General features: G+C 35.5%; 1 pseudogene; it reads right to left on the reverse strand.

Annotated features, from left to right (window-relative positions):
• Positions 1-7,319: 7,319 nt before the first annotated feature.
• LOC129464640 (succinate--CoA ligase [GDP-forming] subunit beta, mitochondrial-like) lies at positions 7,320-32,061 on the reverse strand (annotated as a pseudogene).
• Positions 32,062-72,089: the final 40,028 nt, after the last annotated feature.

Below are 72,089 nucleotides of genomic sequence, written 5' to 3' on the forward strand. Positions count from 1 at the left end.
TGCAGTGGCTCATGCCTATAATCCCAGCACTTTGGGAGGCCAAGACGTGCAGATCACTTGAGGTCAGGAGTTCGAGACCAGCCTGGCCAACATGGTGAAACCCCTGTCTCTAGTAAAAATTAAAAGAATTAGCTGGGCGTGGTTTTGCAGGCCTGTAATCTCAGCTACTGGGGAGGCTGAGGCAGTAGAATCACTTGAACCTGGGAGACAGAGGCTGCATGTGAACTGAGATTGAGCCACTGCACTGCACTCCAGCCTGGGCGACAGAGTGAGATGCTTGTCCCCCCCCAAAAAAAAAAAAAAAATTATTGTGAGGATTTTGTTGAATAAACCATTCAAATTTCTTATCGTTACTGCTATATAGAAAGTCGACCTTCTTCTTTTGTTTCTTTTCTCCTTCCTCTGTTCCTTCTCTCTTCCTTCACAGCTGCCCCAATCATCACCTTCTGTATTCAATAAATTAATTTTCTGGAAACATGACTGGAATCCTATCACTTTGTGTGGCCAAACTTAAACATTTTTACAGTCTCATTCTGCAAATTAGGTTATAATGTGCTTTCTGTGACTTTGGAATCACTAAGCTCCATTTATTGACGTTTCAGTCGTTGGATCACTGTCCTAGTGTTCCATCAACTTCTAGGTATACACATAATCAATAACTTCAGTTTAGAAAACAATGCTGGACAAGTGAAGAAAATAAACCAAGTGATGAAAAATTTAGGCTTTCTAGATAAGGAGGAAAAAAATAGAAAACAGAGAAATTCTGAGAATAGTGTCTGTATTTCATAAAAATTATTTGGGTCTCCTTTGATCTCCTGGCTAAAATGTCTAAAAAATCTCAGAGAATTGAGAGAAACGTGTGAATATTTTGATGCTATGGAACACTAGTTTTAGTTATAACTAGAATTAAAACATGAAGTTTAGAAAAGTTAAAGATGTTAAATCACCCATATTTATCCAAAAGCCATTAAATTCTATCGTGCTCTTAGTTTTTATTTTCAATAATGTATTTTTAATTGTAGTTGCAAATACATGCATAGGTTCATTTTAAAGTGAAATTTTTGATTTAAAGTAATTTTTTTCTCTAGACAATGCCTCTTGCTGATTTGAATTTTTGAGAAAACAAATTTCAACTCTAAGCTATAAAATGATTAAATTAACAAATGACTAACTTATGTCTGTTTTCCTATTATGTAATATTTCATTTATTTCAGTCAGAGACTTACATGCTACGCAGATCTACAGTGAACTTAAGTATCTCCCCAATTTTAGATTACACACAATATGAAAATCCTGACCGATAATTTCTACACAGAAAATACTATATTATCACTCTTTAATGTCAGCTAAACACTTTTTGTACGTTGTGAGTGCTGTACTAAGTCATTTCTGATGTTAGAGTTATTGTAAATCATTTAGCTAGAAATAAAAGACCATAAAAAATAAATAATAACAAATAATAAATGAGAAAGATTTGATAAAGAGATAACTTGATTTGGACATCATGATCTTTTTATTAAAGAAAAATTGAGAAGGTGCATGTTGTATGTTTCCATTTATTTGATATTCTTGCAAAACAAAACTATGGTTTCCGAAAAAAGATCAATAGTTGCCAGTATTTGGATGTAGGGAAAGGGACTAAAAAGGAACAATAAGGAATTTTGGAGAACAAGTCTACATTTTGATTGTGGTGTTAATTATGTGACTGTATGCATTTGTCAAAATTCACAGGACTATACGCCAAAAAGAGTGAATTGTATGTGAATTAAACCTTAATTTAAAAATATAAAAGTGCTACTGTTTGCTTAAAAAATACAGTTCATCTGTAGCAGTTTTAAGAGTTTCGAAATTATAATTTTTCAACTTTTATAAATAAAATTCATAACACAGTTCAAATTGGAAAGAATAGAATATTACCCCCATCCTGATATCCTAAGCATTAAGACTTAGCAACTGTTATCATTTTGGTATGTGTGTTAGCCATCTATCTACACACACTGCATTTTATTATTATAGTATTTATTTTATTCTAATTCTATTAGAGTATCCACTCATTTTTTCATCATCATCATTGGATAGCCAGCCTTTATCAAGTCTCCCACAATTTGTATTATTTCTTAAACTGGAAGTTTGGTCTAGATGCTAGATTATATCTAGATTAAACATTTTGTCAAGAATCTTTTGGAGGTGATGTGGTGTGGTTTATATCACATCACCTCAGCAGGTTATATAATGTCCCCTTAGCCAGTGTGTAAGTTTAAAAAATGTTGAACACTTGTCAGTTTGGTTTCTCCCAGATCCCTTCATTACTAACATATGATTTCCTCTTGCAATTGGTAAATAATGTTTGCTAATTCTTTGTGATCTTTCAAATATCTTCTTAGCTGACAACATTTTATTGAGTAGTTTTAGCATGTTATTGGTGATTATCACTTGAATCAATTACTTTTTTTGTACTTGCATATTTATTTTCTATATTTTATTATTTTTTACATTTTATTAGCTGATATACTTTATTTCCTCAACTGTAATTGAATTTGAATTCTTAATAAAATAGGAATTCCTCCTGATTAATTATTTCATTTACGACTGTCAATTTTCAAAGTGAGGAAATGGGTTCACTTCTGGTGGTGGTTTTTAAGTCTCTCTCTCACATACATACACACATCTCTACAGACTCATTGATTCAATTTAACTAACACTTTACAGTTAATAGTAGGCACTTATTGTATTGCTAGAAGAATTGTCACAAATTGTCAAAATTTTCACAAATGTGGTCATTGGGAATCTTGTCAAGCTAGCTTCTGTATTCTTTTTTTTCACATGCTTCCAATATTCTCTGCCTATTTACATGTGCTCTGGCACATGTGGCAGACTTACTTTATATTTTCCCTTTTCCAGTAGTAAAGCAAACTATTTACCAAAGTTCTCAGTTTCTTTTAGTAGAAATAACATTGAGAAATAAGCATATGAATTCTTGGAATGCGACCCAACCGGAGTCTCATTGTATCAAGTTGCAGAGTTACACTGCATCTTTCAGCCAACAGGGCAAAAAAATACATTTTAAAAATAATGCATCAATTTATACTTCAAATTCAAAGGTAATCTTCAGAGGTTATGTGTAATTTATTTGACTTTCGTATTTGCATCTTTTTTCCCTTTTATCTTAAAAGTGTGATTTCTTAATAACACTAGCATTATTTATTTGTTTTATCCTTTAATAATATGAAATATTTTTCTCCAGGCAGTTACAGTACTAATTGTGGGCAGTTATAGTACCAATTTAAATAGAGTTAAATTTATTCATTGTAAATTGTTTGCAGTTTTAAGACTGTTCATTCCTTCTATTTAAATTTATTTTCAATGTATAAACATTTACATATGCAGAAGCAAGACTACATTATATTGCTGTACTCAGAAAAGTACCACAACTTGTCCTATTCTCTTAATTTTTTCTCCTTATATGAAACCAACTTGTATAGTTTGCGGATACTTTTTTCAATATTCTTTTGGCAATAATAGACAAATCTGTGTTTTTGAGTGTACATATATAATCATATACACTCTTATGCATCTTGCCTTTTTCACTTGACAATATATTCTAGAGATCATTCCCTATAATTCTAGAGACATCCTCTTCATTTTTAATGACGACTTGCTCCTGGATTGAGTGCATGAACTGTAATTTATTTAATAAATTTTATCTCTAGAGACATTTTTGTTGTTTAATATTTTGCTAACATCAACAATGACGCAATGAGTGTAAAGTTTTATATTTATGCAGAAGTATGTTAAAGGTGCAGTTCCAGTGATGTGAATACTTTGTTAAAGGCTAAAGGCATCAATCGTTTGTTTGGCAAATCCTCCGTAGGATTGTATGTTTTTCCACTTCCGTGAGCAATAGATAAGAATGCTTGTTACTTTCACGTTTAGTAATGAAGTGTGGTGTCAGATTTTTATGTTAGTTGCAATATTATAGATAAGAAATAGGGAGCCAGTGAATTTTGAATTTGTAATTCTAGGAGGAAGACTTCCCATGTGATTTTAAGTGTTTATATAGGAGGAATCACTCCCATTTGGTTTGCATTATGGGGAACAAACTCTTCCAGTATTTTCTCCATTTTGTTTTGAATTCTACATATATATTTATATACATTATAAACATAATGTATATATACACAGTATAATGTACATACAATATGTAATAAATATATTATTACAATATATAAATATTTTATAATGCATTATAATATGTACATAATACACATTCTATTTTAGAAAGATTAGCCCTTTGAAATAAAAGTAGCAATGGTTTCATTAAGTTTTTACTTTTTTATTTGGTTGATATTTTCTACCATACACAACTATTACTGCTGTTTTTATATTGGTGACTTCTAGTTTTTCATTACGAAATGCATAAACACACACTTCTGGTCTCTTAGTAAAAGAAGTCCAAAATAATCAGGTAGCAGATATAACTTCAGGAGGAATGTTATTTTTTCCTCTGTTACAAGTACTCTCATGACCAGCATGCTACCAGAAATAGTTTATCCAATCTTTCCAGACCAAAAAATTGTGAGAATGGCATGGTGTCTCTCCTACTTCTATCCTCTTGTTCCTGAACCTATATTTTCTATCCAAGATATAGTGCCCCAGAAGGACATGAGTTTACACACTGAAACTAGGAAATCATTCTAATAAGGTCAGAAATCAATCCCTGCCTGCTGTGCTAGTTATGCCTTTAAGTAGCCATCTCAATGTTTCATTAGGTCAGCAGCTTCCTAATGATGTGATGTATGTTAAGACTAGTGGTTCCTGCAGTCATATGCCCATTGATATGATCCTTCACTATGCAGTGGGTTCTTTGGGCCAAGATAATATAATGGAAGATACTACGTTTGATAAATTAGATACTCTGTGAGTCTTCAGATAGTGGTTCTGGCTGAGACGGTGTGGTCAGAGAAGGTCAGGCCATATAAGGATATGTATCAATCACAGTGAAGGCAAGCTGGTGCCTCCTTCAAGGAGAAAGATGAATGATGCAATCAACTTGTCCTTAAGTAACTGATTGGCATTCATGTAGAAAAAGTTATATTCACAGCTGTTTCCTGTTGTTGATGGGTCAAACATTCAGCAGATTAAATAGCTAGAGAAGCTTTGGGGAAAGGAGTGGCATGGTTACGGGTACATCCATTTCCATTACCATGGTTACTCTGGTAATTGGACGACCATGCATGTTCTACACCTTAAACGGTCAGTAAAATATTGTCACACTGTGCCTACCTCCCAGAGCTCCTTGCATCTTATATTCACTTTGGTTCTTTTTCACCCATGATTATCCAGCTAAGACATGGAGTTATGTACATCTTTGCCACAGATAATTTTTCCATCCATAACAAGTGGCTGATAGGGTGTACTTCTAAAATCTATCACCAATAGGGAAAAATACCATTTCACATAAACAATTTTTCCAGATGGCATTGATAGAGTACCACCATATTTCTAATAATTTGTATGCTGATGGCTTTATTTTCACTTTTTAATTTGTTTTGTTTGACATTGGAAGATGATTAGATTTGTTAAAACGAGAATTTAAATCATAGTGTTATCCTATACTGTTTTGGATCTATAATAATCAACATGCAATAAATTTACAGTCAATATTTATCAAAGCAAAAGGACTTCTTAAAAGGTGTATTCTAAGCCTCCTTTTAGCCAGTGGAATAGTACCTACCTCCCCGACTAAGAAATCAATTACCTAAGAAAAATATTACTCAGAGCAGAGTAATGAGGCAGAATTATGGAAGGGAAAAAAAAAAGATAATTTACTCCCAAAGGGGAAAGAAATGTGTAAATACAGCACCTACCGCAGTTTTACTCTGCCTTCTTTCTGACTCTCAAGTATATTTACAGAGGAAAACTGATAATATTTGTAATAATCTAAAAGATAATAGTTAATATCTATATTAGCTATTAGTATTTGGATTAGTATTTTTATTATAGAGTTTACAAACAGAATTTTATTTAAATATGTATACAGACAAACATTTTCCAAAAGTTGAACAGAAACCTTGTCTCAATTTTTTTCCCACAAGTAAAATGGACATCATGGAAAAGAAGTCACATTTCCTTGGATTACATGTTCCCATCTTTCTACCACAAGCTGATAGATTGTAGGGGGCAGGGGTGGTGTGGGGTGGGAGATGAGAGAGGAGAGAAGATTCTGATATTCAACACAATTTGATCTTTTGCATTGTCTTATCCTGAAATGACTTAATTATAGAGATTTCCGTAAGAATCAGCACTCTTCAGTTTTGATATTAAAATGGAAACTTCTACTCTAAAATCACAAATAAATCTCCTGGCTTTCTTTTTAGTGTGAGCTGAACAGTATATTCAATATTAAGGAAAATAATGAAATACACATATGGTATATTAATGGAGACATTCCAAGGTAAAATATGCTTTGGAATACTCACAGATTTTACAAACGTGTTGGAATTAGAAACTGGTAAAAGCTGCTGCAGTGTGTAATAGCTTTTCGTTTGGATGTCTTAGCTGTGCCTTTTTGGTAGTTTATACATTAAATGTAATCTTGTCTACATTTTTTTATAGCCTGTGATTTTTTTTTATTATGTAGAATTAAATGTCCACCAAAATCTTGCAAGTGAACCAGGACCTGATTTCAAATTCTGAATATGCACACAATATTTGTCTATATATAGTGCTCCCCAAAGTCAGCAAAACACTGCCTATTGAGCAGGCATACCATAATAGAAAAGTATGAGAATGCAGGATGTTATTTTTATAAAGACTATAAGTAAAATCAGATTTAGGCTGTCTAGATATCTTATTCTAGAAAATGCAGGTTTAAGATTTTTCGGACAGGCCAGGTACAGTGGCTCACACCTGTAATCCCACCACTTTGGGAGGCTGAGGCAGGTGGATCACTTGAGGTCAGGCATTCTAGACCAACCTGACCAATATGGTGAAAGTCCATCTCTACTTTAAAAATACAAAAATTAGCCAGGTGTGGTGACATGTGCCTGTAGAGCCAGCTACTTGGGAGGCTGAGACAGGAGAATTGTTTGAATTTGGGAGGCAGAGGTTGCAGTGAGCCAAGATCGCGTGACTGCACTCCAGCCTGGGCAATAGAGCGAGAGTCTGTCTCAAAAAAACAGATTTTTCAGATAGTGATTCTTGCTCATTCTTTTCTCCTTCATTTCCCAGTAAGATAATTTCCTTCACAGTGATGAGAGAAATCCATTTTTTTATGGAAAAAAATGGCTTTATTTCTTCAACTGATCAGGACAAAGACGTCACTTATTGGCCCTGCTGGCCACAGCCTTGTTGGGCTGATACAATGGGGAGTCCACTGTTAGACTACTGGTGAGTATGTTCTGGGCCTCTCGAACATTGGTTCATTCCAGAGCACCTTCAATTCTAATGCCTGGAAAGTTTTGGTGATCCCATTGGCAATGATAGCACAGTGGACGATACCACCAAAAATATTGACAAGGATGGCTTCAACCTTAGGATCAACTGTGAGTAATGTGAATGCTTGATATATTTGAGCTTCCTTTACAACACCTCCAAGATTCCAAGAAGTTGACTGGCTTCCCACTACTAAGGAAAATGGTATCACAAGTAGCCATGGCTAATCCAGCACCATTCGCAAAGCAGGTAATGTTCCCATCCAGTCCTATGTATTTTAGATCATGTCTGGCAACTTCATATTCAATGAGCTCTGTATTTGTGCATTTTCACACTGCTGTATATTACCTGAGACTGGGTAATTTATAAAGGAAAGAGGTTTAATTGACTTATCGTTCTGCATGGCTGGGAAGGCCTCAGGAAACCTACAGTCATGTCAGTAGGTGAAGGGGAAGCAAGGCATTGTTTATATGGTGGCAGGAGAGAAAGAAGCGGGAAGTGCCGCACTTTTAAACCATCAGATCGCGCGAAAACTCACTCACTATCACAAGAACAGCATGGGGCAATCACCTCCATGAGCTAATCACCTCCCACCGGGTCCCTTCCTTGACACATGGGGATTACAATTTGAGATGAGATTTGAGTGAAGTCACAGAACCAAACCATATCAGGCTCATTCTCCAATTTGTCATCCACAGCAGATAGGTCCTGTTGTCAGAATTCTGTGCTGTCATGAAAGTTTACCTTGACATTAAAACAGACAACTTTTCTTTCTCAAGTTTCACCAAAGGGATTCACTATCACCTGAGTAGCATCAATTTTTAGGAAGAGATTATACAGTTTCTTAATTTGATCTGCAACGTGGATTTTCAAAGACCCAAGGAAGCCTAGATTTTCTGACATCTGCTGAACTTTGAACTTGGCTGTCCTTTATCCCTTGAAAAATTTGCTCCTTAAAAATAAATTCTGAATTTGTAGCAGCCACCTCTTCAATGTCAGTGCCCCCTGGGGCCTGCCCACCAGCATGGGGCCATTGCAGGACCGGTCCATCAGAATCACCAGGTAAGTTTTTCTGGAAATGTCCAAGGTTTCAGTAACCATCAGCTTGTTAACGTTCACATCTTCTTTTAGAGTTTGGTTTATTGCCCCAAACATACCCAATCATCTGTTTAGCCAGCTGCCCCACAACTTTAGGTTCTCTTGTTAAGTGAACACCTCCTTCCAAACCACAATTGAAGACACCCTTTTCTCTTCCTCCAGCTAAGATCTAGGCTTTTAATTAAAACAATTTATTTTGCTTTTAGTCTCTTAGCAACCTCAAGTTCTTCATTCACAGTGTCTGCTACAAAGAGTCTTTGAACTCTCACTCTGTTGTCAGACATCAGTTTCTTGCTCTGGCATTCCTGGAGGGTCTGCCATCTTCTGGAAGTTAATTGAAATGCCTGGACCTGGCTACGAAGAACCAGAGTGGAGCGCTAGGTCTCACAGAAGTTTCCTGGCTTGCGCTACCAGGAGAATGTCATTTTAAACAGAAAACCCGAAGTGGGGTATTGGGACTCAGATTATTATTTTTAGTTCTCATAGATGAGTGCTCTCTAGATATTAGCTATTATTATCTGGATTATTCTTTATATACTAATTATTCCTTAATTAGAGCAATGAATGCTAACAGAGACTGAAGTTGATGAATTCAGTCTCTACAAAATATATATATATATGAAATATATATTTACATATATATTTATTTAAAGGGCTTGACTGAAGCAGTGAGTGTTATAGCTATTATTACTATTAGAATGGATATTCATTTATTTCATATAGTAATAACATAAGTATACTATCACCATCCTCTCCACAAAAATCTGAAAAATTATGACCCAAGGTCAAAGCTAATAATGAGTTTTGATGCTGGAAACAAAGTATTGTATATTAAAAATACTTTCTCTTAAAGTCTGTACTGAGCTTCCAAGTATTCCCTTCCAAGTAAAATCCAAGAATGTATTTTGCAAATAACAGGAGTCAATGAGGATTGGTTCATCTCTCAGTGTGGAATACCTCTTTGAAAAACGTGGTACCACTTTTTTGTCTGAATGTTATTATTGTTATATTGAGTGTGTAGGCAAAAGCACCAGTTAAAATCTAGGCCCCTTATCAAAAATCAGCTTTCATGACACATGCTCTCTTCATGGCCAATACATTACGTAATATTTTTCTGATAAACAGAATACATTGTGACTATATATGCTTTGATATTATTTATTCATTCTGAGGCCTTATTTATAAAAAGTTTGTGTATTATCAGTTGCCACCAATCTGTGAAACATTAATTCCTATTAACATCCCTCAAACTAGACATACATTTTCCATGTCCAAAAATAGAAGACATTTGTAATGACATTGAAAGAACTGTTAGGTAATAGTATTGACACATCATTATCAATTTAGCATGAATGTGTCTAACTGGAGCACCTATTCTTCAATAATACATATTGAGATTAAAAGATTCTCTAAGAGATAGTAATTTAACACCTAGGAATTATCCTAGTGGTAAATATTTCAGGTTCAGTGGGATCCTGGTGGAAAAGCCACTTTTGTCCAGGAATTATTTTTTAGTTCCTCTGCTTGTATATCTCATCAAAAATAAAATATTTAAAATTTAATTTAGTTAAACAAGTATTTACAGGAATTAATCTAACAGATTTTCCATGTGGCTAAGGGAGAAATGAGTACTTTAATTTGAATGGCTCACTGTAGTGATAAAGACATTATTAAATTATTTTACTATGAATAAAAACACAGTTATAATTGGGTTCAAGATATCATATAGAGAAGATTATCTCTAATAAATCAGAAACTAATTATATATCTTTTAATCTAGGATATAATTGTTAATTACAAGGAAGTGAAAATTAGGGTAGCTATGCCCTGTAATTATTAGATTTTGAGATAAACAATAATTACGATTTTAAAATTTGCAATGGATATTGGAAGACCACGGTCTAGACTGGTGTATAGAAAAGAAATATAAACTTTAAATATATATATATATATATATATATGTATGTATATATACACACACATATATATATATATGTATGTATATATACATACATATATATATATACACACACATATATATACATATATATATATATATATATATATAAAGATTAGCTGTTATACTTGGACTTTAAATTCAGAATTCTCATTTGTGTCTTCTTATGTCTCAGTCCTAATTGTGGCTTTACCCTGTTAAATACTAATTTATACATCAGGAAAATAAATAGATTCAGAGCTGTTTAGTAACTTGACAGGTTTCCCCAGTAGTAGAGCATAGGACTGATGCTCTTGAGAGAGATTTGCCTTAGGAGCCCTGATTCCAAGTTGGTGGGCTTGATATTACATTTTACACTTGCTTACTCAAAGCTTCCAAACTGCTTCTCTCCCAAACTTATCAATCTTTTGGGAGTCTAAAACTCCTTCTTAAATTGTAGCTTTCTTAGTTTTTCACTCCTTTTCTTTTTTTCTTTTAAGAATGCATATACCTTTGCCTATTTCCACACTTTGCACATATCAGATTTTTCCAGTTCTATATCCTATTTCATCCCAGCTGACAATTAGAAATGGATGAATTCAGTCTCTAAAATCACCATCTTCATTTTAACTCTTCCGATTAATTATCGACCATTCTCTACCCTGTTATTTACCCCAGGAAGCTGATCTATGTGTATTACATCAATGGTCTGCTTTCACTTCTGCTTCTAAGAAGTGTTGCCACAAAGGAATCCAACATTGGCAGGAAAGAGGAGAGTGAGATGAAGATGTTTACCCCTTGACTGTCTCCTGGCCAAGTTACTGGGATGGGTTGTGTTCCAGCCGATAGTCACAGGTCCTCTTAAGGGAGACTTTCTATTAACTCTGCTTTCCATTCTGAAACTACTTTTTGCCCTATTCCACCCCTAACATCTTTAGGGGCTAAGATACCCAAAACCTGTTACCACTGTATTATCTTTTATTATTTTCCTATGTCTACTTCTAATTGTGTAAATGATGTTTTTTTTTTTAATCCTTAAATTATCCTAAAATGTGTGTGCCATCTGTTTTGCTGGGACCATGACTTAAGTACACAGTCAACAATTTGCCCAAAGTAATGAAAAAATAATTATAAATTGTGGCATTATTCTCAATTTAAATCACTAAAAAGTATTTAAAGTCTATACCTCGTGAAATGAACAAATGGATAATTGTTTCTTGTGTGAAAGATAATGTATTAATGGCAGAAGAACCTTGAATAGGAAATTGGCTCCTAGGCATATAGAACTCACTTGATAAAAAAAAGGGGATAGAAAATATTTACTTATCCAAGTAATACATATTATTATTAATTAGAGATATTCAAATTCATACAGTTTCTCTGGCCTGTGTCCTAGCTTTTCTCATAATTAGTTCTTAAGCTGTGATCCCAAGAATGTAGAGCATATAAGAGTAAGATAAGGTTATCAAAAATCAATTTATGTTCATAATTAGTGCAAAATTGAAATGATAAATGAAAGAGCTCTACAAGCACAATAAAACCCTTACTTTTCTGGAGCCACTTTACGAAGATTTTAAAAAACGATTCTTAACCAACATCTGATGACTTATAATATTTTACTAGTAACTACAAACATTAAAAGAATAGCAAATTAGCCTTTTGCCAAAAAGTAAACTCATAAATCTAAGTGTGATTTATTGTTTCATTTGTGTTAATTGCATTTATAAGAGCTAAATGTAAATGGGTTACTTTGGGACACTAAATAAACCTGATTTAATCCTCATGTTCTACCTGCAGCACAATTGTGAGCCCATCTGACTGACATGTTGATTTCCTCTCGGTAAGGGTGATATAATTAATGTGACCTTTTGATAAGGTGGGAGATATAGGGTGAGACAAGTGCTCTCTGGAGAGCTATTAGCAGCTTCTGAGCAATTTGCTAATGGTAGAGCTACCTTTATTAAAATTATCGGTTAAGAAGATAATTGACAACCATAATAATGAGCATGTACAGGGAAGGGAGAGACCATCAAATGAAGTAAAACTATTAATTACTTAAAAATTGATAAACTTTCTGTGCTAAGTAAACTGTGATTGGGAACTCTGGCTTTGAAATACAATGAATAATAAGCCTGCAAAAAATTGTGAATATATCCTCTCTGGAAAATTAAGTGGCTTTATTTCTACTGTTAGATAGCATTTTTATGAGATAATTTTTGCCATCCAGCTCCAGATACGGTGATACCTATATGTGATGGAGGCATGAGCCTCTTACATTTTAAGTTTTAAAAGCCCTCCTTATATTCTAGGTCTAAAAGACTCTCCACATGATATATGTGAAAAAGATTCATCATGTGCTGGTTACCAACCTGTCTAAGTCTAGTGAAATAGTTACATGAAGCAGGTTTATTACTCATGGACAGGCAGCAAGGGACAACAGAAGCCTAGGATTCACTATGACCCTCCACCCCCATGCTCAAAAAAGCTGCGCATGAGGTACAGGTCTCATCTACGTAAAGCCCACTTGCACCATAGCTGAAGTACTCCTTGAAGTTTTATGAACTACTGGGAGAAAGCATTGAAGGATATCGTGTTTCTAGGGGAGGGATGGAACAAAACCTGGATTGTTCCAACCAGTTCCTCCCCATTTTCAAAGATTTTTTATCAAATTGCATTACTAGCACATTCCACAGTTATTCTTCAGAACTATAAGCAAAACAGGTAGGAGGGGAACTGGGTCAGGTCAAGGCCATCCAGAGAACTGTTCTGCAATAGACTTTGAAGTTAATCTGTCATGATGAGCAAAGACTGATACAACTACACGTGTAATTTAAAAAGTATTTTTTCCCCAGAGTAAAAGTGATGTGACATAGAAATAGTTTAATGATGATTTTTCTAGCTGTCAGAATTCACCAATATATCCACTAGGTATTTAGGAGATAGCTCTATGTTCATCCAGACTCTGGTGACTAATTAATGTTTTTAATTCCTGCCAATAATCAATAAGCTCAATTTATGATTATTAATTGTAAGATTGCAATTAAAAGGGGATGTTTTAGAAAAATGGGAAATTAGGGAAGAGCTGAAAAGATTAGAGTAAATCATTGATACCAGTATGTTTGTTTTTCTTCAGAGTAAGCATACTTCTGATTAGTGTTTACATTTTGATAATTCAGGGGAATCAAATATCCACATTTTCTTTTTTATTATTATTAATATACTTTAAGTTCTAGGGTACATGTGCACAACGTGCAGGTTTGTTACATATGTATACATGTGCCATGTTGGTGTGCTGCACCCATTAACTCTTCATTTACATTAGGTAAATCTCCTAATGCTATCCCTCCCCACTCCCAGTCATGCACAACAGGCCCTGGTGTGTGATATTCCCCTTCCTGTGTCCAAGTGTTCTCATTGTTCAATTCCCAACTATGAGTGAGAACATGCGGTGTTTGGTTTTCTGTCCTTGTGATAGTTTGCTCAGAATGATGGTTTCCAGCTTCATCCATGTCCCTACAAAGGACATGAGCTCATCCTTTTTTATGGCTGCATAGTATTCCACGGTGTATATGTGCCACATTTTCTTAATCCAGTCTACCATTGATGGACATTTGGGTTGGTTCCAAGTCTTTGCTATTGTGAATAGTGCAGCTATAAACATACGTGTGCATATGTCTTTATAGCAGCATGATTTATAATCCTTTGGGTATATACCCAGTAATGGGATGGCTGGGTCAAATGGTTTTTCTAGTTCTAGATCCCTGAGGAATCGACACACTGTCATCCACAATGGTTGAACTAGTTTACAGTCCCACCAACAGTGTAGAAGTGTTCCTATTTCTCCACATCCACTCCAGCACCTGTTGTTTCCTGACTTTTTAATGATCGCCATTCTAACTGAAGTGAGATTGTATCTCATCGTGGTTTTGATTTGCATTGCTCTAATGGCCGGTGATGATGAGGATTTTTTCATGTGTCTGTTGGCTGCATAAATGTCTTCTTTTGAGAAGTATCTGTTCACATCCTTTGCCCACTTGTTGATGGGGTTGTTTGTTTTTTTCTTGTAAATGTGTTTGAGGTCATAGTAGATTCTGGATATTAGCCCTTTGTCATATGAGTAGGTTGCAAAAATTTTCTCCCATTCTGTAGGTTGCCTCTTCACTCTGATGGTAGTTTCTTTGGCTGTGCAGAAGCTCTTTAGTTTAATTAGATCCCATTTGTCACTTTTGGCTTTTGTTACCATAGCTTTTGGTGTTTTAGACATGAAGTCCTTGCCCATGTCTATGTCCTGAATGATATTGCATAAGTTTTCTTCTAGGGTTTTTATGGTTTTAGGACTAATATTTAAGTCTTTAATCCATCTTGAATTAATTTTTGTATAAGGTGTAAGGAAGGGATCCAGTTTCAGCTTTCTACATATGACTAGCCAGTTTTCCCAGCACCATTTATTAAATAGGGAATCCTTTCCCCATTGCTTGTTTTTGTCAGGTTTGTCAAAGATCAGATGGTTGTAGATGTGTGGTATTATTTCTGAGGGCCCTGTTCTGTTCCATTGGTCTATACCTCTGTTTTGGTACCAGTACCATGCTGTTTTGGTTACTGTAGCCTTGTAGTATAGTTTGAAGTCAGGTAGCATGATGCCTCCAGCTTTGTTCTTTTGGCTTAGGATTGACTTGGCAATGCGGGCTGTTTTTTGGTTCCACATGAACTTTAAAGTAGTTTTTTCCAATTCTGTGAAGAAAGTCATTGGTAGCTTGATGGGGATGGCATTGAATCTATAAATTACCTAGGGCAGTATGGCCATTTTCACGATATTGATTCTTCCTATCCATGAGCATGGAATGTTCTTCCATTTGTTTGTGTCCTCTTTTATTTCATTGAGCAGTGGTTTGCAGTTCTCCTTGAAGAGTTCCTTCACATCCCTTGTAGGTTGCATTCCTAGGTATTTTATTCTCTGTGAAGCAATAGTGAATGGGAGTTCACTCATGATTTGGCTCTCTCATTATTATTGTTTATTATAGAATTTCAAATTGCCTCAGTTGATCTAATTTATCTTATTTTATTTTATTTTTATTTATTTTTTTTTTTATTATACTTTAGGGTTTTAGGGTACATGTGCACAATGTGCAGGTTTGTTACATATGTATCCATGTGCCATGTTGATTTCCTGCACCCATTAACTCGTCATTTAGCATTAGGTATATCTCCTAATGCTGTCCCTCCCCCCTCCCCCCACCCCACAACAGTCCCCGGAGCGTGATGTTCCCCTTCCTGTGTCCATGAGTTCTCATTGTTCAATTCCCACCTATGAGTGAGAACATGAGGTGTTTGGTTTTTTGTCCTTGCGATAGTTTACTGAGAATGATGGTTTCCAGTTTCATCCATGTCCCTACAAAGGACACGAACTCATCATTTTTTATGGCTGCATAGTATTCCATGGTGTATATGTGCCACATTTTCTTAATCCAGTCTATCGTTGTTGGACATTTGGGTTGGTTCCAACTCTTTGCTATTGTGAATAGTGCCGCAATAAACATACGTGTGCATGTGTCTTTATAGCAGCATGATTTATAGTCCTTTGGGTATATACCCAGTAATGGGATGGCTGGGTCAAATGGTATTTCTAGTTCTAGATCCCTGAGGAATCGCCACACTGACTTCCACAATGGTTGAACTAGTTTACAGTCCCACCAACAGTGTAAAAGTGTTCCTATTTCTCCACATCCTCTCCAGCACCTGTTGTTTCCTGATTTTTTAATGATGGCCATTCTAACTGGTGTGAGATGGTATCTCACTGTGGTTTTGATTTGCATTTCTCTGATGGCCAGTGATGAGGAGCATTTCTTCATGTGTTTTTTGGCTGCATAAATGTCTTCTTTTGAGAAGTGTCTATTCATGTCCTCTGCCCACTTTTTGATGGGGTTGTTTGTTTTTTTCTTGTAAATTTGTTTGAGTTCATTGTAGATTCTGGATATTAGCCCTTTGTCAGATGAGTAGGTTGCAAAAATTTTCTCCCATTGTGTAGGTTGCCTGTTCACTCTGATGATAGTTTCTTTTGCTGTGCAGAAGCTCTTTAGTTTAATGAGATCCCATTTGTCGATTTTGGCTTTTGTTGCCATTGCTTTTGGTGTTTTAGACATGAAGTCCTTGCCCATGCCTATGTTCTGAATGGTATTGCCTAGGTTTTCTTGTAGGATTTTAATGGTTTTAGGTCTAACATATAAGTCTTTAATCCATCTTGAATTAATTTTTGTATAAGGTGTAAGGAAGGGATCCAGTTGCAGCTTTCTACATATGGCTAGCCAGTTTTCCCAGCACCATTTATTAAATAGGGAATCCTTTCCCCATTTCTTGTTTTTGTCAGGTTTGTCAAAGATCAGATAGTTGTAGCTATGCGGCATCATTTCTGAGGGCTCTGTTCTGTTCCATTGATCTATGTCTCTGTTGTGGTACCAGTACCATGCTGTTTTGGTTACTGTAGCCTTGTAGTATAGTTTAAAGTCAGGTAGCGTGATGCCTCCAGCTTTGTTCTTTTGGCTTAGGATTGACTTGGCGATGCGGGCTCTTTTTTGGTTCCATATGAACTTTAAAGTAGTTTTTTCGAATTCTGTGAAGAAAGTCATTGGTAGCTTAATTTATTTTAATCTTTTCATTCACTTCTAACTTATCAAAAATATATCTCATTACTATTGCAGTATACAAAACTAGGCTACCTAGTAATATTCTCTGAAGGTGTCTCGGTCAGAAATGGATGATTGGTACATCTGGAACAGTCAGTTTTCTCTAAATATGTAGATATGTTTTGAATATATATATTATTATGTTAAGTTCTGAGATACATGTGCAGGATGTGCAGGTTTGTTACATAGGTAAATGTGTGCCATTGTGGTTTGCTGTACCTCTCAACCCATCACCTAAATATTAAGCCCAGCATGCATAAGCTATTTTTCATATCAGAAAGAGCAAAAAGGAGAGAAGTAAAAAATCAGTTGCCTTCCTCTCAAATTCAAATTTTATTATTGGCATTCAATTTGAATTTCACTTGGGAACTTCATAACCTGTAATAGGGTATGAAGACTGTGAGGCAATGGTCAAATAAAACTCAGTTTATTATTTAACCTGCATTATTCAATAAACCCTTTACTTACTATATGCGCAAAATGAATTGTGTTTTCTCACATGTAATATTATATTCTATATGGAATTATAGCTTGATGAATTATGGCTTTTTAATATTTCATCAAGTTGTTGAATTACATAAAATTGAATTTATCTTTACCCAATAAATAACATAAGTATATGTTTACTTAATAAGAATCACATACTAAAAGGTCAGCATGATCTGCCATCTAGTTACCAATTTCTTAATAAATTACTAGCAGATGTCAGTGCATAAATAACCCCCAAAACAAACAAAAACCGTGTGAACCAAAATCAACCTATAATATCTAAGGCTGGACTTGGCACCCAATAGTATGCACTGTGAGCATGTACATTTCCTAAACACTTTTTTCAGACAACTTAATATAGACATAGAAAATTATTAAAAAGCAGCACCTACTGAATAGCCAGGACACGCACATTCTTCGTATGTGTAGAGAATAAAAAGTGCTAACAGCGTAAAAAATACTTTACATAACATCTGGTACATGTCAATGTTTTAAGTACAAAGGATATAAAAAAGACTGGTTTTTAAATCAAGACAAAGTGATAGTTTGTTGAGATAGAAATATTAATTAAACAAAGACATAAAATGTATTGAAAATAATAATAGATGGAATAAATAAAACACACTTTCATTAATTTTGGAAATTAGAAGACTGAAGAGTTTCATTTTTTAAGGAGAGAGTGTTAGAATCATAGTTTAGTGTTATAACTTTATCATACTGAATTTCTTGTTTGGTGGAAAGAGAAAAAAAGTACCGTGCCATAATATCATCTAGTATAGAACAATATTAATAAGAAGCCAATACAGAATGATGATAGCAATAAAATTAAAGGTTGTTAGTTCTGAAAGAATTAAGAAGAATATTGAAGTCATTAGGAACGATTTCAAGAAATTACATAAAGTGAGCATATATGATCTGAGGTTGATTTACAATTAGTATGAGCCAGAGCACAAAGAAAGCTAAAAGTGATGGAACTTTAAATGAATAAGCAGAATTAGAGGAGTTATATTTGCAGAAAAATCTAGTTCTGCTATTTGACAGAAGATAGATTATATATCTTGCCCTGACTGCCAATGCTGACTTCTCATCTGATGCCACAACTCCCCCAGTGTGTATTACATTTGATAGACAAACTTCTACAAGAGAGAAAATAGGTCCCTTGGTGTACTGTGGAATATCTAAGATCTCAATGATGGGAGTATGTAATGAATACATAAATGATAAATAAAACTAGAATAAATAATTTTTAGAGTTTGGAGTGTATCTTGTCTGTCATAGAAGGATTTATAATTCGAGATTACAGAAAGATCAGCAAAGAGGCAGTAAAATAAAAGCTCCCAATTTCCAGTAATGGTATGTGATCTAATTAAACCAACTTTCTCACTATAAACAAATAACACTAAATCAATTTGCTAAAAATATTTAAAATATGTTAAAGACATTGATGAACTAAATAGATAATGAGGGAATATCATACCATGGTTAGAAGCCATTTGGTTGGAAAAGGATGGAATCCTATAATTTGAGATGTAGATGTGTGAGAAGATCCTAATTAAACTAGAACATTGAGTTTCTAAATTCTGATAGAAACTTTTTTGGCTAGCAGAGGTGGCTTCACCACCCCCGGTGGCAGTGTTTACTCCATTCCCATTGGTAGTGGTCTCTCTACCCACAATGTTAACAATCTTCATCTCTGTCTCAGGAATTCACCCAGAATTGCCTAAGGAAACAATAATGGTCTCCCCTGAGGCAGGTGCTAAGCAGGACAATACTGATTATCTTCAGAATTCATGCCCACCAACTTTCTTTGCTTTGCTATGTGGTTTTTGTCTTTAGTTCTGTTTATGTGATGGATTACATCACAAGAAACATAAAATTGGATTAAGCTAAATTTATTGATATAAACCCACTAAGTAGAAACTCTCCATTTAATGTTGCAGGTCAGTGAATTAGAAAAACTGCTAGCAGCTTAGTTGATTGGTTGGGTGAAACATGTATAAACATATTGCCCACTGTTGGTAAATTGAAGATGATAGATCTTTACTAGTTTAATGTAAGGAAGAAATTCAAATCTTAGGGAGATTGGAATGCTAGAGTAAATCTGTCACTAGAAATCTACTCCCCCACACTGATAAGGTCCAGAAGACTACCTTTCACCTATACTTTCTAATTCTACAAAATAAAATGTGGGACACACACAAAGGAAATATAAGTGAGTGTAAAAGAAATAGAGATTATGGTACCACACCTGGATTATGGTACACATGTGAAGCTGTGAATATCTACATCAATATAAATATAAAGCTTTTGGCAAATGATGAGATGGTTATTGTCTCAAGGCATTAAGGACTATGTCTTTTTGTTATTAGCTGACAACAAAGCTAGATGGACAGAGGCTTCTGGGGTTGCATACAACAAAAAATACAGACTTAAACTATCAGTCAAAGATAGTCACTATTTTGGTACCAGTAACATGCTGTTTTGTTTACTGTAGCCTTGTAGTATAGTTTGAAGTCAGGTAGTGTGATGCCTCTAGCTTTGTTCTTTTTCCTTAGGATTGTCTTGGCTATAAGGGGTCTTCTTTTATTTCATATGAAATTTAAAGTTTTTAAAAATAATTCTGTGAAAAATGTCAATGGTAATTTGATAGGAATAGCATTGAATCTATAAATTACTTCGGGCAGTATGGCCATTTTCATGATATTTATTCCTCCTATCCAGGAAGATAGAATGTTTTTCCATTTGTTTGTGTCCTCTCTTATTTCCTTTAGCAGTGGTTTGTGTCCTTCACATCCCTCTTTGGCTGCATTCCTAGGTATTTTATTCTTTTTTGTAGCAATTGTGAAAGGGAGTTCATTATGATTGGGCTCTCTGCTTGGCTATTGTTGCTGCAAAGCAATGCTTGTGACTTTTGCTCATGGATTTTGTATCTTGAGACTTTGTTGAAATTGCTTATCAGTTTAAGGAGTTTTGGGGCTGAGAATGATGGGTTTTCTAAATATAAAATCATGTCATCTGCTAACAGAGACAATTTAACTTCCCCTCTTCCTATTTGAATATGCTTTCTTTCTCTTGCCTGACTGCCATGACCAGAACTTCCAATATTATGTTGAATAGGAGTGGTGTGAGAGGTCATCATTGTCTTGTGCCAGATTTCAAGGGGAATGTTTCCAGCTTTTGCCCATTCAGCATGATATTGGCTGTGGATTTGTCATAAATGGCTCTTATTATTTTGAGGTATGTTCCATCAACACTTATTTTATTGAGAGTGTTTAACATGAATGGTTGTTGAATTTTATCAAAGGCCTTTTCTGCATTTATTTAGATAACTATGTGGTTTTTGTCTTTAGTTCTGTTTATGTGATGGATTACATTTATTGATTTGCATATGTTGAACCAGCCTTGCATTTCAGGGATGAAGCTGACTTGATTGTGGTGAATGAGCTTTTTGATGTGTTGCTAGATATGGTTTACCAGTATTTTATTAAGGATTTTTGCATCAATGTTCCTCAGGGATATTTGCCTGAAGTTTTCTTTTATTGTTGTATCTCTTACCAGTTTACTCATAAAATGAGTTAGGGAGCATGGTACTTGTACCAAAACAGAAATATAGACCAATGGAACAGAATAGAGACCTCAGAAATAACACCACACATCTACAGCCATCTGATCTTTGACAAACTTGACAAAAACAAGCAATGGAGAAAGAATCACCTATTTAACAAACGGGGCTGGGAAAACTGAATAGCCACATACAGAAAACTGAAACTGGACCCCTTCCTTACACATTATACAAAAATTAACTCAAGATGGATTGGAGACTTAAATGTAAAACATAGAACCATAAAAACCCTAGAAGAAAACCAAGGCAATACTAGTCAGTACATAGGCATGGACAAAGGCTTCATGACTAAAACACCAAAAGCAATTGCAACAAAAGCCAAAATTGACAAATGAGATCTAATTAAACTAAAAGGCTTTTGCACAACAAAAGAAACTGTCATCGGAGTGAACAGGCAACCTACAGAATAGGACAAAATGTTTGCAATCTATCCGTCTGACAAAGCTCTAATATGCAGAGCTTAAAATGAACTTAAAAAGATTTACAAGAAAAATAAACATCAAAAAGTGGGCAAAGGAAATAAACAGACACTTCTCAAAAGAAGGCATTTATGCAGCCTACAAACATACAAAAAAAAGCTCAATATCACTGATCATTAGACAAATGCAAATCAAAACCACAATACAGTCTCACTGAAGTCAGAATGGCAATTATTAAAAAGTCAAGAAGCGATGGATGCTGGTAAGGCTGTGGAGAAATAAGACCACTTTTACACTATTGGTGGGAATGAAAATTAGTTCAACCATTGCGGAAGACAGTATGGCAATTCCTCAAAGATCTAGAACCAGAAATACTATTTGACCCAGCAATCCTATTACTGGGTATATACCCAAAGGAATATAAATCATTCTACTGTAAAGACACATGCACACATGTTTATTGCAGCACTATTTACAATAGCTGAGTCATGGAACCAACCCAATGCCCATCAATGGTAGACTGCATAAAGAAAATGTGGTACATGTACAGCATGGAATACTATGCAGCCATAAAAAGGAATGAGATCAATGTCCTTTGCAGAGACATGGATGAAGCTGGAAGCTATCATCCTCAGCAAACTAACACAGGAACAGAAACACCACATGTTCTCATTCATAAGTGGGAGCTGAATAATGAGAACACATGGACACAGGGAGGGGAACATCACACACTGGGGCCTGTCTGGGAGTGGGGTGGTGGGGGAGAGGGGAAGAAACTTAGAGGACAGGTCAATAGGTGCAGCAAACCACCATGACACGTGTATACCTATGTAACAAACCTACACATTCTGCACATGTATCCCAGAACTTAAGGTAAAAAACAAACAAATGGTAGTAGCAGCAAGAACTACAACAAAAAACACAGAATCAACAAATCTGGGTAATAAGGTTGATTTCCAGAGTACCCCCATTATATTATTTATAATGTTCAGTTTTCTTTTTTTCATTTATTTATTTATTTATTTATTTATTTATTTGTTTGTTTGTTTGTTTGTTTTTGTGAGACAGGGTCTCACTCCATTCCCAGGTAGGAGTGCAGTGGCGTGATCACCTTTCACATACTGTGCTTAAGTGATCTTCCCACCTCAGCCACCAGAGTAGCCGAGACTACAGGTGCACATCACCTAGCCCAGCTAATTTTATTAATCTTTGTAGAGATGAGGTCTCTCTGTGTTGTCCAGGCTGGTCTTGAACTCCTGAGTTCAAGGAATCCTTCTACCTTGGCCTCCCAAAATGCTAGGGTTACAGGTGTGAGCCACTGCACCTGGCCAATGTTCAGTTTTCAACAAAATAGTATGATATATGTAATGAATAGGAAAGTATAGCTTGTAGCAAAAAAAAAAAAAAAAAAAAAAATTCCAACAGAAAGTAACCCTGAGCAGGCCAGACGATGAATTTACCAAACTTTTTTTTTTTTTCTGAGACAGAGTTTCATGCTGTCACTTAAGCTGGAGTGTGGTGGTGTGATCTCAGCTCACTGTAACATCCAGCTACTGGGTTCAAGTGATTCTCCTGCCTCAGTCTCCTGAGTAGCTGGGACTACAGGCTTGCACCTCCATGCCTGGCTAATTTTTGTATTTTTAGTAGAGGCGGGGTTTCACCATGTTGGCCAGGCTGGCATTGAACTCCAGACCTCAAGTGATCCACCTGCCCCAGCCTCCCAAAGTGCTGGGATTACAGGCGTAAGCCACAGCACCCAGCCCAAACAAATATTTTAAATCAGCTATTAAAAATATGTTTCAAAAACTATAGGCAACCATGCATAATTAAATGGAAGTCTAGCAATAATATCTCATCAAATAAAGAATTTCAATAAAGAGAAAAAAGTATAAGAAATGAGACTCAAATATAATTTTACAGTTGGAAAATAAAATAATTGAATTAAAAATTTACTATAGGATCTCAACAACAGATTTATTCTGGCAGAAGAAGGGATAAGTAAACTCATAGATAAGTAAATGAAGACTATTCAATCTGAGGAACAACAACAAAAAAAAGAATGAAGGAAAATAAAGAGTCTCAGAGACCTGTAGGACACTATCAAGCATGGCAACAAATAGTTCGATGGGAGGGACAGAACAGGGCAGAAAATCCATTTAAGAAATAATTACTGAAAACCCTCCAAATTTGATTTTTAAAACCCCATTAATCCGCATATCCAAGAATCTCAGTGATCTGCAAGTAAGATAAAGAGTTGCACACCTAGATCCATTATAGTCAAACTCTTGAAAACCAAGAACAGAGTGGATCTTGAAAATAGTATGAGAAAAAAGACTCATCAAGCACGAGGTATTCTCAAGGGTTAACAGTTGCTTTTTATAAGAAATCATGGAAGCCAGAAGACAATAAGATGTCATATTAAATATCTAAAACAATAAAAATCATTGACAACCTAAAATTTTATATCCACTAAAACTGCCCTTCAACAATGAAGAAGAAAGTAGGACAACTTTAAACAAACCAGAAACAAAATATTTATTACTACCCAAACAGCCCTGCAAGAAATACAAAGTGAATTTTTCAGGTTGAATGAAAGACACTAGATAGTAACTCATTGCCATGTCTGTAAATAAAGAACACAGGTAAATGTAATTACATCAGCAAATAAGAAAACAAGATAAATGTATTTAATTTACAACTCTTTTCTTCTCTTATGTGATTAAAAAAGGCCTTAAAGAAATAAATATAACATCTTAATAGTTTTCAATTGTACAAATATGAAATTTTTATAGCAACAATAGTACAAAGGAAGGGGTAGGGAATAGTGGAGTAAAGTTTGTGTTAAAATTAATCAAAACAGGTAGATTTAAATTAAGACGCTAATTGTAATACCCAGGGCAATCATTATGAAATTGACTCACGAAAGATTGCCTGTCTACTCTTTTTCATAGAACATATAAGCTAATAATAGTAGTAGCTCAACCTACTGATTCGTCAGTGTTATAACATTTTCCCAAGTAATAGGTCATTCCTTCACCTTCATGTCTTTTCTCTAGACAAAGCGAAGAATAAATTTTGTTGTTGTCAACATTTTTCCACTGTCCAAAACCACTGACAGGTTTTAACTCTCTGGCAACTAGGTTTATAACTTACTAATATTAGTATTAATGAGTGTATAACTGAATAATTTTATTGATTATATTTCCTTTAAAATATTCAATTAATTTCAGTTTTATTTCTGTAAGCTTATTTTTTACGTTTTATGTTTTTTTCACTGAATTTCATTTGCTTTTCAGATTAATATTAATAAATATTAAAATCTCTTTTTTTCTTTAAGTCTTGCTCATATGAACGTTTGCAATCAATGCTCATGAATCACTGTTGGAATATATTTGCTGAAATCTTAGGACATAAATTTATTACCTTAAAAATTATCTTTCTTGACTACTCAGAATTCTATGTATTCTGAATTATCTTTTAGTATTTCTTTGTAATCAAATTAAAAACTACATAAAATTATCCTCTTTACTTTTTACTATTTTTTAAGAAATGTCAATATATCAAAATAGCAATTCATAAGATGTTCTGATTTTAGCATAATTAAACGTCTAGAAGATAATTGAAATTACTTCATCATGTGTGTAGATTAAATCTTAGTTACTTTTTATATATTTTTAATAAAATAAAGAGTCACTTTATTTTGATCAGGTAAATCTTGGTTTCTTTATATATACATATATATATATATATATATATTTTTTTTTTTTTTTTTTTTTTTTTTTTTTGAGACGGAGTCTCACTCTGTCACCCAGGTTGGAGTGCAGTGGCGCGATCTCGGCTCACTGCAAGCTCCGCCTCCCGAAGAGTCACTTTATTTTGATCAGGTATATAATGTGGTTTTAGAGAGCACAGCGTTTCTTTTAACCTTTAGTGATTTAAATATATGTATACCGACATGGACATTTTAAAGAAAGTAATCAATAACATTTTTGTTTATGATTTGTACAATATCTTATAAGATGAAGAAGAAGTATTTTAGTTTTCTCTTTTTCTATAGTTTCTATACCCACTTATGTGTCATTTAAATGTTGTTTGGGGAAATAGGTCACATCAAATATCCGATGATTCCACTTTAAGAAATAATTTTATTTTAAGGAAATACAAATCTTAATGAAGAGAGTCAAATGTCTCAGTCTTCATACGAGGTCTATTACTGATTTATCAGTTCATTATCTTCTTAATTTTTCCCTTTATAAATCTGAAACATCTGATTAACTCTCTGGTGCTATTTAAAGCATCACCCATGTATGATACATCAAATACACTAAGGGCATATTAAGATTATTTGACTGCTTTAATAAATTACACTGGTATATTCCTCCCTGCGGAGGAAAATAAAGCAAAACAGTATAGACCAATGACTGAGAACAGATGTCAACAATACAATAAGAAAAGAAATTATGCTTTGTCCTTCTTCTGGTTCCTATGTGGTTATAATTTACTGTAATAACAATTTACCTCACCCAAGGAAAAATGAAATGCTATAGATTTTTCAAACTCATCAGATTCAATGAAAACTAATAAATAACAGATATCTGATTATATGTCAGTCATTCAATAGGTATTAATGTATGTAACCTTTTTCTAAGCATTGTGGACAGAATTGTATAATTCACTATTTCAGCCTTTATCAAGGCTGTTACCTAGTTAGACAGAAAAATCTACCCATTTACAGTACTTAAATGCCCATGCAAGGCCTTACCCAGGACTAAGTGATGACAGACTATAAATACTGCAAAAAATCAAATGAGAAAGACATCAAAGTACATTCTCTCATTGATTTCATTGCCTTCACTGGATCATTTGCTTATTAGTGTACTCATTCATTCAGTGAATATCAGTATTTCCGTCATCAAAATAGTACTAGTTTAGCATATACCACGAACATACACATTCATCCATCCATTCTTCAATCAATGATAAAACATTTAATATTCTTCCCTTAAGCTTCAGTAACGGTGCTAGGTGCTGATAGAACAAGGATAATTATAATCCAGTCCCAATATTTCAGATCATTAAAGCCCAGACAAGTAAAAAATGTATATAGCAAATGCAGTAAGTAAGCATCAGAATTCCTTAGTGGTGATTATATTTGTGTGTGTGTTTGGGGTGGGAGTGGAGTTTTGGTCAGGGATCCAAACTGAAAACTGTCCCAAAAGTTACTAGTTATTTGACCTTTCCTTGGGGCCCTATTTCCACTCCAGAGTCATTGCACAATAAATGTCACCTAAAATTGTTCTAATAGAGACAAATAAGGTGCCTTGGGAGTACAGGAAAAAGACTCTTTTGCTTGAAAGTACAGTGGAAGCTCCCTATGGAGGTTGGTATTTGAATTGACTTTTAAAGGATGAGTATATTTATTAAATCAAGGAGAAGAAAGGGCAAGTCCAGCATGTGCAAAGTCAGTCGGGTAGGCTGCAGATATTTCTATAACCAAGTATGAAGGGTGAGTGTGGAAAATCATAAGGATTGGGTTGGGAAAGGTGGAAATAATGCAAACCTAGAAGGGGCTTGTGTGACGTAGAAATGTCAGCTTTATTGCAGCTTATAGGAAACCAGTAGGAATCAGTCTGGGTAGAGTGAAGGATATGGATATTTACTTCAGACAAGAGTTGGGATTGAGTGAGAGTGAAAAACTAAGAGGATATTGTAAAAGATGAGAAATGATAACTTCATGAATTTAGGCAGAAGGAATAGATCAGAAAATAGTGGAAGGCTTCTAGATGAAAATGGGACCCTTCAAATGCATGCAAAAAAGATAATAAAGTCTATGATGTTTAATAGTCTTCTATTTATACTTAGGATGGTCATATTAGGAATACATAGGGGACAAGGCTGGCAGGAAAGTTAGTACATTCAGACTTTGTACATTATGAGTTAAAAGCAACTTTTAAAAAACCTAAATAGGGAAATATGGTTAGAATTAGAATAAAATTAAGCAGGCAATTAAGATTTTTTTTGTTTTTTGTTTTTTAGACAGAGTCTCGCTCTTTCGCCCTGGCTGGAGTGCAGTGGCGCCATCTTGGCTCACTGCAAGCTCCGCCCCCCTGGGTTCACGCCATTCTCCTGCCTCACCCTCTGGAGTAGCTGGGACTACAGGCGCACCCCACTGCACCCGGCTGATTTTTGTATTTTTTAGTAGAGAAGGGGTTTCACCATGTTAGCCAGGATGGTCTCGATCTCCTGACCTCGTGATCCACCCGCCTCGGGGTCCCAAAGTGCTGGGATTACAGGCCTGAGCCACCGCTCCTGGCCAGGCAATTAAGATTTTAATGAAAGCTGTGTAATTAGCCAGTGAAGTCTGAAGTCTAGAAAAGGTCACTTATCTAGAACATTTAGAGTGAAGCAGTTGGGGTTTTGATGTTATTCTATGTAAGACCATAGATTCTATATGGCAGGAGAATAAAAATTCTTAAGAAGATAATCTAAAATCATTAAAAAAGAACCAAAAAGAAGACAATAATTAATATCATTTAAACAAAAGGATTTCAAGGAGGAAATCTGCAAAAATGTCAAATGATCATAAAGTTCCAGTAAAAGGAATATTTAAAATGTATCTTTTGTTGTTGTCTTTTAAACTTAACGATTAGGTTTACTTCTTAGGTACAAAATTAACTACGACAGCTTAAAAATATATGATGCATAAATTAGAGACAGATAGCATATATATTTTTTGAGAATATGGCTGCGTAAGCACAGAGAAATACAGACCCATGGAAAATATGAAGTTTTAGAATTGTTATTGTTTTATTGTTTTCCTTATTACTGTTGTTATTTTAAGTATGTCATTGGCTGGACCATATTTATTGTTTAAGAGATATAGTGCAAAAGAATAGCAACACTGAGTGTACAAGAGTTATAAGAGAAAATTTGATGGAGCAAGATGTTAAGAAAGATGAGTAAAGATAACATCTAGAGTGTGGAGAGAAGAATTAAATTGTTGCCTGATGTTAGGCACATTCATAACCTAATTAGCTGCAGGAAAAGGGCTGTAGTTAGGAATTCTTGATGCTTTAGGATAGCGTTTTGATTATAATGAAAATGTAGGTCGAGGTTCTAGGTAGATGAATACTACACACACACACGCACATGCACACACACACACACAGAGGGATAAACATGTCTGAGTTTTTACAATGGAGAAAATATGTAGAGTTGTGGAAGTGAGACTGAACTGCACTTAGTACAATGAAACTTGCAGAATACCAGAGCACTTATGAGGAAGAATAACAATAATTTGAATGGTATATTTCTTTTTGGAGACGGAGTTTTGCTCTTGTTGTCCAGGCTGGAGTGCAATGGTGCAATCTCGGCTCACTGCAATCTCAGCCTCCCAGGTTCAAGCGATTTTCCTGCCTCAGCCTCTGGAGTAGCAGGGATTACAGGCGCCCACCACATCACCCGTATTTTTAGTAGAGATGGGGTTTCACCATGTTGGTCAGGCTGGTCTCGAACTCCTGATCTCAAGTGATCCACTCACCTCGGCCTCTCAGAGTGCTGGGATTACAGGCATGAACCACAGCCCACGGCCTGAATGGTATATTCCTGACACCTGGAATGCCAAGTCAAGGCCTTGAACTTTTTCTTGTAAACAAAGTATAAACCTATTTAATTTGCAGACATGGAAAGCAAATGACTAGTTACATATCTATTGCAATAATGCAGTTACATTCCGATTAGAAGTTTTCAGCCGTCATGTTGGCAATATCAATAAAAATTGACATAGGTTAAAAAAATGCTATTAATGATTTGTCAAGATTTAGTGACTAATTGGTATAATAGTTAGAAATGATTTAAAGTAATATTGCAAGCATGAAAGTGTTTTTATTTTTCAAATAGATTACATCCTTGAGCAAGAGAACAAGGGAAAGACACAAGTCACAGAATGTTAATGAGGATGTTTTTAAAAAGAATAAAAGAAAGAATATCCCATAGACATTTTTCAAGAAATTTATATGCCATGCCCAGTACTTCTGGACAACAAAGGGTCTAATTTTACTCATTCACTTCATTAGGAGCATGGTGTGTTATTTTGCCAGTGTTGTCATTTCATCAGTATGAATAATTTATATTTTAAATGACATGCTTATTTATGATGTATAATATTTAAAAATTTATAAATAATAGGAATACATGAATTGCGATATAATTACTTTAAAATTATTTTCCTAAATGTTATATAATGCATTCTTAATGTATTGCTAGTCAATAATTTTAAGTAAATAGCTATATAATTTTACTACCTTAATGAAAGTTCATATTTCACTTTTATATCAAATTTATATTTACTAATATAAAGCAATGAATTATTCAGGAAAAATGATGTGATGTCTCAAATATTTATATAAAATGACTCACAACAAAAATTCTTCCCAAGTGCAGTTTCAATTGGATTTTGATTAAAGATAGTCTAAAACAGAAATTAAATTAAAGCACAGTTACATTAAGATTCGATTAGGTACCTTTAAATTGAAATGCTGTGGCTTTCTTGAGTAAAATGAACTCTGCTATTTCTTGCTATAAATTTCAGTATAGTTTATATGTCAGATATATTATTCCACAAAGTTGAGTTGAAATAATGCATATACTATTATGCATTATCCAAAATAATTAAGATGAAAAGACAATTTATTATGAAAAAGCTGAAGAAGGAACACAGTCTCATTTCAACTCTATACCTGAAAATGCTTTTTTTGATATATTTAATGAATAATATTTTTTACAGATAACAACAAATAGAAATGTCAAGCAGGTGAAATAATAAGAGAAATACAAAGGAAAATGAACCAAATTCAATAAAAAAGAGCCAGTGAAGTATAAATAAACTGTGTCATACAACAGGTTTTAATCTCCTTTGCAGAATAAAGTTGTCAGTTGCTACTCTTCACATCATTTTTCCACAACTTAACATCTATGATGTTAATACTGAGTGTCAGCTTGATAGGACTGAAGGATACAAATTATTGATCCTGGGTGTGTTTGTGAGGGTGTTGTCAAAGGAGATTAACATTTGAGTCCGTGGGATGGGAAAGGCAGACCTACCCTTAATCTGGGTGAGCACAGTCTAATCAGCTGCCAGCTTGGCTAGAATAAAAAGCAGGCAGAGAAATGTGAAAAGAGGGACTGGCCTACATCTTTCTCCCATGCTGGAAGATTCTTGCCCTTGAATGTCGTACTCCAAGTTCTTCAGTTTTGGAACTCAGACAGGCTCTCCTTGCTCCTCAGCCTGCAGACAGCTTATTGTGGGACCTTGTGATCATGTGAGTTAATACTTAATAAACTCCCATATATATATATATATATATGTGTGTGTGTGTGTGTGTGTGTGTGTGTATATATATATATATATGTATATATATATATATATATATATATATGTATTCCATTAGTTCTGTCCCTGTAGAGAACCTTGACTAATACAGTTTGGTATCAGGAGTGGTTCTAGAGGAACAGAATATTAAGGATGGAGTTCATCATTGGTTTTGGGGTTTCTGGAGTTGCTGCTTAATATGATTAGACTTAAAAATGCTAAGGACTCTACTGCTAATAGTACAGAGAACACTGATAGTCTTTGGCATGAACTATTTAGAGAGTTATACAAAATAAATGTATTTGACACTCCTGATTGATTGCTCATGATCGGCAAGAAGTTTAGTGACTCTATACTTAATACTTTGACCATATGTGGAGAACCAAGGAGCATAATGAAGCTGGTTGGTTTCTGCCAAGTTCAGTGGACAAAGTGATGAAAGACAATGATGAACTCAGAGATTCTATCTCCTGGCTTCAGAAGCAGATACTGAGCCTCAAATCTGGTAAGATTGCCCTGTGTGAGAGTCTTATCTCCTGCAGAGAAAGAGCTGAAATTCTGGAAAAAGCAGACACAAGCTCTTATTATAAGAGTGGCTGACTTGCAACTAAAGGTGCCTGCACAGCCTTGCCAGGTGTCTACTGTTAAAGTGAGGGTATTCATGGGAAAAGAATGGGACCCTTCTACTTGGAATGGGGATGTAGAGGGGGACCTGGATGAAGCTGAGGACACTGAGTTTGTAAACTCTGATGAACCTTTTTTGCCAGAAGAAACAGCTTCCCCATCCCCATTAGTTGCAACAACCCCTCCCCAACCCATGGTGCCATCAGCCTTTCCATTTTTGTCTGAGGAAATAAACCCTGAGCTGCCTGAGGCAACACTGATGGCTTCCCAAGGCAGTTGCCAGGCAAGATAATGTTGATTCTCCTCAGGAGCTACCACCTACATCCCTGTTTGCTACTAGACTTATAACTAAAGTCCTGGCGGGCCCCTAGAGGTGAGGTTGAGAGCATGACCCATGGGGAGGTGCACTACACTCGAAAAGAACTGCTTGAGTTTTGTGATTTATACAGAAATCTGGAGAACAGGCCTGGGAATGGACATTAAGGGTGCAGAATAATGGTAGAAGGAATATAGAGTTGGATCAGACTGAATTTGTTGATTTGGGCCCACTAAGTAGGGACTCTGCACTTAATGTGCAGTTCAGAGAGTTAAAAAAAAAGGTTCTAATAGTTTATTTGCTTGGTTAGTTGAAATATAGATTAAAACATGGTCCACTGTGAGTGAACTGAAAATGCCTGATCTCCCTTGATTTAATGTAGAGGAAGGAATCCAAAGGCTTAGGAATATTGGGATGGTGGAGTGGATTAGTCACTTTAGACCTACTGGGAGGGTCCAGAAAATATACCCTTGACCAATGCCTTGTGAAATAGACTTGTGAGGGCAGCACCTGCATCTTTGAAGAGCCCTGTAATTACTTTTCTCTGTATGTTAGATCTAACAGTGGTAACTGCAGTCACTCAACTACAAAATTTAAATACAATGGGAATAATTGGATCCCAAGGTGGCAGGGGCCAAGTGGCGGCACTCAACCAAGAAAGGCAAGGTGGGCATAGCTACCATAATGGACAGCAGAGTCAAAGCAGCAATCAGAGTAGTCTGACCCTTGTAGAGCTCTGGCATTGGCTAATTAATCATGGGGTTCCTAGAAGTGAAATTAATAGAAAGCCTACTGCATTCCTACTTAATTTATATAAACAGAAAACTTCTAGGTTGAATGCAAAAAAGGCTAATTTGAATTATAAAAACGGAGACTCATGGCCCCTCAATCAATTTCCAGACTTGAGTTAGTATACAGACCCAGAACCCCTTGAATGAAGGGTAGGCTGGGTCCCCTTGAGGAAGGACTCCACTACATTCCTGATAATTTATGCAGTGAATCTTTCTCCCATCCTTTCCCAAGGAGACCTCTGGCCTTTTACCACGGTAACTGTGCACTGGGGAAAGGGCAATGATCAGATATTTCAGGGACTGCTGTACACTGGCTCTGAGCTGACATTGATTCCAGGGGACCCAAAACGTAATTGCGGTCCCCCAGTTAAATTAGGGGCTTATGGAGGTCCGGTAATTAATGGAGTTTTAGCTCAGGTTTGACTTACAGTGGTGCCAGTGGGTCCCTGGACTCATCCTATGCTCATTTCCCCACTGCCAGAAATAGACATACCTAACAGCTGGCAGAATCCCCACATTGGCTCCCTGACTGGCAGGGTGAGGGTTATTATGGTGGGAAAGGCCAAATGGAAGCCATTAGAACTGCCTTTACCTAGAAAAATAGTAAGTCAAAAACAATATCGCATCCCTGGAGGGACTGCAGAAATTAATGCCACATTCAAAGACTTGAAAGACACAGGTGTTGTGATTCCCACCACATCCCCATTTAACTCTTTCATTTGGCCCCTGCAGAGGGCAGATGGAACTTGGAGAATGGCAATACTTTTGCCAAGACTACCATCCATGGACTCATAGAATGCCTTATCCACTGTCATGGTATTCCCCACCGCATTGCCTCTGACCAAGGCACTTACTTTATGGCTAAAGAAGTGTGGCAGTGGGCTCATGCTCATGGAATTCGGTAGTCTACCTTGTTCCCCATAATCCTGAACCAGCTGGATTGATAGAAAGATGGAATGGCCTTTGGAAGTCACAATTACAATGCAGCTAGGTGACAACAGTTTGCAGGTCTGGGGCAAGGTTCTCCAGAAGACCATGTATGTTCTGAATCAGCATCCAACATATGCAACTGTTTCTCTCATAGCCAGGATTCAGGGGTCCGGGAATCAAGGGGTGGAAGTCGAAGTGACACCACTCACCATCACCTCTAATGCTCCACTAGCAAAATTTTTGCCTCCTCTTCCTACAACATTACATTCTGCTGGCTTAGAGGTCTTAGTTCCAGAGGGAGGAAGGCTGCCACCAGGAGACAAAACAACAATTCCATTAAACTAGACGTTAGCATTGCCACCTGGACACTTTGGGCTCTTCTTACCTTTAAATCAACAGGTTGAAAAGGGAGTTACAGTGTTGGCTAGGGTGATTGACCCTGACTATCAAGATGAAATCAGTCTACTACTCCACAACGGAGGTAAGGAAGCGTATACTTGGAATATAGGAGATCCCTTAGGGCATCTCTTACTAGTACCATAAATGAAGGTTTGGGTCGCTCCATCAAGAAAAAAAACATGACCTGCTGAGGTGCTTGCTGAAAGCAAAGGGAATACAGAATGAGGAGTAGAAGAAGGTAGTCACCAATACCAGCTATGACCATGTGACCAGCTGCAGAAAAGAGGATTGTAACTGTCATGAGTATTTCCACCTTTTGTCATAAACATGTTAGTGCATGTATACACTTATACTAAGAAATCTTCATTTTATGTCTTTTCTCCTTTATCATGTGACATGATTTATTGATTTTAATGAATATTTATGAATATTGATCATATTATGATCAATATATTATATATGTAATATATGCATTCCATTAGCTCTGTCCCTCAAGAGAACCCTGACTAATACAACATTCTACTTTGTATCTAAGTTATCATCTCGCATTTAAACACAATGAATTTCTTATTCAAAATAGCTATCCAATATGCTGTTATCAATCATCTAATAACATGAAAACATTCATACAAAAGTAAATATTCCTGGGCAAGAAACGACAAAATTCCACCGCTTTACAATAAATATTTTAGGATATCTACCGTGAAATGTCTAATCTATATATACACAGTATGTATGTACTATATATGTACACATACCTATATATTAATGCATTCTCAGATTATACTTATTTACGGTCACCTTTTATATTATTATTAGTTTTTTATTATTCATTATAGATAAAAAGCTCACAATATATGTCTCTTCTTACAATATAGGCATTTATCTTCTTTAAAGATGAAATACTGAACAAAAACTATCTGTGTATCTAGAATTCAAAACACTCCAACAAATTTATGTATCATTTTGCAAAAAAAAACCTCCACAAGTTTTACATATATTTGCTTTTAGTTAGAAAAGATATGCAATAAAGAACTGTGCTTTTGTATGTTATTAATTTTGTTATGTTATTAATCTCTCTACTTGAGAGTCTGTAAAATAAAGGAGAAAATTAATTGAGTACGGTGAATGAGAATATTTCTACATGATCTATAAATGGCCTATTCATAGCTAGTGCTTTATATTAGAATCATGAACCCAACATTAAAAAGTACACTATGGAAATAAAGGACAAATTTGAACATTTTTATTTTTCTAGAGTTTAATTCATATTGAATGTTTCAGGTAGTTAATTCAAATCAATTTTTCATAGCAATTTGTTATGAAATAAGCAATTATATTGGTATTGCTTAAGACTTTAAATTACTGTTTATTTTTTTCTTTTTGATCTCTTAAAACTATTTTTAATTCATAAGTCCTCACCAAAATTGAAAGCATACATTAAAATCCAATGTATAAGACAACCTGTTTTTAAAACAAGTTCTATCCTATGGTCTCACTCGAAGCAAATAAATGAATTTTGATTTATAAGGACATGAGTATAAACAGGTGTTATTTTGCTTTTAACAGTTTTTATTTTCTAGGAAATTATGACTGTTATCAAATGCTCAGAATTCAGGATATGTTTTTATCTTGCCTTGTGGATAATGATGACTTGGTATTACAGTAATGTGGCAATATATGTTTACCATACATGAATGATTTATACCACAGAGTAGCCAAATTATTTTTCAGTCTAAATGTCTAAAACTTCTAATAATGATTAACACATTTTATGAAGAAAATCCTTCTATATGCCTGAGTGAAAACTAGATTAATGTTAAATGTATCTGTGAGATTGACTGATACATAAAGTAGCTTTGTATTCTAGTAACTACCTCATGGACCACTTATTAAGAGATTAAATAAAATTTTCTGAGCATTTTACAGGGTCTTATTTTTAAAAAACACGTGTGAGTTATTTGTTTATTCGTAGTTAAAATTGAATTATTAACTCTTTTCTATGCTCTTAAAGGAAAAGAAAAATTGTTAAATCTACTATTATAAAGCTCCAGGCAGAAGAGTTATCAATTGAACTGAATGTTACTGCCCTTGAATATAATTGATACTGATATGCAAAATATTTTGTTTGTATTTAATATGTAGGCAATCTGTGTATAATTTTTCTTTAAAATAGAATAGCATCACTGGCAAATTTCCAGAAAGTCACATGGCTTAAGGTAGTTGCTTATCACCTATAAAATTGCAGCCTGAGTAGATATTACAGTTATTTTGACAATTAAGAAAGTGCGATAAAGAATGACTTGAAATTCTTCAATTTTTAGACTAGAATTCAGGATATAGTTTCCTTTATTTGTTTCTACTAGTTTTGTTTTTTTTTAACCTGGTTGATCTTGTTTATTTTCTGAACACAACTTAGTGATAATCACCCTTAAGAGTCCTTCTCTGAATTTTTTTTAAATTTAGAGTCTTTTCTTTAGTGTTCTCCTAGTACCTAAGGTAATAGAAGAGTAAAAGTTTATGAGAATGCAGGTATTTTATTGTACACGGAGCTGAGAACATCAAGGGGTGTATAGATCATGGAGTCCAAATGTTCTTTATGACTATCAACTATAATCATAATTAAAATAGTTGCCTTTTGAAGGAAAAAAATAAAAGCTTTAGCAATGTCAGGTAACCACTTGTGATTTCAGGGTAAGGAGGAAGGACAGAGATAAGTTAGTTTTCATTTCTATAATTTAATTTGGCAAAGAGTCATGATGCCATTTTTGTGCCTTGTGTGGACATCACTTAGATTCATACGTGAAAAGTTATCTTGGCAACTTTTGCCCAGAGAATGACTGGTCTGGTGAAGAGAAAAGAAAAGCTGGAGGCCAGGCATGGTGGCTCAAGCTTGTAATCCCAGCACTTTGGGAGGGGGGGAGGGCAGATCACGAGGTCAGGAGATCAAGACCATCCTGGCTAACATGGTGAAACCCCGTCTTTACTAAAAATGCAAAAAGTTAGCCTGGTATGGAGGCACGTGCCCATAGTCCCAGCTACTTGGGAGGCTGAGGCAGGAGAATCTCTTGAACTCGGGAGGCAGAGGTTGCAGTGAGCTGGGATCGCACCACTGCACTGCAGCCTAGGCAACAAAGTGAGACTCTGTCAAAAAAAAAAAAAAAGAAGAAGAAGCTGAAGGGAATAAACAGAAATGGTAGTAGAGTTCAATTTTATGAAGGGGTGTGACAGAAAAAGAGACAACGCTTCCCTGCCTACCCTAAAAAAAAATAAATAAAATAAAATGGAATAGTACATATGTTCAGACCACAGCAGCACCAGTGATTTCAGAATTTGCATGATTTTCTCTAATTCCATTTCCTCCAATCCATTGGCCGTGGGGGAGATAGCTACAGGAAGAGTAGAGGAATGAAATAAACAGGGACAAAGTGCAAGCTAAAGCCACACATAGCACTGCTTGACTAAAGGTATCCAACCAAAGAGTAAACAGGAACGAAGTGAAACAGGAAAAGTTCCCTTATCACCCTCACAGGACATGTGCAATGGGGAAGTGGCTCTCTTCTTCAATGCCCTCCTGCTCAAACCCCAAGGGGATCATGCAGATGGGCAGGTTGTGGGGCTCTGACCCCATGTCAGTGTCTAGGGGTGAATGTTTACAGCTCCTGAAGCCCCAGTGGGAGTGTGTTTCAGGGTGATCTTTTAATTTAGTCTTCCATAGATAGTTAGCCAGCTCAATTAGACCCCCTGCCTTATCGCAAGGGCAGAGGGCTTTCTGTATCCCGCAGTTTCTTGTCTTGTTTTACTGGAAGAATCGGGTCACACATGGGCCTGGATAATGAGTGCAAGGTTTTATTGAGTGGAAGTAGCTCTTAGCAGATTAGGGAGCCAGAGGGGAGATGGAGTGGGCAGGTGGTTTCCCCTGGAGTTGAGCTGCTCAATAGCCGGGCTCTCCTCTGACCGCCCTGGCCAAACTCTGAGTCATTCCACCGGTCCATGGCCTCTGGCACAGGAAGATGGCATGGCAGGCCAGGGTGGTCTTGGGAAATGCAACGTTTGGGCAGGAACACAGAAATGCCTGTCCTCACCTAGGTCCGTAGGCATAGGCCCAAGGATGGAGCCCTAGCCAGCGACCATGCCCTTCCCTTCCCAGCTCCCACATCACAAGGGCCTAAAAAACTTGAAATGGCATGTGAGGTTGTTGAATTAAACTGGAATAGGATTTTGCTCTTTTGTCATATATATATATATATATATATATATATATATATATTTAATATTTATTTAATTTATATTTATTTAATATATATTTAAGAGTATATATATACAGTTGAATTAAACTGGGGTAGGGTTTTGCTGTTTTGTTATAGATATATTTATTTAATATTTATTTAATTTATATTTATTTAATATATATTTAAGAGTATATATATATACACATATATTTTTTATATATATATATATGTATATACACTCTTAAAAAAAGATACTTAAAGTAACCAAATATCTATAGGACAATAATATACTGTGTTTGAAGGTGTTGGCAACTGAGAAAATAGTTTCCTGATTACACTGCAATGAACTCTGCCAATTTGATGAAATGGGTTTACTTTCTTTTTTTGTAGTTGTTTGGTCGTTATTGTTGTTTTTGAGACAGGGTCTCATTCTTTCACCGAGGCTGGAGTGCCTAGGCACAATCTCCATTCAATGAAACCTCCACCCCCTGGGCTCAAACAATCCTCCTGCCTCAACCTCCTGAGTAGTTGAGACTACAGCTGTGCATCATCATGCTTGGTTAATTGTTTAATTTTAATTTTTTTTTAGAGACAAAAATCTCTGTTGCCCAGGCTGGTCTTAAACTCTTGAGCTCAAGTGATCCTCCCACCTTGGCCTCCCCAAGTGTTGGGATTACAGGCGTGGGACCCTGCACTCAGCCAAGGTTTACTTTCTTTTTATATAGTTGTATTGACCTCTGCTTTAATGTATATCTCTTAGTAGTTTCTGAATGTCTTATTTTTTTCATATATGAAATTCTCTTAACAGGCATACAATAATCTGATGACTTGAAATTATTACAATTCATCTGTAAATAGCTAATTTCCCTCCTTGGGATAAAATAAGCTACAGTGAAAATGGAGAAAGAGTGCATACCATTTCCATTGTGAAACAGTTTCTTAACAGGACATTGAGGGCTTTGGTATGCATCACACTGGAAATCATCACTCTCAGTAAACTATTGCAAGGACAAAAAACCAAACACCACATGTTCTCACTCATAGGTGGGAATTGAACAATGAGAACACATGGACACAGGAAGGGAAACATCACACTCTGGGGACTGCTGTGGGTGGGGGATGGGGGGATGGACAGCATTAGGAGATATACCTAATGCTAAATGATGAGTTAATGGGTGCAGCACACCAACATGGCACATGGATACATATGTAACAAACCTGCACATTGTGCACATGTACCCTAAAACTTAAAGTATAATAATAATAAAATTAAAAAAAGGAAAAAAAATAAAATAAAATAGCTTCTGAGTGTCTTTATTCAAAAAAAAATAGTAAGATAACTCATACACATGGTATAATGTCCAAAATATACAGTATAAACAGACCAATATCACAGTACTGTCATTTTCATGTGCAAACTAAATCACGGTAATTATAAAAAAAGTAATCTTTATCAATAACATCATTCATGTACACAGAAAATTATACAAGTAATGGAAATATTTGGAGTTAATCATGTCTAAGGCCACTTTCTGGGAAGCTTCTTACACATACTTCACTATGCTTTTAAAAGTTGATTCTCTGTGATTAGGCCAGCATGAGCTGGAATACAGCAATGAGAAGAATTATTCACACTGGCCAGCGCCATGGCTAGGTTCTTAATGGGATGCTCTATAATCAATGATGACCAGTTCATCCCACCACAAAGCAGAGGACAAAAACACAAAACTATGTAAGAAGATGCTCAGTCAACATGTAAGCAAAGGTCCTGAGTGAGCAAAAAAGGGCCAGCAGCAAGAGCAAGAAAACAGTCTTTTAGTTGGTAACAGATGAGGAGAGAAAAAGGGATGTAGATTTCAGAGTATCATGACAGCTGCTCTCAAACTATTTTCTACATTAATAACCAGAATAAGTATGCATAATATCTCACTTTTTTTCCATGGGTAAAAGAGAAACAAATAGTGAGACCTGTTAGAAAACATCATTTTGACATAGTTGAACCAATTATATAAATGGAATAAACTACTGGGAAGAAAATGCAATATTTGAAATGCAGCTGTACAGAAAATTGTCCCTAGATTGAATTAAGTGTAAGCTATTTGTTGGGACTTATCCTAAATTTATTTTCTCATGTTTCATGCTAGAAAGGAAATACTATCAAAGTTAGACTAATCTCAATTTTACACTTCCCTTGTCTTGCTTCTACTTCTTTTGCAAGCACATTTCTCCTAAAATTGTACTGCCTTCCAGGGATATTATTTATTTGGGGGCTAACTCCAACACAAAGGATGTCCTTAGTACATTTTATTTACTCACAGCAAATGAAGGAGGTGATGATCAGGTGAATGACAGAAATGTGTCTTTTTCAATAAAAATGAATATGTGGAATAGACAGTAAATACATGGAAACTGTTTTCAAAGAGACATTTTTAAGTTTTCCATTTTATAAAACATACATTTTAATTGTTACTAAATGCTGCAGTTACAGCAGCCAAAACTTGAGTAGAAAAAGATGTCACTTTTGATTTGAGGTGATGACCATGATACAACTATGGAATGATTATGGCTTTAGATTTATTACATCAAACCACAAGAAACTGATTTTTATATATGTTAAAAACATTAAAAATCAGTCATTACATATGGTTCAACTTAAAGGAGATGTTAATTTAGTGATCCAGATGCAGGTGTATGTGATAGAAGTGGACAGGAGTGGATTTTTTTACTATGTACAATACATGTGCATATATGCATAGTCTACCTTTAAATCTAATGGTCTGTTAAGAACTGTGCTAATGATAAACATTTTTAAAATTCAATTTCAGGTTTAACTAATTATACTTGTCCTATAACTAGTACTAGGTACATTATCAGCCAATTGTTTTTTTCTCAGGCAAAAAATACAAACATGAAAGAAGGGAATATATTCAATAGAGAAATAGTTACTAAGAAACAAAAGCCATATATACCTGTCCTGATCAACTCATAGATCAGAGCTGATATTCTAAGCTGAGGCTCATAGCTAAGTTAATAAACATACACATCTACAATTACAACAGAAAACAATTTTTGCTTTTTAAGGTGAATTGCTTTGTTCCATTAGCAAAATATCACTACATATGAACAAGTTAATTACTCTAAGAATTCAAGGACTAGATACTGCAGTGCACATTAAATTGGTAAGAAAAGAAATAAATAGCAACCATTTTTTTTAGGCCTATTTTTTTTTAGGTTTCTATTTCCAACAAGCCCATTACAGAAAGAGCACTTTTTTAAGAAGAAAATAATGTACTCATCCTGAATTGTCCACTCTCCTTAACTCCAATTATTTTATATGATAATTGTGTCCTCTATTAAAATTGATTAAAGTTAAAGTTTTTGATCAATAACACACATTTTAGCTGGTCATTATGTTTAAAGAAAGAAAAATATGTACGTACACATATATATTTGTGAATATATGTACAAAATTAACTGTGAGTTAAGCAGGTTTGCCTTGGAATTACATAAAAGCTTCTTAATTAGTACTTAAACTGTATGGATGTAAATACAGCCTGATACAGAAATTAGAAATATGGCACTTATTTCTAATAAATGTGAAATCAAAGTGACTCTGTAACATAGAAAGAGAGTCGATGCCTTCTGCATTTCAATATGTTCGCTGATGTTTTAAAGAAGAACAACAATCACTATGTGAAAATTACTGAACCAGATCATGTCAAATTCTTTAAGGAACAGATGTGGAGTTTTTATGATTCACCCAAGAGTAGCAAACACGTTATTGTTTCTAGAGTAAATACACTAAAACAATTATAAAGACGTCAAAATTCTGTTTTATTACTCCATTCTTTTTTCAAAAGTCGTGGGAAAAATTTGTCATGCCTTTAGTTACACAGCAAGTTTTGAACACTTCTTATTTATGTTTGAAAAAATTCTCATGTCATGACATTTTTCACTGAAGCAGACGTCAGAAATTTGCTTTCGTGGCCTTTTTCTTTAATAGCTAAAATATTTTGCAGTGACCTTGTCTTTCAAATTCTAAATATGAGACTCTCATCCAGAAAAGAACAATATAGGAGGCAAATTCCATACATATCCATCTTGTCTGGTAAGAGTGAAGGCAGAATGACCTGGACTTCAAGGCCAGACATGAAAAACGTTTTGACCTTCAGTGCTAGCATCATGAGGATGAGCTTTGTTGACTCCAGTTGTAGCCTTGCCAGTTGTAGGATCCTCACTGGAACATTCCCATGTTGGGATTTGTGACTGACTTCATGGCCCACCCAAAGATCCAAATGTCTTTTAGTAGACTCCATTTTTGCTTCAATTAGTTTCCTCTTTTTTTCATTATTTTTAAAATTTTGTTAAAGAAATTTTGTGGTAGTCCAGGTGCGGTGGCTTATGACTATAATCCTAGCACTTTGAGATGCCCAGGAGGGCGGATGACTTTGAGGTCAGGAGTTGGAGACCAGCCTGGGCAACATTGCAAAATCCCATCTTTACAAAAATACAAAAATTAGCTGGGTGTGGTGGTTCATGCATGTAATCCCAGCTACTCAGGAGGCTGAGGCAGGATAATTACCTGAACTGGGGAGGCAGAGGTTGCAGTGAGCCCAGATCTTGCCACTGCACTCCAGCCTGGGCAACAGCGTGAGACCCTGTTTTGTTTTGTTTTTGTTTTTTAAAGAATCTTCATCATGTTAAAAATTGGTGCCAAACATAATTACAGGCAATGGAGCCTCAAGAAAATGAAAATTCGGGTCTAGTTATCTGGTCTGATTATACTGCCAGGGCGAAAGAATTCATCTTGTATTGAAAGGATGTGAGTTTTGCTGTCCCTGGCAAACAGTAATGAAAGGATTATTTAAATTTTCAACTATGGTCACTGATGTAATACATCTATACTTACAATTTCTAGAGTTATGACATTGGCATAACGAATACAAGCTCTGTGGGATATGCTGATTTCTTCTAACTGTACTCAGCCTTAGAGAGAGATAATAACTGCCTTCCCTAATTTCTCAACTCTTGGGATGATCAGATAAGTAGGAGTTGTCCATAGCTGTGCCATAAGTAGCCCCAAATCAGATCCAAAGATGACTGAATTATAATGTTATTTGAATTGTCAGCTTCACCAACCCTTTTATTTGAAACTCAGGGAATTATTGTAAAAGTGTGTGACCTGGAGAATAGTAATGGAGTGATACAGGAGGTAGACCATTCACAGTAGAGCCCACCCCCAAACCTCACTGAATTTCTGTTGCCGCCAATAGTTATTCCTCTCCCGCTCTCCCATGTGTCTGCTTCTATGTTGCTTAAATGCTCTATAATAACCCACCTTGGGAAGGGACTTTTGGGCATGTCCTTATTCTTCAGCCTTCACCATGGCCTCATTTAATGGCCCCCAGTTTTAGACTCAAATTAGCTTCTGTTTGCTTGGAAGTGGTTGAAGTGGAGCAGACATATGAATTATTATGTCTATGGCAAAACAATTGCAAGATTTTGCTAGATGATATTACTAAAAATGTCAAGAATGTCTATGGGAAGAAATCCTGGGGATTTTAGAGTCTTAAGGACACCACATAGCAAGAGAAGAGATATGCGTATTTATACTGGACATTCTGAATTTGATGCACTATTTAAGGGGTGGGTAATTCTTCTCTGCAAAAGGCCAGATAGTAAATATTTAAGCTTTAGAGACCAAATGATTCCTGTCATAACTATTCAACATTGCCATTGTAGCCAGAAAAGAGTTATAGATAATACATAAATGGCTAGCCCTATGGTCCAATAAAACTTTATTTATAGAAACAGGTAGTGGGCTGAGTTTGACCTTCAGGTTGTAGTTTGCTGACCCCTATGGTTGCTCATACATTACTAGTAGTTATAGTAAGGTATGTGTGGTTGATTGAAAGCCCTATCCCAGAGCAAACAAAAGCTAAATAAGTTTGAAATAACAAGTATTCAAAGAATTTGGGAAAAATAGATTACAGATTTTCAAAAACTACCAGGCTTACTTCAAAGGCCCTACTATGCATCAAATGTATAATTGAGGAAGGGGCTTTATATACAGTTACATTGTGAAGATATTCCAGACTTGAACTATCACCATGGTGTCTCACCCAGTTCTTAGATTTCAACTATTATGTAGTCCTAAAGCTTTCTGAATGAAACTTAAGGATATTATCATTAGGAAGAACCACGTCAGAACATGAGAGGCCTGCTGTAAATACTCCTTCCGGCCTTTAAAGATATCTAAGGTCAATTGTCATAGTAATTACACATGGGAGATTGAGAACTACTTAGAAAAATCAATTATTACTGGAAACTCTCCCTAGCTAACACAAATATGTGAGAAGCTGGTGTATCACTGTCAATCAGCCCATAGAGATGTTTCACAGGGTTCTGGCAATTAATGTAACTTTTAATCAAGTCCAATTCAAGGTGCATCCACTTGATCCTAAAAATTGTGTTTATGTACTCAGTTACTGAATATAGAGCTAGAATTATTTTGCTTCGCAACTTACAGTATCTACACATTCCCTTTCTAATTCATGGTTGAGAGAGTCAAGTGGAAGCTCTGGAATCTCTCTTTTTCTACCAAAGCTCCTCCTAAATGTCTGAGAAAACTGTAGCCAATAGTGCCACTATCAAACATGTGCAAAGTGTGTATCATTTATTGTTATTCTTCTTTTGCCCTTACAAAAGACAGAATTACATAATTTTATTTGATATTCTTAAACATATTTAGCTCCTCCTCCATATGTGTTTGGTTATGTTTCAGTGTGTTTGAGTAAATATATCTGGCACTTGGTATACAGATATTTATCTAGGAATTTATTTTTCTACAGTCAAATACAGTATTTTAAAAAGTTTTTAGATGACAAGACCTTGTTTTTTTTGCCATATAATCACAGAAATGTGTAAATTGTGAGGTAACATGTCAGTTTTGTCTGTAGAAGTTTTATATATATATATATATATATATATATATATATATATATATAATTCTATGGAGTACCATGATCACCTATTACTGTGATTGTATCATGCTAATTATAAAATGAGGTTAACAAGTTAACAAGTAGTGGGTGCCCTATATATTTTGCTAAAATCTACAGAAGACAGAGACTGACAGATATATTACACCTTTGAATTTCTGGGTGTTCAACTGTTGGAATGTTTTAGGAATTCCACTCCAGATAAAGGATAATTTATTGGTTCTTACATCCTGTAGCACTAATTTTTAAAAGTGGGGAGCAACGTTTGGCCTTTGGAAAACAACAAATATCACACTGGAATGTGCTGCTCAGATTCATTTCCTTAGTGACCCCAAACTCTTTCACTTTTGAGTGAACTCAAAGAAAAAGAAGTAAGTCAAATTAAAATACATAACACAAATAGTTCTATGATCTTGTCCCAGTGACCCAATAGGTCCAAGAAAACTTAAAGTATTTCTTATAAATTGCAATGCCATATAGAAATTTTTTTCATTTCTAACACGTCATGAATTTTTAAATACTATTTTTGGTTCTTGTTTTCTCTCTGGAGATTAGAATATATTCTTTGTGAAGGTAGAGTTTGCATCTTTTTTCTTTTATTTTCATTTGTTCATTGCTAAACCTCCACGGCCTAGCCCACTCTAATAGCTCACAATGTATAATACTATTATAATATAATAATGGTATTATAATGCTATATAGAAAATTTAAAAGGGTCATGGATTAAGAGGAAAGGAAGGCCATGTGGTTAGGGACAAGGGCATCATTTTTGTGCTTGCTTAGGGAAGAATTCTGTCAGACATAAATCTTTAACAGACCCCTAGATAAAGTGCGAAAGAGAATCACAGAAAAGTTGGGAAGAAATTACTCCAGGCAGAGCAGTATGAGTTTGAAAGTTCCTGAGGTAAGGTGAGCTTTGTGCATTTGAGACCAAGTGGAAAAGCCAACTTATTTGATAAGGTAAAGGAAGGTGAGGATGACCAGATGTAATTTGGAGAAGTGAGCAAAAGCTAGATCATAGAGGTTTTGTAGAGCATGGTGGGGAATTTGAATTTATTGTTAAATAGTATAGGAAGTCACTAGATTTTTAAATACGACATTTATATGATCAGTTTTACATTTTAGAAGATTTCTTTGGTTTCTATGTAGAAAATAACTTGAAAGAGTATTAATAGCAGGTGGTGGACCAATTAGGGCACAGCTGTTGTACCCAAAGAAGAGTTGATGATGGCTTAAGTCATACTGGTGTTGGTGTTGGAGTGGGCTGGGGTGGAAGTGCTAGTCATCATGGCAGTAGTATTGAGCAGTGTAGCTGTGGATGTGGTCGTAGTAGTAATGATAGTGGATAGGGTAGTAGGAGGCCAGGGTGATAGTGGTGGTAGTACTGGAGGTAATGGTCATGGTGCAGACAATAAGAGCACTGGTGTTGGTTTTCTCTACTACCTCTTTTGTGAAATAGGGTTATGTGTCTCCTAGGATGCCTAGAAGAATTAAATTAGCTAAAACATTAAAAGAAATAGAAATGTGCCATAGCCAAGTGAGCACACAATAAATGACAGCTGACCATACTATTTTGTCTCCACAATGACCAATTTAAATTATTTGTTCCACCTCTGAATTCTGTGGAATATGCCCACTCATACCAAGCAAAATTCTTTGCTATGGTAACAATGAAACATGCATCTTCTGTTGAATATGATTTATTCTTTTCTGAGCAACACACTTTAAATGAGTAATTCACCTTGCTGAGACATTCTAGTTCCTCATTTTCAACTATCTGGTTAATGTATACCTTTCAAAGTACATTTAATATTTCTTATGACTTTGAAGCTTACTCCATCTGTCAATATAAAAGAGTATCTTCTGATAAATAAACCCCTTCCCCATCAGTCTTCTTCAATCATATAGCATTTGATTATTCATTAACTTATGAGAATAAATTATTTTGAAAAATGCAGTAATAGATGTATGCCCAGTATAACACAGGAGACATGTCTGTATTCATATGGGTCAATCTAATAGTTTTGTGATCAGGGAAAAGTATGTACAGTTGTATTATCTCAAGTTAGAAATGAAAAGAAGTCCAACAAGTGTTACCATACCATCTTCAACACTTCACTTACCGTACCACCTCCAAAAACAAACAAATAAAACAATACCTCAGGGGTACTTCAATTTTTCCCTTTAGGAATTTTCAAAACACTTACATAGCATTTAAGACACAGTGGTGTTTCCTCCTTATAGTTTTTCTGTTTGGATCAAAACTATAAAAAGAAAAATAGAAAAAGGGTACAAAACACCTTGGTAAAATTTAAAGTATTTCCATTATTTTAGTCATGGGGAACTAATTACATGCATAATTGTTACATGTGTAATTTGTCTTTGTTAGGATGAACAAGCCCATTGTGCACATGTGTTGTTTTTATCAAGGGTGGCTGTGCCAGTCAGTATACCTATTCTCTTTTTTGAAAGAAAATAATCGGATTCCTTCATTTTGACAGGTAGAACATTCTGGAATAAATAGACAAAGTAGACATGTAAGTCAGCTTCATCCCAAGTAAATTTAAAGTTGGAGCAATTAATCAATAATGAGGTAATGGAATTTTAGATGAGTTTCGGGGCTGATGTGAATTTTGTCATGTTAATGTCACCATGTATAACTGGGAACATCTGCTGTCTGCCTTATTCTGTATAGTAATGTGGAACTTCATATATCTATATAATAACACAGTAAGTCTTGTTACTTAGAAGATCTTATCTACAGTCAAGTGAATGCTCTATGACATTGAATGATTGGTGAGCCTTAGTTAATCTCTGTATATGATTTACAATCCTGTCTAGCATTGTTACACATAATATCCTTAGGAAGTAACATGGAAGGAATGTAGTAATATTTTATTTTCATTTTTTGGTACAGTTCCTGATTTAATGTAGAGATTTTTAAAATACCATTTTCCTATTTTAACATATGCTTTCAAGTATATTGTAGCCCTCCAGTAATGACACAGTTTCACATAGAAAATGCCATTATACATGTGAATGAATTATAGCATCATTTTAAGGACAAGATGTTGCAGTTATACAGATCTGAATTCAAACTCTGTTTCAGCAACCTATCATCTCTTGACCTTGGATAAATTATGTAATCTGAGACTCAGTCTTCAAACAAAAGAGGTGTGTTAAGGTTTATTGAGGAAACATACATAATGTGCTTAGTTTGGAAAACAACATGTAGTAAATGATGTAGTAATACTTCAAAGAATTGTTGTCACTATCATTTGAACATCACAAAATAAACGTTTACTTCATAACTATATGAAATTATATTTAATTATAAAATAGTATAATATAAATATTTATTCTTTAGAAAGGTCTGATCACTACTAATTTGTAGTTGAAATATGAAAGGAAGATGGGTAAAACTGTAACGTTTATTTACACATATTGAGAAAATATTCATTGGTTATATCACTATCTGGGAAAACCACATTATATATTGTATTAAAATGTATTTTTCAATAAGCTTATTTCAATTACTCTCATCTCTTCAATACATAAACTGTGTGACACTTGTTGCTTATACAGTGCATAGATAATTCTTATTTCCATGTGAGAAAATTCTCTTTTTAGATCTCTTTCTTTAAAAATTGTAATGTACTTGGGGGCAAAAGCATACTTAATGCTGTGTCTCTCTTCAACACCTACTCAAGGCAGAGCTTGTGCTAATGGCCTGTGAAGAACACCAAAATATTTTATTCATATTATTTTATTGTAATGAAATATCTCTTCAGAGATTTGGAGAATTAAAAATCTCTAATTTATTTTCTCAAACTGTTTTTAAATTCTTTTGTCTGATTCTGACCTGAAAATATCTGCAAAAGTGTGGAGTTTGCTGTCATTAGTGAAATAATTGGCAACAGGGTCAGATTATGACTGTTTTCCAGTTGCGCTGACAGTTTGACATGAAGAGTCTTGTACTAAGCCTGAGAACCCCAACTAGACAAGTGCAGGCACAGGTCTGCCATGTTTAGGAACTGAAAGAATAGGAACTTGCACTAGTGGGAAAGGAACCACCACAGTGCCGTAAAATTCACTGACTCAACCAATTCAGAGGTTTAATCCAGCACACAAGCAGGTTACACTAAAAAATAACAGCTCTTTACCCCTGGAAATGCCCTTTAGCAGAGTAAGCTTAGTAAAAAGGATCAGAGACCCAGAATCCCCAGATTAACTATGTTTTAGGTTTGCTTGAACAAGTCTCTTAACTGCAATGCATTTTTCTTTTTCTAAACATAAGACTGGAATTATGGACTAGGAATTTCTTTTGTCAGCTCTTATTCTCAAATTCAGAAAATGATCATATATATAATTTTATTTATATTTCAAATATACAACATAATTTGGGGGTTATGATTTATTCATAAACATATTAATGGGTAGTAGTGAACTACTAACTATATTTTCTTAATTCTAGTCACACTTCATTTAAATAAATGAATATTTGAATATTATAGTTATTTCTAACTATTACGTATTATGCTTTACTGGAAGTTAAATAGCCAATAATAGCAAGAGCTTTATTTAAAGATGTTATGTATTGTTTCTCACTACATTGTAAGATTATTCATTCACTCTTTGTTCTATATTGTGAAATATCAAAGAGGCCAGTTAAAATCCACACACATACACGCTGGGAGAGAGAGAAAGAGAATGAGAAACAGAGAGAGATAAAAGGAAAGGAGGAGAGAAAAAGAGATAGGGAGACAAGCTAGGTATGTCTGTCAATTTATCAATATATCAGTGTATTTAGAGAATGTTTTTACTCTGTGTGTAACACTTTAACATGATTCCACAAGGTTTAATATTTTAAAAATCAAATTATTCATAATTTCAGCCACATTAACTTGAATCTAAATATGATGAATTTAGTATCCTAGAGATATGTCAAAACAAAAGTTCCTGACTATTAATTTAACAGAATAGGATTTAAGATGTAGGGGAAAAAGATGAATTGAACAAGCCCAAACTGGATTAATTTTTGGTACTGTTTATTAAAGTTATGAGTAAAGACAGAAAAAAGATGAAATACCTGAAACCGAAATCTATTAGTGGCATAATGTAATTCTATGCAAAGCCCACAAAAGTTCCCCTGAATCAAAAGGATATTTAGTAATTAAATATGCTATAGAAGTCACAGAGTAAGATCATAGGAAACATATAACATCTGAATGCCCAAATTAATCATTGTATAACCCCATTATTGAATATAGTACAACCATTATGTAAAATTTTATATATAGCTTAATATATGAGAAAGCTTAATAATAGTTTATGAATTAGAAAGAAGATAAAAGCATGTTGCCAATCTATACCGTTCCAATTTTACTTGAAAATATGAGTATGTGCATGTATATGTGAGTAAAGTGGATGTATATACACACACATATACCTTAATACGCAATATGCATACATACTTATGCACACATATACCATGTATATATAATATGTATAATACATGCTCACTCCACATATACTCTACACAGATATATGAGAGAGAGCGAATATACACTGAATATTGTTATTAACTTTAACTTGTCAATCTGTAGGAAAATAATTTTATTTCATATAATGTTATATTATCAGTAAGGTCCAGTGAATATTCACTTTATTTTAAAGTAAAAATATGTTCCCTGGCTAAAGGAATGAAAGTTATTTAGAATATCAATTTCTATTGTAATTTTCTATAATTTACATACCTGGTCTACTTTTCATTTATTTACTCATTTATTCACTAATTGTGCACTCATTTATGTATTTATTCAGCACAAAAACTCAATTAGACTGTTTGTCATAGCCATGGTTTAAAAGCACACATGATTAATCAGAGGGAGTATGTGTTAGAAACACAACAAAATTTATCAATTCTATGACTTAAAATATGCAAAATGGTGGTAAATATTTACATTTTTTTTCTTGAAAATGAGTAGGTAAAAAAGATACAATGGACAGTTTCTTAAAAGAAATGTTCAATAAGTACCTCAAAGGAGGAGGTGGTGTAATGGCAATGGAATTTAATAAAATCATTCTGTTCAAGGCATAACATTACCTCAGAGCTTCCTTGATAATGAAATGCAGCCATAAAGTTTTAAAAAGACAAAAGTTCAATTGTCAGTTGATTTCCTGATTAAACAAGACATTCTTCATCCCAGGAATTCCTTAAGAATTTGCTTGCAGAGGGGAGGGTTCAAAGATGGCCAAATAGGAACACCTCCAGTCTACAGCTCCCAGCGTGAGTGATGTAGAAGATGGATGATTTCTGCATTTTCAACTGAGATACCAGGTTCATCTCACTGGGGATTGTAGGACAGAGGGTGCAGTGCACCGAGCATGAGCCAAAGCAGGGCGAGGCATCACCTCACCCAGGAAGCACAAGGGGTCAGGGAATTCCCTTTCCTAGCCAAGGAAGGGGTGACAGACTGCACCTGGAAAATCGGGTCACTCCCACCCTAATACTGCGCTTTTCCGATGGTCTTAGCAAACGGCACACCAGGAGATTATATCCCACACCTGGCTCGGAGAGTCCTATGCCCATGGAGCCTCTCTCATTGCTAGCACAGCAGTCTGAGATCCAACTGTAAGGCAGCGACCAGGCTGGGGGAGGGGCACCCACATAACTGAGGCTTGAGTAGGTAAACAAAGCTGCTGGGAAGCTAAGACTGGGTGGAGCCCACTGCAGCTCAAGGAGGCCTGCTTGCCTCTGTAGACTCCAACTCTGGGGGCAGGGCATAGCCAAACAAAAGGCAGCAGAAACCTCTGCAGACTTAAATATCCCTGTCTGACAGATTGGAAGACAGTAGTGGTTCTCCCAGCATGCAGCTTGAGTTCTTAGAATTGACAGACTGCCTCCTCAGTCCATGAACCCCGAGTAGCCTAACTGGGAGGCACCCCCAAGTAGGGGCAGACTGATACCTCACATGGCCGGGTACCACTCTGAGACAAAACTTCCAGAGAAAAAATCAGGTAGCAACATTTGCTGTTCACCAATATTCGCTATTCTGCAGCCTCCGCTGCTGATACCCAGGTAAACAGGGTCTGGAGTGGACCTCTGGAAAACTCCAACAGACCTGCAGCTGAGGGTACTGACTGTTAGAAGGAAAACTAACAAACAGAAATAACATCCACACCAAAACCCCATCTGTGTCACCATCATCAAAGACCAAAGGTAGATAAAACCACAAAGATGAGGAAAAAACAGAGCAGAAAAACTGAAAAGTCTAAAAATCAGAGTGCCTCTCCTCCTCCAAAGGAACGCAGCTCCTCACCAGCAATGGAACAAAGCTGGACGGAGAATGACTTTGATGAGTTGAGAGAAGAAGGCTTCAGATGGTCAAACTTCTCTGAGCTAAAGGAGGAAGTTTGAACCCATGGCAAAGAAGTTAAAAACCTTGAAAGAAGATTAGACAAATGGCCAACTAGAATAACCAATGCAGAGAAGTCCTTAAAGGACCTGATGGAGCTGAAAACCATGGCATGAGAAATATGTGATGGCTGCACAAGCTTCAGTAACTGATTCAATCAACTGGAAGAAAGGGTATCAGTGATGGAAGATCAAATGAATGAAATGAAGCAAGAAGAGAAGTTTAGAGAAAAAAGAATAAAAAGAAATGAAGAAAGCCTCCAAGAAATATGGGACTATGGAAAAGACCAAATCTACATCTGATTGGTGTACCTGAAATTGATGGGGAGAATGGAACCTAGTTGGAAAACACTCTGCAGGATGTTATCAAGGAGAACTTCACCAATCTAGCAAGGCAGGCCAACATTCATATTCAGGAAATACAGAGAACGCCACAAAGATACTCCTCGAGAAGACCAACTCCAAGACATGTAATTGTCAGATTCACCAAAGTTGAAATGAAGGAAAAAACATTAAGGGCAACCAGAGAGAAAGGTCGGGTTACCCATAAAGGGAAGCCCATCAGACTAACAGCTGATCTCTAGGCAGAAACTCTACAAGCCAGAAGAGAGTGGGGGCCAATGTTCAACATTCTTAAAGAAAATAATTTTCAACCCAGAATCTCATATCCAGCCAAACTAAGCTTCATAAGTGAAGGAGAAATAAAATACTTTACAGACAAGCAAATGCCGAGAGATTTTGTCACCACCAGGCCTGCCCTAAAAGAGCTCCTGAAGGAAGCACTAAACATGGAAAGGAACAACTGGTACCAGCCACTGCAAAAACATGCCAAATTGTAAAGACCATCAAGGCTAGGAAGAAACTGCATCAACTAACGAGCAAAATCACAAGCTAACATCATAAAGACAGGATCAAATTCACATATAACAATAATAATCTTAAATGTAAATGGGCTAAATGCTCCGATTAAAAGACACAGACTGGCAAATTGGATAAAGAGTCAAGACCCATCAGTGTGCTGTATTCAGGAGACCCATCTCATGTGCAGAGACACACACAAGCTCAAAATAAAGGGATGGAGGAAGATCTACCAAGAAAATGGAAAAGAAAAAAAGGCAGGGGTTGCAATCCTAGTTTCTGATAAAACAGACTTTAAACCAACAAAGATCAAAAGAGACAAAGAAGGCCATTACATAATGGTAAAGGGATCAATTCAACAAGAAGAGCTATCTATCATAAATATATATGCACCCAATACAGGAGCACCTAGATTCATAAAGCAAGTCCTTAGAGACCTACAAAGAGACTTAGACTAACACGCAATAATAATGGGAGACTTTAACACCCCACTGTCAACATTAGACAGATCCACGAGACAGAAAGTTAACAATGGTATCCAGGAATTGAACTCAGCTCTGCACCAAGCAGGCCTAATAGACAACTACAGAACTCTCCACCCCAAATCAACAGAATATACATTCTTCTCAGCACCACACCGCACTTATACCAAAATTGACCACATACTTGGAAGTAAAGCACTCCTCAGCAAATTTAAAAGAACAGAAATTACAACAAATTGTCTCTCAGACCACAGTGCAATCAAACTAGAACTCAGGATTAAGAAACTCACTCAAAACTGCTCAACTACATGGAAACTGAACAACCTGCTCCTGAATGACTACTGGGTGCATAATGAAATGAAGGCAGAAATAAAGATGTTCTTTGAAACCAATAAGAACAAAGACACAACATAGAAGAATCTCTGGGACACATTTAAAGCAGTGTGTAGAGGGAAATTTATAGCACTAAAGGCCCACAAGAGAAAGCAGGAGAGATCTAAAATGACACCCTAATATCACAATTAAAAACTAGAGAAGCAAGAGCAAACACATTCAAAAGCTAGCAGAAGCCAAGAAATAACTAAGATCAGAGGAGAACTGAAGGAGATAGGACACAAAAAACCCTTCAAAAAATTAATGAATCCAGGAGCTGGTTTTTGAAAAGATCAACAAAATTGATAGACCCCTAGCAAGACTAATAAAGAAGAAAAGAGAGAAGAATCAAATAGACGCAATAAAAAATGATAAAGGGGATATCACCACCGATCCCACAGAGATACAAACTACCCTCAGAGAATACTATAAACATCTCTATGCAAATAAACTAGAAAATCTAGCAGAAATGGATAAATTCCTTGACACATACACCCTCCTAAGACTAAATCGGGAAGAAACTGAATCTCTGAATAGACCAATAACAGGCTCTGAAATTGAGGCAATAAGTAACAGCTTACCAACCAAAAAAAGTCCAGGACCAGACGGATTCACAGCTGAATTCTACCAGAGGTACAAGGAGGAGATGGTACCATTCCTTCTGAAGCTATTACAATCAATAGAAAAAGAGGGAATCCTCCCTAACTCATTTTATGAGGCCAGCATCATCGTGATACCAAAGCCTGGCAGAGACACAACCAAAAAAGAGAATTTTAGACTAATATCCCTGATGAACATCGATACAAAAATCCTCAATAAAATACTGGCAAACCAAATCTAACAGCACATCAAGATGCTTATCCACCATGATCAAGTGGGCTTCATCCCTGGGATGCAAGGCTGGTTCAACATAGGCAAATCAATAAACGTAATCCAGCATGTAAACAGAACCAATGACAAAAACCACATGATTATCTCAATAGATGCAGAAAAGGCCTTTGACAAAATTCAACAGCCCTTCATACTAAAAGCTCTCAATAAATTAGGTATTGATGGGATGTATCTCAAAATAATAAGAGCTATTTATGACAAACCCACAGCCAATATCATACTGAATGGGCAAAAACTGGAAGCATTCCCTTTGAAAACTGGCACAAGACAGGGATGCCCTCTCTCACCACTCCTATTCAACATAGTGCTGGAAGTTCTGGCCAGGGCAATCAGGCAGGAGAAGGAAATAAAGGGTATTCAATTAGGAAAAGAGGAAGTCAAATTGTCCCTGTTGGCAGATGACATGACTGTATATCTAGAAACCCCATTGTCTCAGCCCAAAATCTCCTTAAGCTGATAAGCAACTTTAGCAAAGTCTCAGGTTACAAAATCAATGTGCAAAAATCACAAGCATTCTTATACACCAATAATAGACAGAGAGCCAAATCATGAGTGAACTCCCATTCACAATTGCTTCAAAGAGAATATAATACCTAGGAATCCAACTTACAAGAGATGTGAAGGACCTCTTTAAGGAGAATTACAAGCCACTGGTCAATGAAATAAAAGAGGGTACAAACAAATGGAAGAACATTCCATGCTCATGGGTAGGAAGAATCAATACCATGAAAATGGCCATACTGCCCAAGGTAATTTGTAGATTCAAGGCCATCCCCATCAAGCTACCAATGACTTTGTTCACAGAATTGGAAAAAACTACTTTAAAGTTCATATGGAACTAAAAAAGAGCTCACATCGCCAAGTCAATCTTAAGCCAAAAGAACAAAGCTGGAGGCATCACGCTACCTGACTTCAAACTATACTACAAGGCTACAGTAACCAAAACAGCATACCAAAACAGAGATATAGATCAATGGAACAGAACAGAGCCCTCAGAAATAATGCTACACACCTAAAACTATCTGATCTTTGACAAACCTGACAAAAACAAGCAATGGGGAAAGGATTCCTGACTTAATAAATGGTGCTGGGAAAACTGGCTAGCCATATGTAGAAAGCTGAAACTGGATCTCTTCCTTACACCTTATACAAAAATTAATTCAAGATGGATTAAAGACTTAAATGTTAGCCCTCAAACCGTAAAAACCCTAGAAGAAAACCTAGGCAATATCATTCAGGACATAGGCAAGGGCAAGGACTTCATGTCTAAAAGACCAAAAGCAATGGCAACAAAAGCCAAAAGTGACAAATGGGATCTAATTAAACTAAAGAGCTTCTGCACAGCAAAAGAAACTACCATCAGAGTGAACAGGCAACCTACAGAATGGGAGAAAATTTTTGCAATCTACTCATCTGACAAAGGGCTAATATCCAGAATCTACAAAGAACTCAAACAAATTTACAAGAGAAAAACAACCCCATCAACAAGTGGGCGAAGGATATGAACAGACACTTCTCAAAAGAAGATATTTATGTAGCCAACAGACACATGAAAAAATGCTCATCATCACTGGCCATCAGAGCAATGCAAATCAAAACCACAACGAGATACCATCTCACACCAGTTAGAATGGCCATCATTAAAAAAGTCAGGAATCAACAGGTGCTGGAGAGGATGTGGAGAAATAGGAAAAATTTTACACTGTTGGTGGGACTGTAAGCTAGTTCAACCATTGTGGACGTCAGTGTGGCGATTCCTCAGGGACCTAGAACTAAAAATACCATTTGACCCAGCAATCCCGTTACTGGGTATATACCCAAAGGATTATAAATCATGCTACTATAAAGACACATGCATATGTATGTTCATTGTGGCACTATTCACAATAGCAAAGACTTGGAACCAACTCAAATGTCCAACAATGATAGATGGATTAAGAAAATGTGGCACATATACATGATGGAATACTATGCAGCCATAAAAAAGGATCAGTTCATGTCCTTTGTAGGGACATGGATGAAGCTGGAAACCATCATTCTCAGAAAACTATCGCAAGGACAAAAAACCAAACGCCACATGTTCTCACTCATAGGTGGGAATTGAACAATGATAACACTTGGACACAGGAAGGGGAACATCACACACCAGGGCCTGTTGTGGGGTTGGGGAAGGGGGGAGGGATAGCATTAGGAGATACACCTCATGTAAATGACTAGATAATGGGTGCAGCACAGCAACGTGGCACATGTATACGTATGTAACAAACCTGCATGTTGTGTGCATGTACCCTAAAACTTAAACAAAAATTTCTGTGAAGAGAGTAAGTTTGCTCACCACTGATCGTGTCCCTAGCACCAGGACAGTGGTGACATGTAGCATGCCCTCAGTAAACATCTGCAGCATAAATGGAAAAGGGACTATAGCCAAAAATGCATTTAGGAACTGTGATTGTAGTCACAGAGGCATATGTTCTAGATCAGATCAGATCAGTCACTAGTTATGGCAGGAGAGTGTTTAGTGTAATGGTTTATAGCCACAGTGGAGGTCCGGGTTCAAATTCCTTCTCACTAATTCTCTGGCTGCATGCCCTTCGGCAAACTGCACAACCGCCTTGTGCCTCAGTTTTCCCATTTGAAAATGGGAACAGTAGTGCCTGACTTAGGCTTGGTTTGCATTAGACACCCACATCAGATGCTCAGCCCAGTGCTCATTTGTGTGTGGTGCTGGTGCTATTGTTGTGTGTCTCGGGTGTGGTGTGCTGAGCTCCAAGGACTACCAAGTTTTGAATGAAATAGATCAACTTTGTTGTTAGAGAGCAAAGAGGTGTGGGAGTTGTTTTTGCCCAGAGCCTATGTCTAGACCCTTGAGATGAGTAAAGTGTCACTGAGCATTCTGAGATTGCTGGTCTTAGGAAGGTGATAAGTAGGGCTGCACCATCAACCCACAGTCTATGGGGTGGCTCCTCCAGGATGCCTGACACTGCCAGTGCCTCCTTCTCCAAGGGAAGAACACCTGACATGGGTGATCTTAAGCGGTCATTCTCTGTGATCAGACTCAAGCCACACACCCTTTGGTTTAGTTCAGTTTGGAGAGCAATTTGATGTGCTGGTTTGATTTTTGGCTCAGCTGATTTTTGCCAATATGTAATTCCTACTCAGTTCATACTGACTTATAAAGAAAACTTATCATTCTGTCAAAAAGAAAAAAAAAGAATTTTCTTGCAGAAAGTATTTAAACCACACAAACAAAAGGATCTCCTCTTGAGTATGAATAATATTAAGAGTCACTGATTCTGTCTCAATCATATCTAAAGCACTGAACTTTATCGAATGACCACATCAGTCCCTGTATCATTAAATAATTGGCCTCTGTCATCATCCAAGAGAACACACTGCAGAGTCGTGGCTCCTTCAGGGACCCTTCTGCATGACCACGGGCACCTTGCCTTGGCTTTCTAATGATTTCCAGCCACTGGAAGCACCCTGTCTAAATACCTACCCTGCAGAAATATTGCCAAATTGATTTTCAATGCTTTTATGTGGCTCTTGACAAAACCTTAGATTGTTATGTTTTGTGCTTACTGTTTTCAACTCTTATGTGTTTATAACATTTTCTTCAAATGAAAAGATAAAATATTTTATAAAATTCTATCTATCAAGGCTTAGGCCTGATATATAAACAATGCCAGCAGGTAACATTGTTTCTATATTTTTTACATACACTGAGTTACTGAGTGCATGCATGAATTGTGTAAATGCATGTGAAAGCGTCGTGTCATCTTTTTAAAACATTTTGACTATCTTATTTTTGATATTTTATTTTAAAGTCATTTTCATACTATTGTATAATATGTTGAACATAATTTGTTAATCTTGTCTAATTTTTAAGTAAAATTTAAAACCTGTGCACTGAAGAATCCTATGGAAACACATGACTCTTATCTATTTCACTGAAAAATATACGCCAGTATAAGAGTAATTAGTTTTTCCTATTATAGTTTTTATAACTAAAGCTTCCAAGGCTGCTTATAGATTCTCTTATATTAACTACTCTAGGTTGAATTCATTTCTGGGATACAAAATTACGTGTTTGGTAAAGACACAGAAGTTTATTGAGAAACAAAAATATTTCTTTAATATAAAAGCAAATTTTTAAATTACCCAAAAAATCAACGCAATTTAAGTTTGGGAATATAACGCTTTCTAAATAGAATAAACTATGGAAATATAACACTTTTATAAATTTAAATATATGATAATTTGTACAACCTGTTTAAAATATCTCTCTAATTTTTTCTTAATACCAAAAGCCAACTTAATTATTTGTAATACACTTGCAGTGTGTTGTTGAATCCTGTATGTGCTCTGTGCTTAGGATTTCATACACTCAAAAATGAGGTTGACCAATTTATGTGGATGTGGGTATTTGTTAATATTTTCTGACTTTCCTTTCAACGTTCTAATCCCTCCCACTTCTCCCTGTCTGTCTCTCTCGTTATTCCCTGCTATTTTTATATGCCTTACTTCTTTACTTTTTACATTTATATTGTTTTATTTTAAATGTATCACATTCAAACATTATATAGCCTGAATATTTTATTAATTTTAACAACCTGAGCCTCCCCCTCAACTTCTTTATTTTTAGAAAGTATTAAAAATCCACATAAGTGTGATCACATATATTCATAAAAAATTTTCATGCCACCTTATTTTTAATATGTAATTTTTTAAAAAAAATAGTATTTAAGGTACATGCAGAAAAATTGACTGTTTGTGATCTGTTTTATAAATTTTAGTATGTTCTCCAACTCCATATGTTTTAATGTCCTGGAATGTCTTATAAATGCAATTATGCAGCATGTAGCCCATAAGATTGGCTACTTGCAGCATAATAATTTTGAGATTCATTCAAGCTGTTGTATGTAGCAATAATTCATTACTTTTTCACTGTTGAGCAGCATTCCATTGTGTGTCTATGCCACATTTTGTAGAATCAATTCATTTAAGGACAATAGATTCATTGAAAGATGTTTGGGTAGTTTTCATCCTTAGACAATTATGAATAGAAGTGCTCTCAACACTTAGACACACTGTATAGTGAAAATAAATATTTATCTGTTTATCTGTGTAAAAGCTAGAAATAGAATGCTGGGTTACATGGTAAGTGTATGCTGAAGTCTACAAGAACCTGCCCAGCTGTTCTCCACGGTGGCTTTACCATACTGCATTCCTGTTGGTAATACAAAAGAGCTCCAGTTACTCTACATCTTTGTGAGTGATGTCTCATTGTAGATTTAATTTGCCTTTCTCTATGGTAATGATACTGAGCATTTATTCATGTTCTCATTAGTTAGCTGTATATCCTTTTTCTTGAAGTGTATATGTAAGAGTTTTTCTCATTTTTAAAATTAGCTCTAAGTTTTCTTAGTTTTGATTTTAGGAGGTGTTTACACATATGGAAAAACATCTTTTGTCATATGTGCAATTTACTCTGAATATATAGCTCGTCTTTTCAGTCTCTCAGCTATGTCTTTCACAGAGCAAAAACCTTTAAGTTTTGATTAAATCTAACTTTTTATCAGTATACTTTTAGAGTTATGTCTAAGAATTTGTTGCCTAACCCAAGGTATGAAGATATTTTTTCTGTTTTCTTCTTAAAATATCATAATTTTATATTTTTATTGACATCTATATTTCACTTTCAGTTAATTTTTATAAGATGTGAAGTTTAGGTCGAGGTTCTGTTATTGTATATTAATTTCCAGTTTCTCCGGCACCATTTATTGAAAAGATCATACTTTCTCCATTGAATATCCTTATAACTTTGTCAAAAAGAAGTTGTAATTTTATAGGTTTATTTTTAGACCCCATTTCTGTTCCATCGATGTGGTTTTTGATCTCTTGTCTATTTTTACAACAAATTCTGCTAGAGTTCTGATCAAAATTTTGTTGTCTATAGATCAATTTGGAAAGAATTGATATCTTAACAACATTGAGCTTTACAATCTGTGTTCGTACTACATCTCACCATTTATTTAGGGTAATTTTTGTCAGTGTTTTCATTTTTAGTATACATATCCTGTATATGTTTTATTTGATTTATACTTAAGAATTTCACTTGTTATAAATATGCTTTTATTATATGTTTATTTCATTTTCCAATTATTGATAGCTAATATACAGGCAATGCTGTATTTATTAATTTAGTTCTAGGAGTTTTTTTGATAATTACATACAATTTTACAGGTGATTTCAGGATATGTTACACTAAGATGGTTTAAGATAGAGGTTTTGTAATGCTTATTAAAGTTGAAAATTTATTAATCTTGTACACAATAATTCAACTTATGGGTATATATTCTAGAGAAAATTTTGTACAAATACCCCCAGAAAATACAAACTGGATTATTTTTCACAGTAATGTATACAATAGCATGAGATTAGAAACAACCAAGTTTTCAGAATCACACTATATTTATACGACAAATTATTATATAACATTGAACAGGAGCTATGAACAACAATATTAATAAAGTTCATAAACACATATTTGAGCAAATAAAGAATTATTAGACATATTTACATAAACTAAAACTATGACACCTGGAAATAAGCATTAAATTCCACATGATCAGTTACATATATTGGGTGACAGTGGAAGCATGATAAAAGTATGATACAAAACAAATAGGGGTTTACAGTTTAGATAATGCATTATTTTTTAGGCCATATAGAAGGTAATAGTTGAACCTCATTTTATGTCCTGAATGTTAATGGTGTAAACATAAGCCCTAAAAAATAGCCTGTAATTCTGAATTCTATAAAGCATTTATTCGAACTAAGCTAAAGCTATTCAACTCTACAGATGTCAGACATGACTTTTAGCAGATATTTTTCATTTCTCCTTCGGTATTGTCATTGCTTCATCTGTGAATAATAGGAAATAATGCTCATCTGAAAGGATTCCCTGTTTAATAAATGGTGCTGGGAAAACTGGCTAGCCATATGTAGAAAGCTGAAACTGGATCCCTTCCTTACACCTTATACAAGAATTAATTCAAGGTGGATTAAAGACTTACATGTTAGACCTAAAACCATAAAAACCCTAGAAGAAAACCTAGGCAATACCATTCAGGACATAGGCATGGGCAAGGACTTCATGTCTAAATGACCAAAAGCAATGGCAACAAAAGCCAAAAGTGACAAATGGGATCTAATTAAACTAAAGAGCTTCTGCACAGCAAAAGAAACTACCATCAGAGTGAACAAGCAACCTACAAAATGGGAGAAAATTTTCACAACCTACTCATCTGACAAAGGGCTAATATCCAGAATCTACAATGAACTCAAACAAATTTACAAGAAAAATACAAACAACCCCAACAAAAAGTGGGCAAAGGAAATGAACAGACACTTCTCAAAAGAAGATATTTATGCAGCCAAAAAACACATTAAAAAATGCTCATCATCACTGGCCATCAGAGAAATGCAAATCAAAACCACAATGAGATACCATCTCACACCAGTTAGAATGGCCATCATTCAAAAGTCAGGAAACAACAGGTGCTGGAGAGGATGTGGAGAAATAGGAACACTTTTACACTGTTGGTGGGACTGTAAACTAGTTCAACCATTGTGGAAGTCAGTGTGGCGATTCCTCAGGGATCTAGAACTAGAAATACCATTTGACCCAGCCATATGCAGCCATAAAAAATGATGAGTTCATGTCCTTTGTAGGGACATGGATGAAACTGGAAAACATCATTCTCAGTAAACTATCGCAAGGACAAAAAACGAAACACTGCATGTTCTCACTCATAGGTGGGAATTGAACAATGAGAACTCATGGACAGGGGACGGGGAACATCACACTCCGGGGACTGTTGTGGGTTGGGGGGAGAGGGGAGGAACGGCATTAGGAGATATACCTAATGCTAAATGACGAGTTAATGGGTGCAGCAAGCCAACCTGGCACATGGATACATATGTAACAAACCTGCACATTGTGCACATGTACCCTAAAACCTAAAGTATAATAATAAAAAAAAAAGAAAAAAAAAGAGGGGTTGGGAGGTAAAGTTATTAAGGGAGCAGCAGCTTTGGTTTATCAGGAGGTAGGAGGTGGGGGATGAATACACAGATATTTTCCAGGTCATTAAAGAAAGCAAAAATACTGAAAAAAAAAAAAAAAAAGAAGTACGGAGCACAGCCATTTCTCCAACACAGAAATCCCAAATGCCTCTGTTTAGTTCTTCCAGATTGGCCATATTTCAGGGCAGAGAACAGCAGTACTAGACAAATGTGTCTAAAAGGTTGGTTTAAGTAGTTCTTCTGCAAAGGACACAAGAAGAAAGGGTTTAAGAATTGATTGATGCAACAATAAAAACCCATCAGTGACAGACTATATAACTGCCACTTGTCAGTGATTAACGAATTTATGGAGAAACATGTCCCTAGATAAGAGGATGAGGACAGGAAGACCTGAGCCCACCAACAAAAAGAAACATGGGCACTTACGAGGAAACAGAGATGTGTCATTGATCTTTTGGAGGGACTTTGGACCATTGTAACTTCTTTTTAAGAAACAACACTGTTTTCAATCAGTGAACAAGTTACATATACCAATTTGAAACCTATTTTCATTACTAGGGCTGAGGAAATAGATGTTTTGTGTCATGTTATTCAGGGAATTTAGAAAACAGAATCTAGGTATTTGTAAAGATAACAAAATGCTTATAAGCATAATTGCTAAAAATGTATATTCAGTATGCTTTGGGAACTCAGATAATTTAGGGAGGCTTTATAGCTTTGGTGATATTTAACAATGGGTATAAATTTCCCAAGCAGTGAAAGAGATAGGCAATGAATCCAATAGACGACATGAGATGTGTGTGACAATGTGGGAAAAACTAAATGTAGAAATGTCAGTTGATGTGGTATTGAAGGCATCAAAATGGTAAGTGCTTCTTCTGAAAATGTGACTTTAGTTCTTAGCAGAGGGCCTTTGATGCTGTGTAAAGAAATCACCTCTCCTGCAGACAAGTAAAGAGGGATTAAAATGTATTAGCAACTGGAAGAAATGATTAAATATGATTAAATATACACTTAAAAGTTAACCTTGTAAATCTTACATGTTCTCATAACAAAAGCTGATAAGTATATGAGATGATGGATATGTTAATTTGTGGACTTAGTCATTTCACAATGTATACATATATCAAAAAACCACATTGTATTCTGTAAATATATATAATTTTTATTTTTCAATTGTAAACCTTAGTAGAGCTAGGGAAAATAGGCTTGTAGGTAAGAGTCAGAAGGTTAGTCATTAGATAAAGAAACACAATACAGAATCTGATAATATAATTCAAATAAAAGGGGAATTTTTTATATTTATTTTATAGCAATATAAAAAAGATAGTGTTCTAAGCAAAACAATGAAAATCAGAATAGAAGCAAGAGTTATGGGCTGAAGAAAAAGGTGTAAACTTGGAATATACATCTATGATACAGCAGCTAATTATCTTGCTAACTGATATTTTTTTACTTAAGGAAAAAATGTCGAATAAAGTAAGTAATCGTTCAGCAAATCTGAGCACACTGAATAGTGGCAGGACTTTTATTATTGGCCACAAGGGATACCAACTCAGAGAATGCCCATACTGATTTATAGCAGTAAATCTGCATTTCTAAAATTTTGTCACAGAACAAATTAGTTCTAATCCATAAATTGTTTTAAGCTTACTTTACTTGACAAGGATTACTTGATAGGGAGGTGCCAGCAAGCTACCTATCTCCCCTCCTCTACAACAACTTCTACCCATCATGTTGTCTCAAATATCACCATCAGAGTAATGAAGTTCTAGCAATATTTTACAATCATCTATTAAACTGTAAATATTCTATGAAAATGTAAATACTTCTACAGTGAATAAAAATCTAAGCTATATTTTACATTTGGCAGAAATTAGTTTACCATGTATTTTTGAATGATGATATTGAAGTAAAGAAAACAGTTCGGGAATGCAGCACAAACTGATTAAGGATATTTGAGATACACTGTCTATTTAAAATTTTACTATATCTTAACCCTGATCTTTGTATCTGTTGTCAGTACAGTCTATGTTTATATATATATATATTTGGTTGGTTTAATGATATTCTCCCTGCAGAAGACTGGAGAAAATTTATGCAATTTCCCCAATTGCCTGATTAAATAATCCCACTTGCATCCATTTAATGAACTAGCTAAGAAATATCAGATCTGTGGCTATCTCTGAAGTTGTCTAGATGCTTCTGAATAAGTATGTATACCAAATCTAAGTTACCATAGCCATAAGCTCATCAATTTTTAAAAAAGACATTTAGATAGATTATTGACATAAATATAATAGAAATAAAAATAGATGGATATAGATATGAAAGATGTATATGTGTATATACACATATACTATATGTACACATGCAAATACATTCATGCATACATATAGATAGGTGATAGATAGATAGATAGATAGATGACAGATGGATGAACGGATAGATCTAGATAGCAGCACATATACTATGTTTCAGAGAAATAAGAAATACTCTCTTTTCTTATTATTTCTATCTATTGTTGCCTCTGCTTATGCCCATTTTTCAGACGAAGAAACTGTAGCTTGGAGAGATTAAGCAACTTTCCCTGGATTATAAGGCTCTAAAAAATGAGTACAAAATTGATTTCTCTCTAGCAGCCTGACTGGAGAGGCTATGGCCCCAATAGCTGTAATATATAGAGAGGAAACATTTCTACTGATCTTTAGTTTACTACGAGAACATTTTTAAAGTCAGCATGTTTGGTGAAAAGGATTCTTTCCACTTTTATTGAACATTCATATTAAAAGAAAACAAATAGGTAAATAATAAGTCAATATAAAATTAGAATGAGATATTATGGAATGGTTATTCCCTAAGAGGACTCACCCACAGATAGTGACATGTAAGGAAAAAATAAAATCAATTCAAAGTTCTTCCTTCTTTTGCCTTTATTTTTGTTTTGGTAAACTGTGACACCGAGATAAAGTAAGCAGCTGTGGGAAAGCATGCTGATAGGCCTTCCTCAGGCTCAGTGAGTACATTTTGGAATAGAAAACAAGTTTTAGTAAAACTATAAATATATGTATATTTTTACCCTTCTGCTGTAACTCAGGCATTTTGACATTTTTAAAAAGTGAGCTGCACATCACTTGTCTTGGTAGCGTTTACCCCAGGTAGACCTCAGGCCACAATAGGTACTTCCTGGTTGTCTTAAAAAATTATGTGTTATGATAATCCTGTTTTGTCAACTCAGCATATTTTTTGAAAGGACCAATAAAGCTCTCTTAGGGCAAGAAATAAAAGTTATTATATTTCTCCTCAACATTCAGCATAGTTAAAATGTATTGAAATTAAGTGAGTCAGATCTGATATATTTTGGGATCATCTAGCTCACAAAATAAAGGCTTTACAGGGTAAAATCAAAGCCAGTAACTGAGTAAAGTAACATTAAGACAGTAGTATAATTTTTCACTTTATTCATTAAAACTTTAAGATTTTATTTAAAAAAGATCTTATCATGGTTTGTGTGATGATGTTAAAAAAGTATAAAGAAAGAGAAGATAAAGATAGAGATAAGAGAGAAAGAGAAACATGGGATGACTCTAATTGCTAATTATGAGATGTTGTAATTGCTAATTATATACCAGAGATATCATCATTGAAATTCCTACATTCCGTTAGAATTAAACACAGAGCCCCTGAATTTCCATACAACTTTACAATTCAAAGAGCATTCTATACTGACTTTCGCTGTCATTTATTGCTGTTGATTTCACCTTATTTGCATTAAGATTATACTCACTTATATTGTTATATTAAAGTTATACACTCTCTCCTACCTTCCAAATTTGTAAGCCTTCCGAGACAGGCTCTGTTGGACACCACAGGTTTATCCCTAATTAACTAAAATAAAAGTTTGGGAGGGAGATGAAACAAGATGGCTGACTAGAGCCCTCTAGCATTTATGCTTCATCCAGAAACACCACATTGAACAACTATACACATGAGCCAACACCTAGGTAAGAACCAAAATCACATGAGCAATCACAGTACCTGGTTTTAACATCATATGAAGGAAAGAGGCACTGAAAGGGTAGGAGAGTCAGTCTTGAATTGCTGAGGACACCTCTCTGCAATCCCTTTGCAGTGGCCATGTGGCATGGAGAGAAAATCTGTGTCCTTGGGGGTGGGAGAGCACAGTCATTGTGGGTCTTTATATTGGAACCCAGCACTGCTAGTCACAGTAGAAAGCCACACAGGGGAGAATTTAGCTGGTGCCCATGCAGGAGCGTTAAGACCAGCCCCAGCCAGAGGGGAATCTTTCAATCCAGTGGTCAGAACCTGAGCTCTGGTTAGACACAGCACAGTGGGCTACAGAGATATGGGGTTCTAAATAAACTTGAAAGGCAGTCTAGCCCAGAGAGATGGCAATTTCTGGGCAAATCCTGGTGCTGTGTTGGGCTCAGAGTCAGTGGGCTTGGTCTACATTCGACCTAGTGAGACACCAGCTTGGGCAGCCAAGGGAGTTCTTATGCAATCCTTCCCCAAACATCAGGTAGTGCAGCTCACAACTCTGTGGGAGACGCTTCCTTTTGCTTGAGGAGAAGAGAGGAAAGACTAAAAAAGGAATTTGTCTTGGAGCTTGGGTTTACCTCAGCCACAGAAGAATAGGGCACCAGGCAGAGTCACGAGGCCCTTGTTTCAGGCCCTAGCTCCCAGACGACATTTCTAAACACAACCTGGGTCAGAAGAGAACCTACTGTCTTGAAGGGAAGAACCCAGTTCTGGAAAGATTTATCAGCTGCTGACTGAAGTGCCCGCTGGGCCGTGAATAAACACCAGCAGTAGCCAGGCAGGACTCACCGTGGGCCTACAGTGAGATCCAGTGTCATGCTGGCTTCAGATGTAAGTAAGCACATTCTGAGCTATGATGGCTATAGAGAGAGACCTCTTCGGCTTGAGGGAAGGAGACAAAAGATTAAAGAGACTTTGTCTTGCAGCTTGGATACCAACTTGACCACAGTGAGACAGAGCCCCAAGCAGGCTTCTAGGGTCCCCAATTCCAAGGCTTGCCTCTTGGACAGCATTTCTGGACTTTCTCTGTGCCAGAGGGGCTCCCAGTTCTATGGAGGGAAAGACCCAGGCCTGGTAACAGTCATCACAAGCTGACTGAAGAACCCATGGGCCTTGAGTGAACATTGACAGCAGCCGAGCAGTAGTCACCATGGGTCTGAGGTGGTTATCGTCATGAGGAGAGACGTTTTGCTTGAGAAAAGGAAAGGAAATAGTCAGAAGGACTTTGTCTTGTGGCTTGGGTGTCAGCTCAGCAGCAGTAGAATAGAGCACCAAGTATATTCCTAAGCTTTCCAACTCTAGGCCCTGGCTCCTGGAAGGCATTTCTGGACCTGCCCAGGGCTGAGAGCTCACTGCCCTGAAGAGAAAGACACAATCCTGGCTGGATTCACCACCTACAAACTGAAGAACTCTAGAACCTTAATCGAACATAGGTGGTGGCTAGGTGGTGGTCACTGCTGACCTTGAGTGAGACCCAGGGCTGTGCTGGCTTTGGGTCTGACCCAACACAGTCCCAGTGGTGGTAGCCACAGGGATGCTTTATTCACCTTCCCCCCAACTCTATGCAGCTTAGCAAGGAGACAGAGACTTCCTTGTTTTGGGGAAAGTAAGAGAAGAGAATAAAAGTCTCTGCCTAGTAATCCAGAGACATTTCTTGTATCTTAGCCATGACCATCATGGCAGCTTCTCTATAAGCCTGCCAGAGCCACAGAATTACTGGGCTTGGAGTACCTCCTAATGCAGATATGGTTGTAGTTACCAAAGTCTTAGATTACAGCAGTCAGTTCCCTTTGAATACTTGGAAAACCTTTCCAAGAAAGAGGATACACAGAAGCTCATACTGCAAAGGCTGCAATGAATACCTACTTTTTAAATGACCAGGCATTGACAAACATTCAAAAGCATCAAGACCATCCAAGAAAACATAAATTCACCAAACAAACTAAATAAAGCACCAGTGATCAATCCTAGATTGACAAAGATATTTAATCTTTAAGACAGAGAATTACACATAATTGTTTTGAAAAAGCTCAATAAAATAGAAGATACTTCAGAGAAGAAATTCAAAATCCTGTCAGATAAATTTAAAAGGAAATTAAAATAATTTTTAAAAATCAAGCAGAAATTCTGGGGCTTAAAAATTTAATTAACATGCTGAAGAATGCATCACAATTTCTCAGTAGAAGAATTCATCAAACAGAAAAAAGAATTAGTAAGCTTCTCGGAGAAGACAAAATAATAAGAAAGAATGAAGCACAACTTCAATATCTAGAAAATTGCCTCAAAAAGACAAATCTAAGATTTATTGACCTTAAATAGGTAGAGAGAGAGAGAGATAAGGGTAGAAACTTTATTCAAAGGTTTATCAGAGAACATTCCAAAACTAGAAAAAGATGCCGATACTCAAGTACTATAAGGTGATGGAACAAACAGCAGATTTAACCCAAATAAGACCTTAAGACGCTTAATAATCAATCTGCCAAATGTGAAAGATAACAAAATGATCCTAGAAGCAGCAAGAGAAAGAAACAAATAACAAGCAAAGGAGCTCCAGTATTTCTGGCAGCAGGCTTCTCAGTGGAAAACTAACAGGCCAGGAGAGAGTGGCATGACATATTTATACTTCCAAAGGAAAAATCTAGAATAGCATATACAGTGAAAATATTCTTCAAACATGAAGGAGAAATAAAGAATTTGCAAAACAAACAAACAAACCAAAAAAAAAAAAAGCTGAGAGATTTCATCAACACCAGACCCGTCTTACAGGAAATGCTAAAGGGAGTTATTTAAACTGAAAGAAAATGTTGATACTGAGAAAAAAAAAATCATCTGAAAGTACTAAACTCAATGTTAATACTAAGTACACAGACAAACACAGATTATTATAAACCATAGTTATGTTGTGCTAACTACTCATATCTTGCGTAGAACGATTAAAGATTAATCTATGAAAAACAGTAACTACAACTTTTGAAGACATAGACAATAAGATATAAATAGAAACAATAAAAAGTGAGGAATGTTGATTTAAAATATAGAAATTGTACAAGTTTTCTCTTTGCCTGTTTGTTAGTTTATTTGTGTTTTGTAATCAGTGTTTTCAACAGTTTAAAACAATGGGTTATAAGATGCTCTTTGCAAGCCTCATGGCAACTTCAAATCAAAAATAAAAATTACAATAGATACACACACAAAAAAATAAAAAGCAGGAAATTAAAGCTCACCACCATAGAAAATCACCTTCGCAGAAAAGACAGGAAGCAAGGAAGGAATAAAAGACCACAAAACAACCGAGAAACAAATAACAACATTTAATATAAGTGTGCTAAAGTCTTAAATCGAAACACATAGAGTGACTACATTGGGGAAAATAAAACAAGATCCAACTATCTGTTGCTTGCAAAAAACACAATTCACCTATAAAGATACACATGTACTAAAAATAAAGACATGAAAAAAGACATTCTATACAAATAAAAAAAAAATGTTCAGGAGTAGCTATACTTATATCAGATAAAATTGATGTCAAGACAGAAACAATAAAGAGACAAAGAAGGTCATTTTAATGATGAAGGGGTCAATTCAGCAAAAAGGATATAACAATTGTAATTATATGCCCCCAATACTAGTGCACCTAGATTTATAACGCAAGTATTATTAGAGCTAAAGAGAGACAGATAGACCTTAAAACAATAATAGCTGGAGCCTTCAAGACCCCACTTATTTATTTATTTTGATAAAAGCCATTTTAACTGGGGTAAGAAGATACTTCACTGTAGTTTTGATTTGCGTTACTCTGATGATCGAGGATTTTTGAACACCTTTTTATGTAGCTGCTTGCCATTTAAATGTCTTCTTTTGAGAAATGTCTATTTAGATCTTTTGATTACTTTTAATCAGATTACTAGTTCTTTAGAGTTGTTTGCACTCCATATATATTCTGGTTACAGATCATCCAGACAGAAAATCAGAAAAATGAGATTTAATCTGCACTATAGACCAAATGAACCTAATAGATATTTACAGAACATTTTTTCCAATGGATGCAGAATGCACATTCTTCCCGTCAGCACATGTGGATCATCAGGCTAGACCATATGTTAGATCACAAAACAAATGTTAAAAAATTCAGAAAAAATTGAAATAATATCAAACATTTATTTAATCATAATAAAGCAAAATTAGGAATCAATGACAGGAAGAATGTTGGATATTATAGAAACACATAGAATGTAAACAATATTCTCCTGAATGACCAGTGGGTAAATGAAGAAATTAACAAGAAAATTAAAAAAATTTCTTGAAACAAATTAAAATGGAAACAAAACATACCAAATCCTATGGGATATAGCAAAAGCATTATTAAGAGGAAAGTTTTAGCAATAAGCACCTACATCACAAAAGTAGATTCCAAGAACATACAACACAAAGTGGGGGAAAGGACAGTCTCTTCAAAAAATGATGCTGGTAAAATTGGATATTCATATGCAGGCAAGTGAAACTAGACCGCTATCTTTCACCATATACAAAAACCAAACAAAATGGATTAAAAATGTAAATATAATACCTGAAACTGTG

This window comes from Symphalangus syndactylus, chromosome 16 (assembly GCF_028878055.3).
Source record: "Symphalangus syndactylus isolate Jambi chromosome 16, NHGRI_mSymSyn1-v2.1_pri, whole genome shotgun sequence".
Classification (NCBI taxonomy): Eukaryota; Metazoa; Chordata; class Mammalia; order Primates; family Hylobatidae; genus Symphalangus; species Symphalangus syndactylus.